This window comes from Pseudorca crassidens, chromosome 7 (genome assembly GCF_039906515.1).
Source record: "Pseudorca crassidens isolate mPseCra1 chromosome 7, mPseCra1.hap1, whole genome shotgun sequence".
Taxonomy (NCBI): domain Eukaryota; kingdom Metazoa; phylum Chordata; class Mammalia; order Artiodactyla; family Delphinidae; genus Pseudorca; species Pseudorca crassidens.
This window is the reverse complement of record NC_090302.1, coordinates 91,553,866-91,614,813: the sequence shown is the minus strand read 5'-3', so window position 1 is coordinate 91,614,813 and position 60,948 is coordinate 91,553,866. Positions and strand designations below refer to the sequence as shown.

At 42.0% G+C, this 60,948-nt stretch overlaps 1 protein-coding gene and 1 long non-coding RNA gene across 3 annotated transcripts; both read left to right on the top strand.

The window, feature by feature from the left end:
• The first annotated feature begins 12,118 nt into the window (after positions 1-12,118).
• LOC137228064 (RNA/RNP complex-1-interacting phosphatase-like) lies at positions 12,119-25,815 on the top strand. 2 transcript variants are annotated; one of them, XM_067744984.1, is made up of 4 exons: positions 12,119-12,245; positions 15,235-15,358; positions 23,809-23,899; positions 24,878-25,815. In XM_067744984.1, the coding sequence occupies exons 1-3, from the start codon at positions 12,204-12,206 to the stop codon at positions 23,865-23,867; spliced, it is 225 nt and encodes a 74-aa protein (XP_067601085.1). In that variant the 5' UTR covers positions 12,119-12,203; the 3' UTR covers positions 23,868-23,899; positions 24,878-25,815. The 2 variants fall into 2 exon arrangements, 1 of the variants encoding a protein (XP_067601085.1); XR_010945127.1 differs by lacking the exons at positions 12,119-12,245; positions 15,235-15,358 and adding an exon at positions 20,088-21,115.
• A 16-nt stretch (positions 25,816-25,831) lies between these two features.
• On the top strand, positions 25,832-29,777 carry LOC137228065 (uncharacterized). The gene is made up of 3 exons (XR_010945128.1): positions 25,832-27,971; positions 28,443-28,575; positions 29,004-29,777. It is a non-coding gene; the product is annotated as an uncharacterized lncRNA (long non-coding RNA).
• The last annotated feature ends 31,171 nt before the right edge of the window (positions 29,778-60,948 follow it).

The following is a 60,948-nucleotide window of genomic DNA, read 5'->3' as shown; positions in this document are numbered from 1 at the left end:
CTCTCTCACACACACACACACACACACACACAGACACACACACACACACACACACACACACTTGGTGATTAAAAGCACAGATATGGCATTATGAAATCTAAGATTCAATTTCCAGTTCTGTAGTTTCTGGGCCACTTCACTTCAGTCAAGTAACCTAATGTCTCTGAACCTTGTTGTTTTCATCTGTAAAATAGAAATTACAATTATATCGGACAATCCTCAAAACATCCATAATGATTTTAGAGTTTCAGAGTCAGGTAAAAGCAGGCACTCAGTAAATGGCTAGTGCTTTTATTACTTTATTATTATTTCGGTCTTGGTTTTCCTTGAGTCTGTGAGTCCCCATGATGAAATGTAATTTCCAGTAGATTGAGTAACACCTGTTTTCACCAAAAATTTTAACTGAGTTCATTACTTTCTGTGCAACCCAGATTAGTTTTCTGCCTCTTTTTCTGTGCCGTATGTAGGTGTTCAGTAGATTTATTTAATAAATGTATGAATGCTTGAACGCGTAGATGAATTTTTAAATGCTTCTTTTTGAGAAGGTAGAACAAATGTGACACAGTAGAACACATAAGAAAATAATCCATGGAAAAAATGGCAAAGTCATGTATGTGCCCAGGGCCAGACTAAGAAGAATTGCTTGTTTTTTTTTTTTTTTAGGAAAAATGTGTTGAATAGCTTATTTTAATTATTTTTAGAAGTTAAGTACAGGGACTTCCCTGGCGGTCTAGTGGTTAAGACTTCGCCTTCCAATGCAGGGGGTGTGGGTTCAATCCCTAGTCGGGGAGCTATGGTCCCACATGCCTCGCAGCCAAAAAACCAGAACATAAAACAGAAGCAGTATTGTAACAAATTCAATAAAGACTTTAAAAAGTGGTCCACATCAAAAAAAAAAAAAGTTCAGTACAAAAATTTGCTGATGATTTACATATTTAGGACCAATAAAATAATGTGAGATTAGCTGTACTAAAACAGAATGTTGAGCTACATTCACATTAAGTGACATTATATAGTCTAAATTTATGGAAAACTTCTGAGATGGTGAGTGACCTTTGAGCAGAAAAAGACAGAAGGGGAAATGGCCTTTTCTACATTCTATTGTGCCTCTAAGTAAAATGCTTGGTAATCTAGCTACAAAACTCTCTGTCATTTGGCTTTAGGCACCTACTGTGATTTACCTTGTGAAGATCAGATTTTGCCATGGAGAGGATTTGTAAAAGTATCACACGTTCCAGTACCGTTGGCAACCACAGCTACCAAAAACTCCCATTTAAATTGATGAACCTAATATCAGATGATAGTATCATTTCCTTGTGGGTGTTCTGGGGAAAGGTGGGTAAGAAATGTATACAAGTGAATACTTTATTGACTGAAATAACAATTCATCATTTTGAAAACATAAAATACATTAAAGTTGTTATAGCATCATCCATTAATATTTCACTGTAGTTTAGACATGGCCTACAATCAATGTTTTCTGCCCTTTGAAACAGAACCATGTTTGTGGTATGCATTAATTATATAAAAGATGAAACACTGAAAAGAAATTCAGCCTTTAAAGACAATTTGCTTTGATTTATTCAGTGGGTTCTCCTAAAAAGTTAATACCAAGAATTATTGCTTGTTAAATTGGAGTTAGAAATTCTTTCAGAGTTACTTAGTATTTTCTTTAATATCAGTATCAAGGAAGGCAAAGCAAATTTGCATATTTATTAGGAAATACAGGCACATAATCATAAAACAAGAAAACACAACGTTTTTATAGACTTTATTTTTTAGAAGTGTTTTAATTTTACAGAAAAATTGAGAAGATAGTATAAAGTGTTTCCATATACACTATACCCATTTCCCTCTATGATGATCAACTTATATTAGTATGTTCCATTGTTACAATCAGTGAACAAATATTGATACATTATTGTTTACTATAGTCCATACATTAGTCCAGTTCCTTAGTTTTTACCTAATGTCCTTTTTCTATTCCAGGATTTCATCCAAAACATCACATTACATTTAGTTGCCATGTTTCCTTAGGCTCCTCTTGGGTTTGATAGCTTCTCAGATTTTCCTTGCATGACCTTGGCAATTTTGAGTAGTTAGGTTTGCGTAGGATGCCCACTACTAGAATTTGTTTGATGCATTTTTCATGATAATATTGGGATTATGTGTTTTGGGGAGGAAGACCACAAGAGTAGAAGGGTTATTTTGTCAGATCACATCAAGTGTACAAAGTATCAATATGCATTATGAATGCTGAGGTCGACCTTGATCACCAGGCTGAGGTAGTGTTTTTCAGGTTTCTCCATTGTAAAATTACTGTTTTCCCTTCTCCATATTGTACTTTTTGGAAGGAAGTCAATATGCTCAGCCCACAACTAAGGAATGGAGAGTTATGCTTAAGATGGAGTACTACATAAACTATTTGGAATTCTTTTGCACTGGAGATTTATCTGTTCTCCCGCATTTATTTACGTATCCAATCATTTATTTATATCAGAAGAACTCATGGATTTTTATTTTATACTTTGGGTTATACTCTAATTCTACGTTAGTTACTTTGTTCCTCAAATTGCTCTAGTCCTGACCCTTGTGAACTCTTTTCAGTTCAGTGGCTCGTGTGCCACTCTGAGGTATCCCCATCCTATATATTTTTTTGGAACTTCCTTACTTTCTGACACTATAAGATGGTCTTGTATATAAATCTTGTATATTTACTGCCCCAGTCCTAGAATCAGCTACTTCTTCAAGGATAACCAGGTCTATTTAGTGGAGAACAGTATTAGACAGCAGGATCTGGGTGTGGGGTGTGCTGATTGCTGCCCGGATGTCATTGTTTCTAGATCTTCTCAGCTGACAGAGCAAAGAGGTAACATGTGTGTACATTATCCATGTATATGCACATGTCTATAAGTATCTCTCTACATAACCATGTGTATTAAGGTAATATGAAGCAATATTAAGCTAAACATGAATGTATATTGATGTTTCCAACTTTAATCTGTTACCACATAGACCATCTTAGCCTCATCTCTTGCTTATCTTTAAATTTCAACTCCAGCAAAACACTTGACTTTTAGAAGTATGGAAATCAAATTGTAGCTACTTTGGGAAGCCACATCATCTAGCAGAATAATTCTGAAAGGGCAAGGTGTATATCATCAAATTTTAATTTACAGTCAGCAGCACTTTGTAACATCCATAGGCCTCCAGACCTCTGCTTCCAAGAAGATGAAGTAGCCCATTTCTCCCAGGTTCTTCCACTTAAAACTAAAACCCTGAACATAACAACAGACAAACATAGGAAGACACTGAAAGGTGGAAATGAGAAGGCAGACTTAACTAGGGACTTTGGGACTTGAGGAATAACATGGTGATGAGTCCCCTGTGTTTCCTGTTGCTTCCCATACATCCTGGAGAGGGTATACAGGAACCCCGAATCAATAACCACCAACAGAACAACAGACGAAAAAGCTTCAAAAAAGAAAACACAAAACCCCCGTTCCCCCTAGCCAAGGTGTGAGGAAAGGGGTTGCCAAAGAGAGAAAAGCATTTGGGCAATAATATACACACTACTCGAGCCAAGTGCCAGTGGAATATTGCACCCGTCCCCTATGTCCTGTGGTTTCAGTTGGGCCAAGCTAGGATTTGATCTTCCACACCACCCCACTCCTGCCCTCCAGAAGAGGCAGCGCTCTGATTCGCCACCAGGGCTGTTTCAGTATGGTGCAGTGGTGAGCTGAGCCTCCACCCCTTTGCATTAGCAAAGAGACTTTCAAAGGTGGTGCCTGACAGGCTAGTTAACACTGGGCTGCCCTCACACAGTCGTGGGGTCCAATGGTGGGACCTAGCCTCCGTCTCTCCCTGACATCAATAAGAATAGGATGTTACAGGTTGGAGGGAGTAGGCACCCCACTAACCCCCAACACATGGTGCCAGTGAGACCCAATGGGGTGCTGAATCCCCATAACCGTCCTGAGGCAGTAAGACAGAATGAGATGGCACAAGCAGGGCTAGTTGGCAGTTCTCTTCCTCTTACCCTGGTGTCAGTGGGGCCAGCAGGTAGCTGACCCTCTACCCACACCCGGCATCAACAAGAAGGAATGAAGTGGGAGGAAGGACAGCAAACACTTCACTTCTCCCCTCCCCTGGTGTCAAGAAATCTACTGGGGAGATGAACTTCCACTCCTACTAAAAGGCAACACAATGATATTAATGTTCCCACTTTTGGGGGGAAGGTGTCAGAAGGGCCAATAGGATAGCTGAACTTCTACTTGATCTGTCTGCAGTGAGAGAATGTAAGTGCCCACTTTTGCTGGGGTATTGACAGTAGGGCCCAATGGAAATCTGTACGTAACCCCCCAGTCCTCATACTACACCTCCAATAGGATGACTTCCTTCTAAAAAGTAATAATAAAATTAAGTGGGATACAGAGTCATGTAATAACTCACAATGTTTAGAATCCAATTGAAAAATACTCATGGCACCAAGAGCCAGGAAATCACAGAATAAATGAGAAAAGACAATAAACCTACACCAGCACTGAGATAAAACATCTATTGAAATTATCAGACAGGGATTTTAAATAAGCTGTCACATAAATGCTTCAGTTAGCAATTATGTGTTCCTTGACGGAAATGGGAAAAATAGAAAATGTAAACAAAGAACTAGAAGTTATAAGAATAAAAACAAATGAGAACAGTAGAACTGAAAAATACAACAATCAAAAAACTTTGCTCAAGAGTAGACTGGAGATTACAAAGCATAGAATCATGAACTTCGAAGAGATCAATACAGTGTACCAAATGTACAGAGAAAAATAGGCTGAGGGGTAGAGATGGGAGAAAGAACAGGATCTCAAGAACCTGTAAACAGTAACAAAAGCACTAACATTCATATCATCAAAGTTCCAGAATGAAAAAAGAGAGCACGTAGGACTGACAGAGTATTCAAAGAAATAATGACTAAAACGTTCCCAATTTTTTAGAAGACATAAGCACACATTCAAGAATCTGAGCAAATCCAGAGAGGAAAAACACAAAGGTATCCTTGTCAAGACGCGTCATAATTAAACTTCTGAAAAGTAGAGACAAAACAAATCTCGAAAGTGGACAGGCAGAAACGATGCATCACTTATTGAGAAACCAATTCCAATGACAGCATATTTCGTGTCTAAAATTATGGAGTCAGAAGCATTGACATAACATTTTTCAAGTAGTAAAAGAACTCTCAGCCACAAATTCACACTTTTTATATCCACTTTCTTGTTTGACTTATATTAATGGACTACTAACTCATCTTTCTATATCCGGGTCTGCCATCACACTTCTCCAAAAATCTAGTCACAGTATTTCCAGAGTGATCTTTCTGAAAAAGAAGCAAATTTTTCTTATAAAAATACCTGACTGTGTTATGAAACTTTTCTCTCTTCTAAGTTACCAGGTAAAACCCTTCAACGGATTCCCATCTTTCTTGGAGTAAAAGCTCCCATCCAAACTCTCTTTGTCCTTTTGGGCTGCTGTAAGATTATCCTGCAGGTTGGGTGGCTCCTAAACAACAGGAATTTTTTTTTCTCACAGTTCCGGAGGCTGCAAGTTCAAGAATAGGGTGCCAGTATGGTCAGATGAGGGCCCTCTTCTGAATCACAGACTTCTCATTGTATCCTCACATGGCAGAAGAGCTTAGGGAGCTCTGTGGGGTCTCTTTTATAAGAGCACTAATACCATAATCATTTCCCAAAGGCCCCACCTACTAATACTATCAGCTACGGAAATTAAGATTTCAATGTATGAATTTGGAGGGGAACACAAAGACTAGACCATAGCACTTACTATACATACATGGACCATGCATGATCTGGCTTCTACCACACTCTCCATTGTCTTCTTTTCCTACACTCCAGTGAGCATTTCTCTTTTTTTTTTTTGCGGTACGCGGGCCTCTCACTGTTGTGGCCTCTCCCGTTGCAGAGCACGGGCTCCGGACGCGCAGGCTCAGTGTCCATGGGTCACGGGGCCTAGCCGCTGCGCAGTATGTGGGATCTTCCCGGACCGGGACACGAACCCGTGTCCCCTGCATCGGCAGGCGGACTCTCAACCACTGCGCCACCAGGGAAGCCCCAGTGAGCATTTCTTATACTGATTATGAATGGAACTCCTTTCTGGACTGATCCTTAACCATTCATTTTTCTGGCAACCATGAATTTATCTTCTCTTTTCCTCAAAACTTCACCCTTCCTTCATGTTACATATCCATTTCAATTGCCTTCTACAGGAAGCCCTACTGATATCAACCATATACTACTGTCCACAGCATGGATTAACGTCTTACCGTGTCTTCCTATAGCACTCTGTAATATCTTTTACGGTAACTATGGATTTTCTTATTTGAGTGTCACAGTACATTGAATTCTAGGTGGCACTCTAATGATTTTAGTAGCAGTAACACTGCTGCCTAGTTTAACCCGTGACATACTTTAGGTGTTCAATAAATGTGTGTTGAATGAGTGAATGAATGAATGGTCAATTTGAAATCTTAATCATGTTACCTTTCCAAAATCTGTTAAAAGATACCACCGTTTTCCAGAAGATTAGGGATTGAGGACCTTAAACTTGATTTAACAGAGGAAATTTTTACTAATACATCATGCTTAAATACCTCAAAGTAAAACCATAAACCCAGGAATGTAAGGTTATCCATTTGGACTTTCAAGCCAATAATTGATATCTCCTGCCCCGACTGTATTAGATGGTTTCGATGCTCCACTCATATCTCCCCAGCACTCATCCTTCCAGTATATGCTGATAGAATCATGCTGCCACCTGCAATTATCCACCTTAGGGCAGGCCAGAAGTGTACAGGAGTTAATGTATCTGGGTGTAGCTTTCAACCAAGGACAGAGGGGACTGGAAGATTAGTGCTGCAAGTTTCTCACCGATTCTTGGGATAACTCTGAGACATGTTCTGTAGAGTTTCACAGAACTCCCCTGAAGTACTGGCAGCAGTTCCCTGCAGGAGTAATTTTTATTCGGTAATGCACCTCTGTTGGCTGCCTTCCATGCCTCCATTCTCAATTCCCACTCCACTTCTGAGTTTTCTGGAAGCACCTCCCAGATGAGCAGTTTGCACTCAAATTATTGCCTCAAGTTCTGCTTCTAGGGGAATTCAATTGATAGCCTCCTAACAACCCAGTGCTGCTTACAGAGCCGTCACTGGTACAAGTACCAAGGCACGGCACATTACGTATCACTCCTCCTAAATCCTATTATTTTTAAACAGATAGGAAAGAGCATGACCTTGAAGAGAAAAAGAGTTTATATGAGGACGGCCAATGGATAAAGGGAAGGAGAGACAGTGCCATTTGTTTTCCATTAATGATGGTGTGAAATGTATGGGCAGATGGTCTAACAGGTGTGACTATAATTTGAGGAGCCTGCTCCCTTGGTTACAGAAGACTGCTGTTGTTATTATTATGGAACCACAACCTCATGACTTTATTGTTTCACTTGATGTAACCTTCTCCTTTACCCTTAAATCTTTCTACATCACTGAATTGCAGCCAATAGATTTATTTTCTCCCTATGGCTCCATCACAAAAAAAGACACACATGTGCGCGCACGCGCACACACACACACACAGAGTTTTGTGTATGCCAGTGCTAGAAAAGACAAGCTCATGGTGCATGTATGCAATGGATATTGTACATTACACGTCTGTGTGAAATAGTCTTCTGCAGGTTCCTATGTTTATTTTATGAATAATTAACTTTAGTAAAGTTAATTTCCTGAAGATCTTGTTGAAGACTGAAGAAAGGAAGTAAATTGTAAAGAAAAAGACTTTGAAACTTGCCCTTTTTGCCCTCTCTTTGTGTCTTAATGAACAAAGGATAACTGGGCCTTTTTTGAAGCCTTTGCTTGAGTTGAAGACACAAAATGCAACCTGTACTCTTATCATAATATGTTCAGTTCATGAGTACACAAACTTATAAACCGTGAATTTCCCTAAAGTTATTATACCATTTAGAAGATGTTTGCTTGGACGTTTACTTAAAACCAAACCATTGAGGTCTATATGTCCAAATAATTTCCTTCTCTCTTGCTGTCTCCATTTCAGTTTCCTGAGTTTCTGGGAAGGCCTGGTTTCCCCAAAGGAACGATTTCTGGTAGAAGTCTGAAGGTCTGACCCAAGAAAAACAAATCCGGTACAGCCAATGAATTGAGGACAAGAAGGTTTCCAATCAGGTAGGAACATTTAATCTCATACATTACGATCACCTTAAGTAAGGTGTGCTGATAGCTGGATATGATTTAACTGCTTGGAAAAAGATGCATATATATTATATAACCTACCCCACAAGGAAGCTGTTCTCAATTCCCTTAGAGGTTGTGGTGCTTATCAGAGAGTGCCTTGGGGGAAAATGAATACAATAACAGTATGATGCTTTTTTTTTTTTAATTTTTAGCTCATTGTTGCCAAGTACACTTGGTGATCTTGGTGCCTGTGGTTGAATCCCAGGAGGTTAGACATGTGGAACAGCACATTAACCCACTTTAGTATTTTCTCCCAAGACAAATCATTTTTATAGGTTGTCTCCATGGTCTTCTAGTTGCTTATCAAAATTAAGCATCAAGTCTTCTAAGTGAGCAATAGCCCCAGTCAGTGTGAGGAAATCAGCTTGGTTCTTATTGGGGCACAGCTTCTTGGTCTTGGCACAAAGTGAGTTCACATAGGGAGTTAGAAGGAGGAGAATGGGGCATGCGAAAGGGGAGTTCTGTGTTCTCATTGACCTATGCATGTTGAAACTCCACTAACAGCTTTATTTTCATTAGCAATTTGTGATAAAAACTTGGGGTAAAGGGAATAATGAAGCTGTCCCATTATATGGCAGGACAAAAGATAGTAGTGACATCAAAATCAGGGCCTATCCATCTCGTTTGCAGTTATATACTGAGTGTTTAGCATAGCATTTGACCCCTCATCAGTATTCAATAAGAAGATGCGTGTTGAATGACTTAGGGATGAATTAATGAACGAAAAAATTTAATATGGTAGAAAATGTGTTTTATCCTTGTATTTTCGTGTGTTGACTTCAATGCACAACCTAGAAATTGAGAATTATGTTTTATGTGGAGGACATACTGAGGACTGAAATCAGGAGACAGCCTCTCAGATAGCTGTGAAGAGGTAAGGGAGGGCGCAGGGTATTTAGAGGTTCTTCCAAAAAAACAAACCAGGTAGTTGGAACATCAAAAGATTACTGTTAATTAAAGAAACTAGACATCTTAAGTTAATAAATGTAGCACTTTTCTATATATGGTGAGATGCAAGAATCTGGTCTCCTGGAAATCAGTCCCTTGATGTTCACTTTAATTATCTAGGGCCAGTATCCTGTTTTCTCCATCCTGAATCCCCTCAGGGTGCGGCTTTGGGTGTGGCTTCAGTGGCTGATGGCTTGATGTCTATAACATCCTGTGTTACCGATAAGGCTGGCTACCTTCTTTCTCCACATAAATGACTTGAATATGGATAGCAAATCGGTGGATTTGTGTAATTCTTGGAGCACTTTTATAAGGACAAAGTTAAGGCAATTTCAGAATCACTAGCGGCTACAATTGCTATTTACACTTTTCCACTGGTAGGTAGTCATCTGCTGTCGCTGTCTTCAGTAATCTGCTGTTGCTGTATTCCCAAGGGATAACAAAAGCCATTTAATTCAAGAAAGAAATGTAAAATTTAGCACAATGCAGCTTCCACAAAACCAAACACACAAACACACACCCAACTCTCGCAGATATGAAGTAGTAATCTAAAATAGAATCCTGGAACTAATTGCAAAACAAGAGCAAATGTACTCATATTGGATCATTTTATTCTTTTATTAATGTTTGATACATATATGTATTTATTATTAAAATTCAAAGTTGCTATATGGGCCGCGCGCGAAGACATGGGGGAGAAGCTGGAGCTGAGGCTGGAGTCGCTCTTGGGGACCGAGCCCGCCGTCTGCCCGTGGCCGCTGCCGGTCTACGTAAGTGCCGCCCGTCCCCTCCTCCCGGAACCCAGCTCCTCTTCCCCAACGGCGCGCGCTGAGCCCACTGAGAAACGGAGCGACTCGAGTCGCCAGACCCTCTTTGGAGCCCCCCTTCCCGCCCCGCCGTGGTTCTCCGCGGCAGTTTCCAGCCCCCGCGCGCAGAGTGGGCAGAGGGGAGCCGGCGCCGGCCGGGGGGCACAGACTCGGCCGTGGGGACCCCGCGCTTCTGCGGGGCCCCCGAGCCGGTCTGCGGTTGGCTCTGCAGGGCTGGGGACCCCGGTCCCCCCGGGCCTGGAATGTCGGCGGGCTTGCCCTTCTGTACTTTAGGATCTGACATGTAGGGTTTCTTTTTCCTGGTAGTTTATTCTTAGCGCTGTCAACGTGCTTAGTTTTTTTTTGTTTTTTTTTTTTTCAGGTCACCCTTTCCTCCCTCTCTCCAGTTTTATTGTGTTTCTGTTTTGTTTTGTTTTAGTTAGGCATTTTGTCCCTCTGATCTTGAGTGGGTGGGCTGGCAGGACACTTGGAGAGGAGGCGTTCTGTCCCCTGATCTTGAGTGGCCTTTGGAAAATGACAGGCCAGACGGAAATGTACACAGGCGTCCGGTGATTCCAGAAATGCAGCGTGTCCGGCTAGGTGGGCGCCCGGCCTCTCGTCCCCCGTGGCGGTGTGGTGCGCGTGTTCCTTGTGTCAGGGTTTACGCTTGGGCCCCGCAGCCCACCTTCCGAAGGGAAAGCGCAGCGGGCGCCTTGGGCCGGCGCCTTTGGGGCGCCCTTTCGTGCGCTCGGCTTGCGGGGGACCGGCCTCCAGGCGACCCGGCGGGGAGGCCCGCGCGACCCGGCCCTCGCGCGGGCTCCGTGTGTGTCAGTTTGTGGAAAGTGTGTCGCGGCCGGGGTCGGGGTCGGGACGCTGGGACCACCTGGGAGCCGATGTAGAGGGATATGATTTCCATTTTCAAGGCGCATTCATCCTATGCAGGGAAACAGCCTAACATAAAATTTGCCTAACAAAAAATATATTAACAGGTGGAAAGACTATCTCCCAGTTGAACAGCGGATGCCTGGGACTCGTTTCACTGCTTTCAAAGTTCCTTTAAAAAAGGTGAGCAAAAGTTAATACCGTATTCTTCCAGAAATCTGAATTCACCATATAGAGCCCTGGCTCTCAACCCTGTCGTACTCCATTTTCCCTTTTTATAGCAAATACTTTTTAATACCTCTTTGACTATCCAGAAATGGGATTCATAGACAAATACAACCAACTTTTGTACTTAATTAAAAAACAAAAAAAACAATGCAATGCCCTAACTATAAATAAAGAATAAAGTAATTTATAAGAAAGTAATATGTATCTCAGTATGTAAATGTTTGGGGATGACTATACTAGAAATAAAGAAATAGTCAGTTACTTGTACCATGAATGCAATAAACTATGGACTTTGATTGGTAATGATGTGTCAGTGTTGGTTCATGAATTCTAACAAATGAAGCACACTGGTATGGCATGTTGATAATGGGGAAGGCTGTGTGGGGTGAAGGAGAGAGGGTGTAAGTGGGAACTGTGTACATTTTGCTCAGTTTTGCTGTGAATCTCAAACTGCTCTAAAACGAGTCTACTAATTTTAAAAAAAGTGTGTGTTGCTGACACTTGAATAACCAAAGAGATCAATGGAACAGGATACATGTATAAGCCAAATACATGAAAGAATATTTAGCAGTGAAAGCCATCCTTCCTATATGTAGATATTCAAGAAGTATTTATTTCTGTGTCTATTTTCAGGCACTCTGCTTGGAGCTGGCAATACAGTGGTAGGCAAAATGGATGTGGTCCCTGCCTTCTGGGAGTTTAGAGTCAGGTTAGGAGACCAACATGAAATAAACAAACACAGAAATAACTATATAGAAGTGAGCTTATTTTCTTCCGTCTAATCTCTCTGGAAGAAAGGATTGTAATATCGCTTGTAAACTCCAGAGGAGGAAACTTTACTTTGAATCTCATATGTTAGCATCACAGGGTTTGAATAAATGGATAATGTAGTAAAGGATTTTAAACATATGTTCTTCCTTATTTTATTCTTTCTGACAGAGTTTTGAAAAGAATCTTGCTCCAGAAGAACGTTTCTCCCCCTTGGATCTCTTAACAAAATCCAAGGACAGAATGAAGAACTTGGGCTGATGATTGACTTAACAAATACTCGCCGCTATTACAAGCCAGAGGTAAATGGAAGCCGTAATTGAAAATGACCTTCTTTCTGATACTGTAATAATTCATGGTAGTTCAGTAATTATCATCTTATGCTAAGGTGAATCCTGGCCTTCTCTCGTGGGTTCAAAAAGGGAAGCTAGTGGTTTCCTTAAATACACATTTGTAATTGCTGTTTCAAAATGAGATTAAAGATATGAATTGAACTATAGTATTTGGCAGTAGGCTCTAGATATGCTTAAGAAATTCTATAAGCTTCCATGTTCTATATTTTGAAAATGAAGTAAACTTTTAGTAGTTACAGTAGTATCCTAAAAGGAAAGGTATGTCCATTATGTCTTTAGCACTTATTTTAAGCAGTTGCTTGAGCGTGTTTAAGCATCACTGTAAAAGACAGTTGTTCTCTAAGTTTTATGCTTCCTTTTCCTAATGCCTTCTGATATAGTACAGAAACCCATAGATTCTCTTGGCCCATGTAGGACATTCCAGTGCAAAAGAATTATCCTTCTTCTGACCTGTTCCATGGCCTTGGGAGACAGTAACACCTAATGTCTTTTAATATTTGTAGAGCAGTTTGCCATTTAGAAAGTTCTTTCATATCCATTGACTTAGTTAATCTTCACAGCAATCCTTTGCTCTTGAAGTGGAAGTAGTACTGCTATCTCCTACTGAGTGCTTACCCTGCACTAAGCTCAGAGGATAGACAACTACAATTACTAATTTTACAGACGATGAAACTGACTCTCGGAAAAGGAAGAATTGAAATTTCAGCTCTGTTATTCCTTTTTTTTATTGTGGTAAAATATAGAGAAATCATATTTATTTTAACCATTTATAAATATGCAGTTCAGTGGCATTAAGTACAGTTACAGTGTTGTGTAACCATCACCGCTGTCTATAACCAAAACTTTTTCATCATCCTCGACAAAAACTCTGTAACCATCAAACAGTAACAACCCCATTTTCCCTCCCACCAACCCTTGGTAACCTCTATTCTATTTTCTGTCTCTGTGAATTGGCCTATTCTAGGTATCTCGTGTAAGTGGAATCTGCAGTATTTGTCCTTCTGTGTCTGGCTTATTGCACTAAACATCATGTTTTCAAGGTTTATCCATGTTATAGCACGTAATGAAATGCCGTTTCTTTTTTGGCTTAGAAAATCGCATTGTGTGTATATAGACCATAGTTTGTTATTCAACGGTTGATTGACACTTGGTTGTTTTCCACCTTGTAGGTATTGTGAATCATGCTGCTATGATCATTGGTGTACAGATATTTGTTCAAATCCCTGCTTTCAGTTCTGTTAGATGTGCAGCGTAGGTAGTAGCAGAGTTGTTGGATCATACGGTAGCTCTACACTTAACCTTTGAGAAAGTGCCAAACTGTTTTCTACAGTGTCGTCTTGTTTTTAAACAATTATCACAAATTTTAAGCATATACAAAAGTATAAAAATACTGTGAGTGTTCCTTGTATACCCATGAACTCATCCAGCTTTCTTATTTACCAACTGATGGCTGTCATGTTTTATCTGTACCCCCACCTGTTTCACCCCATTCCATATTATCTTGAAGCAGCTCCGAGACAGCATGTAATTACACCTGTACGTTTTTGGTACGTGCATTTAAAATATAGGACTTTTATTCCTTAATATCATTTTTTAATATTAAATACCCAGGGAGTGCTCAAATTTGCAGTTGTCTCCTAAACGTCATAAAAAATTGTTTATAAGAATTTTGAATTAGATCCCAATAAGGTCCACACTTTGCCGTGGATTGTTAGGTCTCTGAAGTCTTGTTTAATCTATAGGTTCTCCCTCCATGTCTCTCTCACTTTTTTTTCCTCCTTGAATTTTGTTTTTAAAGAAACCAGGTAATCTTTCCCATCTAGATGTCGATGATTACATTCCATGTGTTGGTAACATATTCTTCAGTCCTTTTATTTCCTGTAAATTGGTAGTTGATCCGAATGAAGCTTGCATGTTTTGTTTTGGCGAGACAGTTTCATAGGTGATGATGTGTTCTTCCATGGAGACATATATAATTGTGTCTTTCTGTGGTATTAGCAGTCACTGATGATTCATAGCTACATCCATTAATTCAGTTGAGGCTTCAAAGAATGGTGAATTCTGTTGTTCTTTTTTTCACTTATTAGCTGGGTATATTTGTACGAGGAGAAGATTCCCCTCATCAACTGTTTGGTTGCCCAGTTGTAGAGGCATGATTCTCTTCTTTTATTTAACAGTTTTCAGAATAATGAGTTGATTCACAAATATCCTCCAGTGGTGAGCAGTTTTGTAAAATTTTATTTATTCCTATCACCGTGGACTCCGTTACAGTTATTATTCTAACTGAGGCCCTGTCTTTGGCCAGTTGGAGCTTCTCGGTGACTCCTGAGTCCTTTTGACATGACATCAGTTGTTTCTAGACTTTTTCAGTGGTCAGAGCTAGGAAATATGTATGTTTGTTTTTAATATTTTTAAAATATGTCATAGGTTCCTGCTGCTACTTTCCATTTAAATTCAGAACGAGAGAATTTTCACTTATCCTTTTCTGTCTTCTATTGATAGTCTACTTTCTCCCACCTCAAGAATACCAGTTCTCAACAATGCCTGAAATTGCCTCTATTTCCTAATTCGAATCCAAGTTCTTCTGACTCTGTTCTACTACTCTCCTTAAATCACAGCCGCTTTATGGCCCTTGAAATGTAAGATAGAACATAAGTGTAGGTAGAACTCTTTATATCATTTTGAGTTACATGTGCATTCATTCACATAGATTTGCTTTTCCTTTTTGCATGCCTGGTAACTGTCCGTTCTGCAGTTTTAATGAAAATCAAGTGATAATTACTGGTTAAAGCAGCTTTGGAAAAAATGGCTCTCATCAGAATGACTGACATACAAAGTTTAATGTACTCTCCTGGTTTATAGTCTGCCTTCTCTAATTAATTTTTTATTCTTTCCCTACAAAGGAAATAATACATATTTTCATGGTTTTGCCTTATAGGACTTACCAGAAACTATTCCTTATTTAAAAATTTGTACAATTGGGCATCAGGTGTCAGATGACGACGCTAGTTTTAAATTCCAGTGTGCTGTTAATGGGTTTCTGAAAGAACATAAAGATAACGGTGAGTTGCTTTTGTTTTTGTTTTTCCTTTACCTGAACTTTGGTATGCATTTTGAGTGGGCTTGGGGGTTTTTAACATTTTTAATAGTTCTGACATTAGTGTCAAGTTGTGTTTGGTAACATTAAGGTGGAAATGTCAGATGGTGCTAATAGAGTACGGTGTTTTTCCTGTTTATGGTCACAAACAATTTAGTTTAGTTTGGAAGGTGATTTTTGTGAGAAATATGAACTGAGCTAGCTTACTTATCTCTTTTTTAAAAATTTGAATGGAAAATACATAAAAACATAAAAATGTTCTTTTGTCCTATTTATTGGTTGAGAGGTGGAAGAAAAGGTTAAGACTCTCGGGTTCTTAGCGTACATAAAAGAGAAAACAAAAAGCAAAGGTTCCGAGTGAGACAGATCCCTAGAAGCAAAACAAAACAGAGTGGACCAGAAGAGCGGCTTCCTCATCATATATGTGTTGAAGATATTTTTGCCGCTTTTACACTTTGGTGCAAGTGAGGAAGAACACTACCACCTCTTATTCTTATCTTCAGACAGGAAGAACTTAAAAGGCTGGTGTTTTCTTGTTTCCGCTTTAAGATCTACTCTGTTGATAGTAGGTCTTAATAGCGTGTGAATTTTAAGGATCCACTTGCCTTTTTCTAGCATCTAACTATCAGAAGGAACGTGGTGTTTGCCATGTTTTAAGGCTGAGGAATCTTTTGTCTTTGGAACACCACTGACGCCCATGCGAAAGTGTTCATTTTGTCCTCTTTCTAAATTTAGCCTGAGGAGTGTGCACTTTATTAAATAAACGTAACAGACAGTAAATATTCCGTGTATATATAAAATGATGCACGTATATACATAAAACAGGGAGTAGGGGAGAAGGAATAGAGATGGAGGTGGGAAGATAGGGGATAGGAGGCGAGAGAGAGAGGGAGAGACGGGCATTTCAAGATAAATTTTCATTCTATAACCTGGTTGCTTAATGCAGGTACTAGCTCTTAAATATCTTAAGCCCTCTTCACAGATCTTCCGTGTACTTTAGCTTTAAAACTTGAGAGGCTTGGCCTGTCCTGTAATAACCAGGGTGTCTAGAAAGGAGGCAAATTATCTGATTTGTTTAAACTGTAGTCACAGAAATGTTCCCTCTTAAGATGTTAGGGCGCAGCTGCCGGCCTACTCACTTCCTCCAGGCTCCTTTGTGTGTGTTCTGTCTGTTCCGCGTGGGCTAGAAGATCCTTACAAGTGCATGAGAACACGTTTGTAAACCTTGATTGTTCACATGTTATACCAAGTGTAGTCCATTGCATATGCTGACTCCTCTGTGGGTCTTCTGCATGCAGTGGGCTAACTTCACCATGCTGTCTGCCATTGCAGTCTCAGGACCTTAGTTATGATCCATTGGTGACTCTCCTCTGCTGTAAGGCCCTCCCACAGGTGCCAGGCTCACTGATAATGAGGAGGAGACTATACTATGCACTCCCTAGGATTGGTAGAGACTCAGAAAATAAATTGTTTCAGTAAACACCGAGAGCCTTATAGGTTTGTTGTTAGGGCACGGGGATACAGAGGTGAGTAGAAGTCTTTGTTCAGTAGCAACTTACAGTTATCTAGGAAGAGAAACATGTAGTGAGTATAAGTGGGTTAATTATGATAAAAGAATCAAGTGCAGCAGGAACATAGAGGAGAAAGTGAGGAAGGCCTGACTGAGGAGACAGCGTTGGAGCTGGGCTTGGGGGAAGAGGATTTTGCCGGAATGAGGAAAGGACAGCCCAGGTATTGGGGACAGGTACAGAAGGCACAGGGCTTGAACTTGTGCTCTGGAGGGGCAGCCTCTGGTGTGACTAGAGGGTAGTGTGAAAGGGCAAAGAAGTCATACATTGATTTTCAGCAAATAGTTGTATAACACCTTCTAAATTGAAGGCACTGTTCTAGGAAGTAGGAAGAGAACAAAGTTCTTGCCCTTATGTACTTTCCATTCTAGTGGGGGAGAGAGATGAATAAATAAGTCAATATATGGAGTGTCAAGCGGTGGTAAGTGCTTTGGAGAATAACAAAAGAAGATGAAGAGGTGAGGGAATGTGGTAGGTGATCAGGGAAGTCCCCTCTATTAAGATGTCGATTGAGCAGAGCCTTGAAGTGAGAAACAAGCCATTGGCTATCTGGGAGAGTGGAGATGGGGTGGGAGGGTGTGTTCTGGGAGAGTGGAGATGGGGTGGGAGGGTGTGTTCTGGGAGAGTGGAGATGGGGTGGGAGGGTGTGTTCTGAAGCAGAAGGAATAGTAGGTGCAAAGTCCCTGAGGCACGACTGTGCTTGGCATGTTTGAGGAATAGTAAGGAAACCAGTGTGGCTGGACAGGGGAAAGTGAGTGAGGGCAGGGCAGTAGAGAATGAGATCAGGGGAGGCTGGCAGGGCAAAGGAGGGAGGTGGATGATGTAGGTCCTTGGAAGTCATAGTTTGAACTTCTAATTCAGTTGGAGAGACAGACTGATACTTGTTTATAAAGAGTTCTCAATGCTATGCTAACAACCTGGGCTGTATTCTGTGCTAAGTGAAGATGTTCAAGCAACAGAGCAATCCAGCCAAGTTTATATTTTAGAAAGATAACAGCGTCACTATCCAAGACACATTGTAGACTATGTATATAGTATGTGTATAGTGTGCTGCTCTTCTGTAAACTACAGGATACCTGTTACGTACAAATACTTACATACAAGATACAAGTGTGAATGTAAGCACTTGGGAAATATCTGGAAGAACCACACAAGGAACTGGGAGAGTCGGACAACTTTCCATGTCCCGTATGATTGGAATTCTGAAGGGTACACACACGAACTAATGGACGTGTGCTCCCAGCCTCCGGCTAAGGAGGGAAATTGCAGGCATCAGAATCCTCTTTACCAATCAAGCGCGTTAATCCGCCTGCGTGCTGAGAGTCATCTCGAGACGCCCCGCGGTGGCGCATGCGCGGTAGGAGGAGGTCCGCGAGCTGCGTGGGCTTGTGCCTAGGCGCCTGTGGTTCGTGGCCTTGTGCTGGCACCAGGGACGCCGGGTTGGCGACTTTGGCAGTCCTGGCGTTGGGTGGGCGGTATCTTGGGGGTGACATGAGCCAGTTCGTCGGCCACGAGGAAGGGCGGAAGCACATCCCGGAAAGGTAATACGCCTTGGCCCCTGGGCGTTGCCGGTGGAGCTCAGAGCCCCTGGGCCTGGGCTTCGTCTCTTGTGCTGTCGCCTGTCACAGTGGCCCCCGCGCGCTGGCCCGTCCGCGCTGTGCTAGGGGGTACTGGTCGTCTCGCGGCTCAGTTCACAGTAGCTGAAAGGGACAGTGTGTGATGTTCTGGTTTCTCCCCATCGTTTTAAAAGGGAGGCTCTGGCCATTGCTCCTCGGGTAAAATGCAGGGGGACTGCTTTTTAAGATGGGACTGTCAGTGTTGGGGACCCTCCTTAATTACCAGGATGGAATCCCCTTCAGTTCCTCAAGCTGTGTTGTTTAGGCACAGAAAATGTGAGTAATAGTCACTGGAACTAAGTTTGAGTGAAAAAAGGCACCGGTACCGCCGAATTTTCCATCGCAACAGTTGATCTGTGTTGTCTCTTGGAATTATAAAGGGCGTACAGTTGCTTCCTAACCGGTGTCCTTTGAGAGCTCTACCTCTGTACGTTCAAAGGATTAATTTTGAGGCTTTGCTCATACGTGTAGTAAACCCTTTAATTCCCTAAGACCTTCCTTTCCTCCATCTCATACCCCATTAAGCCCGCTTCAGTTTATCTCCTGAATTTCTTCTGAATCTGTCAACTCTTCCTCAACATCCTAATACCGAACTTGCCTGTCTGTTGCAATGAGGTCCTAACCAGTGTCCATATATCTTGTTTCCTTCCAATCCATTCTTCACACAAGAAACCTTAAAAGCAAGTTGGGACATTGCTCATAAACATGGCTCAAAAACATTGTTTTGAGAATAGAAAACAAACTGTTGGCCTTTAACACTCTGCGTGGTCTAGAATCCTGTCTGCTTCTCTGCTACGTGGACTCCAGCTTGGTGCCTCTCCAACTTGCCTCTCTAGTTTCTAGGAACAGTCACTTTCTAATTTCTCCCTTCTCAAGTTCAGAGTCTTGTCAGTTTAGTCCCTTCCCTAACCACAACATCTATTAAGGTGACACAGCAAAGTGATGAAAGTCTGGACGGTCTGGTTTTCATCCTGGGTTTCTGCCCGCTACTTACTGTGTGGCATTAGACAAGCTATTCAACCCCTCTGGGCCTCAGTTTCCCCCAAAACAGGTGAATATTATGAACATTACCTACCTATAGGGTTGCCATTATGAGGATTAAGTGAGTTAATATTTGCTAAGCACTTAGAAGATTACTTGTTATAGTCTAAGCACTACAGTTGTGCTTGTTAATAATAATAAATGCAATTCCAAGCGTATAACTTACTCAACTTTCTGTCATAACTTTGAAGTGTTGGTCTATCTGTTGGCCAGCGTTGCAGGTAAATGAGTCGAGGCATGGGCTGAGGCATTGCTACCAGTGAGTGGTGTGTTCCCAGAACTAGGAACAGCCGTGTGAAATAGGTAGCGGTTCTACGTGGAGACAGGGCAGACTGGAAAATGACAGCGCTGGGAAGGAGGTGTGGTGTCCATAGGTTTGGTGTCAGAGCTGCTGCCTGCTGAAGCACCGATGCCGGCCTAAGCCGTAAATGGGGGGGGGGGGGGGCGGGCTGGGGAAAACAGGGGCAGAATGGAAAGGGGAAACAGGGGAAGAACGGAGAAAGATAGCCTAGGGAGGAGGTGTGGTGTCCATAGCTTCGGGGTCAGAGGTGCTGCCTGCTGCAGCACCGATGACACCCGAAGCCGTAAATGGGGTGCTGGGGAAAAGGGGGGCAGAATGGAAAGGGACAACAGGGGCAGAACAGAAAACGATAGCCTGGGAAGGAGGTGTGGTGTCCATAGCTTCGGAGTCAGAGGTGCTGCCTGCTGCAGCACCGATGACACCCGAAGCCGTAAATGGGGTGCTGGGGAAAAGAGGGGCAGAATGGAAAGGGACAACAAGGGCAGAACGGAAAACGATAGCCTGGGAAGGAGGTGTGGTGTCCATAGCTTTGGGGTGAGATGGGCTGCCTGCCTGATCTGAGAAAAGCGAGTGAAAGTGGGAGAGCTTCTCCCTAGCTGCTAAGTCTTCTCAAGGTCTAGCACGCACTGAACACTGGCCGGCTCAGCCTGGGTGTTGACATTGCACTGTACGTGTCACAGAGCAAGGGCGGGTCAGGGGGTGGTATGGGGGCCCCACACAAGCCCAGCCCCTGGAGAAACCCGGCCCGAGGGCAAAGAGCCCGACCCCTTGTGGGCTTTCTAGCGGCTGGGACTTGTCGCTGTGGGTGGCAGGTGTTTGGCACCGGATGGGCCACCATGCGGAGACTGTTGGGGACTGTGGAAGTCTTCTCCTCCAGAGCTCACCCTGCCTGGGCACCGGCTCTGCAGACCCCTCAGCCCTGGCTATGTATCGGCCAGCCCTTCCCCGCAACGGGGCCCAGAGGCCAGAGCCTGCCCAGAGCTGAGTGGAGGAGGCACCCAGAGTTTGCCAGGCTGTGGCCCGCCACCTCCGTGGACCTCCCCAGCTTGTCCGCGAGCCCTGGAGACAGGAGCGCCTTCTCCAGGGCTGCTGAGCTGCCAGCATCACCATGAGCCAGGTGGTGAAGGTTTCTGAGCCGGGGATGCAGAGCCCTGACGCGACTGGATGCTGCACCCCACGATGTCCCTTCCTGGCAGGTAGGTTCTTTCTTCACTTGTTTTTCGAAATTTGGTAAAAGAACATTTAAACCTTCGACTGTTCTTCAGGGTATACAGATGGTAGTGGCTTAGCCGGGATTCGAAGCAAGCCTGTGTGATTCCAGAGCTCGTGCTCTGGACTCTGGTGCCTCCTTATCATATATGCTTCATGTGTTACTTTTAGCCCTAAGTGCCATACCTGTAATGAACACATACACTGCCCTGTAGGAGGTGTTCTTTTGTTCAACGCGTGAATTGGTCATCCACCACACTGGGTTCTAATCTCAGAAGATAGGTCAGGGACCACCAGTTGTCAGCATAGCACCATCCCACATTTCTAATTGAGGCTTGCAGCCTAGATTTGTCCCTTTGGTCTAGTTTGAAGGATCCAGGTATGTAAGGCTTATATTCTAGATAAATCAGGGGCTCTCCTGAAAGGAATTCATCAATGAATTATTCTGTATGGATTAGAAGCCAGTTTCTCTGGCCTTCCTGGAGTATATCCAGTAAGGCATCTCATTCATGTCTAGAAAGCAAATATATCATTTATTGCAACTTCAGCATGGAGCGATGTATTGGTTTAAAATAAAGTACGATCAACACAATTTGGTCATTGTGAGCATGCCGGCTGGGTCCACTCTTTACTACACATGTGTAACTCTAGAGCTTCTTACGCCCCATAGAGGAGACATACTCTTGTGTGTCTAGGACAAGGGAATCATGTGTTGTTATTCAGGAGCTGGAAGCTACAGCATGACAGGAAAGAAAAATCCTGGTCTTGGTCTACACATCACTTTACCTTGTTCGAATCTTGTTTCTTTGGCTTGCTTCATTGGAGTGTCTTCTCTCTCCTGGGACTGACATTGTGTGTTATATATCAGGCATGTAACATGTAGAAGTTTCAGAACCCAGAATCATATAGATCAGTGAAAATTTATATATTTTTGTTTAAAATCTATTTAAAATCACACTGGGCATAATTCATATATTCCAAAAGTAGTTTGACCCTCTGCTCATGAGATTCTTTTTATGGTATGTCAAAGCAAATTTGGACTTCCATCCCCAATAAACTTTGAGGTTGGAGGACACAAAAGCTTTTGCTCAGACCTAAATTCTGTCTGAAGAAAAAGGGTAACTATGATAAGCCCTTTCTAACCTCTCCAGGAGCAGAAATGATTTACAGCTATGGCATTGAACCATAATTTCTTGATCTCATTTGAGAAGAGCTCAGTAAGAAACCGTGTCTTGATTTTTGTTTGTTGGTTCCCTGTTTTCTTGTCTTGCTTACCAACAATCCACTGTAATCCATGAGTGAGTATGGCAGCAGGCTGAGTGTTCCCTGGAGCTCATTAAGTGAACGTTTTTTCCTAAAATGACTTTTGTCTCCTTGTTTTCAGCCCCTCTTCTTTCCTCTGTCCTTTACTATAACCAGGGCTCAGCAAAAGCTGCCTGGCTTTGTGCAGACCCTACTTAGGGTAGTCTTTTCTTCATTATTTTATTCATGGCCCCTCCATTTCATTGTTTGCCTTCTCGAAATGTGTTGAAATCTTTCTGTGGTTGATGACTTCCACAATGTCTTGGCTTTTATTGGTTGATTAATTTTGGTATTTCTGCAGTTTTATTTAAACATGGTTTCAGGAGGACCAGAAAGTAAATATATTTCCTAGTCTGCCATCTTGAGCTGAAAATCCCTGTGGATGTTAGCATCCAATGTTCCCATGGGTAAAAAACCCAACCTTGGCATTAATAGATGTACACTCAAGATTTCAGCTTTTCTTGAGCAATCACTAAGGATTTAATATGCGGTCACTTCTAATGGGAAAATAATAACTATCTCATGGCGTTGATCTGAGGATTAACTTAGATAATGGACAAGAAAATGCTTTGTAAGGTTTTAAAATCTATAAAAAATGTTTTTGTTATTATTTGATTTGTTGCTATTTCACCTTTAGCCGACAGTTGTTTGTGACCTTGCTTATGTGAGAAAATGCCTTCTGGTTTATTGTTTTGAAAGCCAGATGATATTTTTCAATAGCTCAATGGAAATGGCATCATTTGTGAAGTTGAAGGGTGAAGGCATAAATGTTTCTTGACATTTGAATCAACTATTGGTCTTCTGGGGCTTGTCCTTATTCTCCTGCAGTCTCTAATCAACATGGCATCCAGAGAGATCCTGTTAAAACATAAGTCAGATCATGTCACTCAAGTCTCTTCAATGGCTTCTTCACAGGAAAAGCAAAGTCCTCAAAGTGCCTCCACAGCCCTAGAAATCTGGGCCTCTGTTTCCTCTCTGACTGTTTCCTTCTCCTCTCCACTTTGCTCCCTCTGTTTTCCACACACTGACATCCTTTCTGCTCCTTGGATACTCCAAGCCCACTCTTGCCTCATTGCCTTTCCATCTGACTGTTCCCTCTGCTTGTACTATTCACTTCCCAGATATGCACCTTGCTCCCTCTCACAACCTTAGGTTCCCTCGTAAATTTTATCTTCCCCAGAAAGCCCTCGGTGATCACTTAGTTTCCGATCGCAGCCTCCTCCTACCAGCTAACAATCTCCATCCGCTTTCCCTGCTTGCTGTTTTTCTCCAGCACTTACCTGATATACTAGTTATTCTACCCATTTATTCAATTTTTATTTACGTATTTACACTTATGATTTTATATTTGCTTCTTTACTTTTGTCTCTCCCCTCAGCTCGAGAGAGGCTATATTCATCTGTGTTAATCACTGCTGTGTTTCCTGAACATGCCTAGAAAACATCCTGAAGAAGGGTGCCTGAAATTTGGTAAGGGATCCATCAATTTTCTTGGCTGAATGAAGAAATATGTTCATAAATTACTGAACAAATCTCTGGGGTTTCTGAATTAAGGACTAATGGGAAGAGGAAGGCAAATGGTTGGGACAGGGTACTGCAAGAAGTAGTATTTGGAGTACTCTGATAGCTATCCTAATAGATAACATTTTGTTCATTTAAATAGTTTGAACGAGAGAGCCGGGAACTAGGGACACACAGCATCGAGGTTTTATAATGCATTCCGTAGAGTTCTTTTCAAGTGTGTTCAAATATCATTGAAAATATATGCATGCATATAAACCTCTGCTACTTGATTTAGTGCTTTACAAGAGCCCCTCAAGGAAGGGGTAGTAGCAACTCTCAGTATCCTTCCTTTATGATGAGCTTACTTTATTCAAAATTACATCATAATTTATTTGTAACTGTGAAACTAGACTTAGTTATTTAGTAGACCCCCCCTAGAAACCTATGACGTTAATAAAACCAACAAAAATGTGTTCAGTTTCCAGTGATACACACACTACAGACTCAATTATGTGTCATCCATCTTAATGAAGGGAAGAAGTGATTTAACAAACACAGAGCAAACAGAATATGAAGTTTTGTCCTCCATTAATATTAGTAATGGATAAAGTGGGCTCCAACGCCTTCAAGGTAGCTTGAGACCCATCATCTGTGTGTCATGGGCAGGGGGATGCTCGGCCAGGATGTCTTTCTCTGTCACTGAGAAAAATTTCCATAATATATAATGATACTTACTGAAACAGATATGGGGCATTTGGGTAATTAGGAATCCGTTAGCATATTTTTCCGGAAGCCTTGACTACAAAACGAAGATAGTAGATTTGGACACTTCCAGCTATGCAGAAGTTGTTTGGGTATTCATCTTTATGCCGAATGCAGTAAGCTTATTTCATCTCTGCAGCTTCCCATATACCATTTTCCCACCTCTGTTTTGTGTTTGGAAAGACTTTCAGAAATTAAAACTCAAGTTAAAAAGTGAGTGACGGGCTTCCCTGGTGGCTCAGTGGTTGAGAGTCCGCCTGCCGATGCAGGGGATACGGGTTCGTGCCCCGGTCCGGGAAGATCCCACATGCCGCGGAGCGGCTAGGCCCGTGAGCCATGGCCGCTGAGCCTGCGCGTCCGGAGCCTGTGCTCCGCAACGGGAGAGGCCACAGCAGTGAGAGGCCCGTGTACCGCAAAAAAAAGAAAAGAAAAGAAAAGAAAGTGAGTGACAACTTAAATGATATATGGACTATTTTGCTGACTTACAAGAGCATGCAGAATTAAATATGACCCAGTTGAAATGTTAATTTTATTTTAATGTGTATATTGGGGTGGAGTCTTAAAGGTGCCAGAAAACAAGCATTCACCCGTCCTGTTTGGAACTGCAGCACACAGGCACCTTCAGTTACCAGTTCTGTTCATTCCACAGAATCATCCTGGGAAAACATAACTGTTTTTTATGTACCTGGTATATATCTTAATTAGTTTGAAGAATTTCCCAAATACCTGTTAATATGTAGTTCTCCAATTCCAATCTTGCCACGTCCTGTACCAGTGACACAGCACATAGGAGTTTTATTTCTCTTTCTTTCTCTGGGTTGCTGAGAACCCAACGAGAGAACAATGGAATGGCATCAAAGAGATCAGGGTTCCTGACTCAGATTTGCCATAAAATAATAGTGTCCTCTTGGGAAAATTATAGTTATTCTAGGCCCCTTTGCTTTTCTTTACTTTGACAGAGCTGCACTAGATGACCCCAAGTAACACTGCACTCTTTGCAGTAGTAGCTTAGACGTTATTGGTTTTCTGAAACAAATGAAGACAGTGACACAGGAAACTGTGCAACATCTCTGTAACTATGTTTTCTTAGAGTTGCCTCCATTTTACAGATGATAAGATGGCTGAGCACAGAAGATGGCTGAGCACAGAAGTAGGTGTTTTGACCAGAGGTTCCAGAGTAGATGGAACTGAACCACAAGTTTCCTTCATTCCTGAAGCTCACTTAGCCAAAACATAGGCTTCTGAATATTAAGCTGTAAAGCATATTATCAGTATGCTTTAAAAGAAGCGGTTCTTCTAGGATTTCTAATTACTAGCAGGCGGTTTTGAAATTCTTAGAAGATCATCGAATTTTGTGAGATTTACAGCTCTATTTTCCTGTCAAGCAAGTTGTATTAGTGTCAGACAATCACCTGAGCTTCTGGATGCTTCTCTGAACCTCTTGAATTTTTCTTCTTGCTATCTGAAATTCATGCCAGATAAGCCTTTTTGTAGAGAGCATGTACAGACTTGTCTATTTTCATATAAGAAAGCGATGCAGTGAGCCAGGTCGGGGATTAAGCCCTCATTCTCAGAGTGGTGTTGAGCTCCTGGTGAAATATTATCATCATTTCCTCAGAATAGAAAAGCAGTTATCTCAAGTTTTTAATGCCATTAACTATTTATACATTTATGTATAATACATATATTTATTGTACCTACGAGGTGTGCTCTCTTTGGGAAGTACAAAGCTATTTGAGACGTAAGTTGTTCGTTTGTTTTTTTTCCCACAAATACTGTGACCCTTTGAGCAGGAAGGTCTATGTTTTACTAACATCTAGAACAAGCAGCTAACACGGTGTCTAAGATGTAGTCAATAAATATGAAATAGGTAAATGAACACATTTCTAAGGAAGGGCCAGGACATGAACAAATAGAAAATTTTCATTTTCAGTCACAAAGCCACAACAGACATAAAAATGATACAGACAACAAGTGCTACGGTCATTCAAAGAAGGCATAGAGTTGATACAACAAGGATCTCCTCTATGGCACAGGGAACTGTACTCAATATTTTGTAATAACTTATAAGGGAAAAGAATCTGAAAACGGAATCACTGTGCTGTACACCTGAAACGGACACGACATCGTAAATCAACTATATTTCAATTAAAAACCAAACAGACAGACAACAGCAACAACAAAAAACCAGAGAGGTCATAGAAGTTCTTATGAGATTCCAGAAGAGAAGAGAAGCCAGATGAGGACGGGAGAGGAGGCTTTTGAATCAGTTCAGAGGAGAAGTCACAGAGGAACTAGTCTTTGATCTGAACTTGAGATTAAGATTAAGATGAATTAATCTGAATTAATTAAGATTGCAACACAGGGATATTACAGATGAAGGTAATCACATAAACTTACTCTACTGAAACTTGCAGAGGTTATGAGTGTTGTTCAAGATCCCAAAGCAAGTGCATTGTGGAATCAGAATTTTAAGTGAGGCCTAATGAACTAAAAACAAAGAAACACAGAAACAAGCCCTTCCTGTGACACCACGTTGCCTTTGAAGTCGTTTTTTTTTGGCGGGTTGGCAGAAACTGGTTCCAGTGTTTCTTGCAGGAATGACTGGCCACAGGACTGGGCGTCGTAGCTTCCTGCCAGGCGGCCGAAGGTCGCAGGCAGGTGGGTCACTGGGACACACGCGGAGGGGCTCCTGCCCGGCTCCCTGGCCGCTCAGTGCCCCTGCCCCAGAGCGGGGGTGGGGGCCCCAAAGCAGCCTTGTCTGAGTCCCCTGCCACTAGAGAGAGTATTGGCCCAACACTTGTAGAAAACGGGGACCTTGCTGGCAGTTCAGTGGAGGGACACAAATAAATCTTTGCCGACTTTCTGCTGAAGCTCACGAGGGTTCACTCCTAAGCCTCTTACAAGGTCAGCTGCCGAGGCTGCGAGAGATGAGTCGGGGCTCGCCCTCCACCACGGGGAGATCGCTGGTTAAAGCGCTCACGAGGGAGTGAACCGCGTGTCCGCACCGACACGCACGGGCAGACCTCGTCGATGCCTTCTGTTCGGGGTATGAAGCCCTCTCCTGCCTCTTCCAGCCTCTCTAGAAAGCATGTGCAGAGCCTCCCACCCCACCCTCGGACTCCGCGGGCCACAGCTGGAGGGACCAGCCAAGGAACCGTGGCAGGAAGAGGCCAGAGGTCAGCGGGCCTCGGCCAGAGCCTGTCAGTCGGTCCCCATTCACACACCACCAGACGATCCTCTTGACCTGGGCAGTAGCCGCCAACCGACCGCTGAGGTGAGCCCGGTGCGCGCTTGGCTACCTGGCATGGCTGGGAACCCCAGGATCTCCTGGCAGAGGCGGGCATTCTCCTGGGCCGGGTCCGCGGGCGTCTGCGTGTGCAGGGCCTGAACCACCTTGGCCAGGACGATCTGGCACAGGTTGAAGAGGCCTGGGGGGCGGGAGGAAGGAGACGGGGGGCTGGCACCGTGTCCAGGCCGCGCTTTCCAGCCGGGCAGACCGGAAGCCCCCTTCCCTTCCCTCGGTCCGGCCGCATCTGGGTTGGCCTCCCGGGACTTGATGAGCTTGTCCAGCAGCTCCTGAGGGACGGTGCTGCCCGTGCCCCACCAAGACTGGCAGCAGCGCCAGGGCCTCCCAGGGCACGGCGCCCCCGGCCCCAGAGCCTTCCCTCTGGTTCTCGTCACCGGCTGTCACCAGACTTGCATGCAACGTTCTTTTCTTTTCTCTTGTCGTCTTTACGTCCCTCAGCCACGCAACGCGGTGAAGCCCTGACGCTCGCTGCCGCGTCGATACACCCTGAGAACACGATGCTCAGCGAGAGAAGTCATACACAGAAGGACACACAGGGCGTGACCCCACTGAGGAGAAACGTCCAGAGCAGGTAGATGCACAGAGTCAGCGAGTGGGTTCCTGGTTGTCAGGGGCTGGCGAGGGGACGGAGTGATAGCTAAGGGCGTGAGGGACATTTTCGGGGTGACGGAAGTGGTCCAAAGCAGTAGTGACGTCTGTACAGCTCAGTAAACTGTCCCCACACGCCCCGGTGCAGCCTGTGAGAGCATCGCGCTCAGGATGAAGGGCTGACCACAGGAAGACTGAACAAGCAGTGGGTCCTGGGCCCAGACGCTCAGCTGGCGCCCCCCACGTGGGGAAGTCACGGGGACTTGCTGAGCCTCCACGGAGACTGGCAGCAGCCCCTGAGCTCACAGGGCACTGCGCCCCCGGCCCCAGAGCCTTCCCTCTGGTTCTCATCACCGGCTGTCAGCAGACTTGCAGGCAACGTTCCTTTCTTTTCTTTTGTCTTTTTCCAAGGCAACTCTTGAGTGCATGTATTTAACATGCAGGGAACCAGCCCTGACTCCTTGATCTGGGTCTTCCAGCCTCTAGAGCCTCGAGGACATCCATTTCTGTTATTTACGCGCCCAGTGCCTGGGGTCTGATGATGGAAGCTGACACCGAGGGCGTCACCACGTGCGGGGTGATGTCAGTGGAAGAATCCCATGGCGAGGGCCTGCCTGAGGACCACGCACGCCCGGGCCCTCCCCGCCCCCTGCCTGCAGCCCTGCGCCTGGGAGCGGAGCTGGTGCATCGCGTGCCCGACGTCGTGGAAGTTGGTCTCCCGCTCATCATGCTGCAGCAGGGAGGGCAGGTTGGGCGTAGGCTTGGTGAAGTTGGCCACCATGGCCGCGATGGCGATCTGGCAGCTCCCATCGTGCTGTAGGCAGCCCGGCTGCAGGCCGAAGCAGGCCGCGTGCCCGGACTTCCCCACCCTGCGGAGGGACGTGGATGGGGCCCCGCTTCCACAGAGGAGCCCCGGCCCACGGCCGACAGGTTCCCCCACGCACGCACCGAGGATAGAGATCAGGTAGAACTTGCCGATGGATGACCTTGCCCGAGGCCGCGTCCCAGACCGTTTAGAGCCTCACGTCTTCGTGACACATGCTGGTGCCCTCCTCCAGGTCGAAGGTCAGCCCCAGCAGCTCCTGGGAGATGCCCAGCAGCCCGCGTGTGAGCGCCTGCATGGGGAAAGCCTCATTGAGCAGGTACTGGTTCACGTGGTAGCGCGTCTCCTCCCCCTGGTTCATGTAGTAGCGCAGGTCCCAGGCATTGATGGGGCCGTCAAAGTGCAGGCCCCACCTCTGGCACTCGGCCTTCTTTAGCTCCAGGATCACGGCCGCTCCTGCTCCCCGAGGGGCTTCAGCTTCTGGGCCAGCTCACCTGCGGGCGGAGGGGAGGGGCTCGGCTACGTCCCTGGGGCGGCCCCCCAGCCACCCCCGACCCCGCGCCCCTCGAGGCAGAATGAAGGGTCTGGGAAGGTGACCCCCAAGGGCTGACACAGTGGGGTCTCCGGTCAAGGTCCGCCTGACCCCGTCCCCACTGGGACTCAGGGGGAGGCGGTGTTACCTAGGACAGTGGCCACCACCTGGCTGGTCTTGTCCATGTTCATCTCCAGCACGGAGTCGGCATGCGTGCGGAACCCCAGCAGGCGGGACTTCAGGGCCTGCAGCCTCACCAGCTCCCTGAGGATCACGCAGTTCTCCTGGAACCCAGAGACGGAAGGCGCTGGGGACCGAGGGCCACGGCCTCCCCGCGGGCCCCGGGCCAGGTCTCTGCAGGCGGGCAGGGCTCCCAGGCCACTGGCGGGCACAGCCAATCCCCCTCCCTCCTCCTCCTGGCCCGGATTTCTAGACACTTTGGTGCTGTCCTAACACGTGGTCTTTATTAACACAGGTCCTTTTGGAACCAGAAACGGCATGAACGTGATGGGCTCTAAGGCCAAGGGCAGGAAGAAATGCGGCCAGTCTTTCCAGGAGCCACCAAGGGGCCTCCCTGGGCTCAACAAGACAAACACGGCTGCCGTGCAGACAGTGGCTCAACCCCACGGCGCCCGAACACCCAGCCCCTGGACGGTGAGACAGCTGTTGCTGCAGGTGGCCCGTGGCTCACTGATGAGGCCCGGCCCCAGGCGTACGCCACCTTCTCTGGGGCCACCTCTCCGGTCTGCAGTGGGGTTCTCCTGGGAGCCCCCAGTCACCACGGGACCAGCGTGGCCTGTCTGTAGCCCAAGAAGGTGGGGACACAAGACTGTCCCCCGTGCCCCCCGCATCACCCGCGAGGCCGAGCGAGCACCAGTGGTGTCTGCGGGGAAGATGAAGGGCTCACGCACAGCCCCCATCTACAGAAGCACAGACTGCAGCCACCTGCGCTGTGGAACAAACACAAGTGTCCGTGCAGGACCCGATGTCTGACTGTCAAGGCCATGCCCGGGCCACGGTGAGAAGGTGCATCCCCCATGCAAGCCACAGAGAGGGGATGGGGGGGCCATCTACGATTCTGAGCTCATCGGGCATCACCCCAGAGGGAGAGGGAGAGGGAGAGAGGTAGACAGAAGTACAGAGGGAGAGAAAGAGAGAGGGAGGGAGAGACGTCTCTCCCTTCCCTGGGGGTTCTCTAGTGCAGCCAAGGCTGAAAACCACTGCATTTTGGGAGATGGGTCCTCGTGGAAGAGTTAAATAGTAGCTCATGGCATTATCGACACATACTAAAAAGGCCCCAAATCTTGGGGAGTCAGGGAGGGGAGTGTCGGCTGCCTCGTAAACGGGGAGAGATTGGGCATCAGGGGAGGTGCCTGTGCAGCCTGCGCCCAGGGCCCCGCAGACTTCATCTCCCAGCGGTGGTCCTGGGCTGGAAGTCAGCGGGGAGGTCAGGCTGTCCAAGCATCAACGTTGACTTCAGGGCTGATCTAAAAGGCGCCTGGTGTTTGTTGAAGCAGAGAAAAGAGAAAGCAGTAGGGAAAGGATGGGAGTGGGAGGGGGAGGGAGCCCCCCTCCTCAGCACTTCTACCGCTCTCCCTCTCTCTCTCCCTTTCTCCCTCTCTCCCTCTACCTCGCTGCCTCTCCCTCTCCCTCCATCTCTCCCCCTGCCTCTCTCCCTCCCTCTCTCCCTGTCCCTCTCTCTCTCTCCCTCTTTCCCTCCCCCTCTCCCTCTCCCCCTTTCCCTCTCCCTCTCCCCTTCTCCCTCTCTCCCTTCCTCTCTTCCTGTCGCTGCTTCCCTGTTCCGCACGCTCTGTCTCTACCTCTTTCCCTCTCCCTCTCCCTCCACCTCCTTCCCTCTCTGGAGAGGGAAGGAGGTGGAGGGAGAGGGAGAGAGAGATGGAGAGGGAGGGGGGAGAGGGAGAGAGAGATGGAGAGGGAGGGGGGAGAGGGAGAGAGAGATGGAGAGGGAGGGGGGAGAGGGAGAGAGAGATGGAGAGGGAGGGGGGAGAGGGAGAGGGGGGAGTGGGAGAGAGTGATGGAGGGAGCGAAAGATGTCTCTCCCTCCCTCTCTCCCTCTCCCTCCCTCCTTCTTCTCCCTCTCCCTCTCGCTCCAACTCTCCTTCTCCCTCCGTCTCTCCATCTCCCTCACTCCCTCCCACAGAGGCAGAGATAAGGCAGAGGGAGAGAGGGAGAGGGAGAGATGGAGGGAGGGAGAGAGGGAGGGAGAGAGGGAGGGAGAAAGAGGTCTCTTCCTCCCTCCCTCTCCCTCTCTCCTCCTTCTCTCCCTCTCCCTCTCTCTCTTCCTGTCCCTGTTTCCCTGTTCTGCTCTCCCTCTCCCTCTCTCCCTCTCCCTTGTCTCTGCCTCTCCCTCCATCTCTCCCTCTCTGAGAGGGAGTGAGGGTGAGGGAGAGGGAGTGACAGAGGGAGGAAGAGGGAGAGAGGAAGGGAAAGGGCGAGGGAAGGAGATGGGGAGACGGAGGGAGGGTGAGAGAGGGAGAGTCGGAGGAGAGAGGGAGAGGGAGGGAAGAAGAGACCATTTTCCCTCTCCCGCTCTCCCTCTCTCTCTCTCTCCCCCCCTCTCTCTCTCTCCCTCTGTCCCTCTCTCTCTTCCTCTCTCCCTCTTCCTCCATCTCTCCCTCTCCCTCTCTCCCTCTCCCTTATCTCTGCCTCTCCCTCCATCTCTCCCTATGTGGGAAGGAGTGAAGGAGATGGAGACATGGAGGGAGAGGGAGAGTTGGTGGAAGAGGGAGAGGGAGGAGAAGGAGAGAGGGAGGGAGAGAGGGAGAGACGTCTTCGCTCCCTCTCTCTATCCCTCTCTCCCTTTCCCCCCTCTCCCTCCCTCTCCCCCCTCCCTCTTGTGCTCTCCCTGTCCCTCTTTCCCTGTCCCTCTCCCTCCACCTCCTTCCGTCTCTGGAGAGGGAAGGAGGTGGAGGGAGAGGGAGAGGGAAAGAGGGAGAGGGAGGGCGGAACAGGGAAACAGGGACAGGGAGAGAGGGAGGGAGAGGGAGAGAAGGAGGACAGAGGGAGAGGGAGGGAGGAAGAGACCTCTTTCCCTCTCCCTCTCCCCCCCTCTCTCTCGCTCTCCTCTCCATATCTCTCTCCCTCTCTTCCTCTCCCTCCCTCTCCCTCCATCTCTCCCTCTCTCTCTCTCCCTCTCCCTTGTCTCTGCCTCTCCATCTCTCCCTCTCTGGGAGGGAGTGAGGGAGATGGAGAGATGGAGGGAGCGTGAGAGTTGGAGAGGGAGAGGGAGAGGGAGGAGAAGGAGGGAGGGAGAGGGAGAGAGGGAGAGGGAGGGAGAGAGGGATAGAGGGAGGGAGAGAGGGATAGAGGGAGGGAGGGAGGGAGGGATAGAGGGAGGGAGGGATAGAGGGAGGAAGGGAGGGATAGAGGGAGGGAGGGAGAGACGTCTTTCGCTCCCTCCCTCTATCCCTCTCTCCCTCTCCCCCCTCTCTCTCCCTCTCCCCCCATCCTGCTCTCTCTCCCTGTCCCTCCACCTCCTTCCCTCTCTGGAGAGGGAAGGAGGTGGAGGGACAGGGAGAGGGAAAGAGGTAGAGGGAGGGCGTGCGGAACAGGGAAACAGGGACAGGGAGAGAGGAAGGGAGAGAGGGACAGGGAAGAGGGACGGGGGAGGCGGGAAGAGGGAGGGGGGAGGCGGGAGAGAGACGGGGGAGACGGAGGAGGTAGAGGGAGGGGGAGGGGAGAGGGAGAGGGATGTGGGAGAGCGAGGGGGAGATGGAGGTGGAGAGGGAGTTGGGAGAGGGACGGGGAGAGGGATGGGGAGGGGGGAAGCGGGGGAGGGAGAGAGGGAAAGAGAGAGACGCAGAGGAAAGAGGGAGAGGGAAGGGGGGGGACAGAGGGAGAGGGAGAGAGGGAGGGGCAGAGGGACGAGAGGAAGCAGGGAGAAAAGAGAGAAAGAACACACCATGTACATTTCTGTCAAATGACACCGGGGATCCTTACACAACCAGGAGAAAATAACACAGCGAGGCTCTTTCTCAGCTGGAACTGGAACTGCAGATGGGGCCAAACACCACCAGGGTGGCCACACATGTCCAGCTGCCGCCCCAGCCCCCTGAGTCTGGTCACCAGGGCTCTGAGTGTTTGCTCCAGGGACCTGGGGTTCACCCTGTCACCCTGGAGGTCGGGCCTAGACAGCAGGGCCCCGGGCTGGACACATGGGGGGAAAAGCATCCCCACAGGACAGCTTGTGCGAGCCGATTCAGCTGCGAGATTCTAGAGGCCCGGGATCACCCTGTGGCCCATGAAACCCAGGAGCCAGGAGGGTCTTGCATCGGGATTCCTGTCCGTTGGACTGTAACGTTTGTGTAAGGAATCTTGGAAACAATGGTAACAAGAGTGAATTCGAACGAGCTTTAGGATATTATGGACCACTCCGAAGTGTGTGGGTTGCTAAAAACCCTCCCGGCTTCGCTCTTGTTGAAAATGAAGATCCCCGAGATGCAGCGGATGCTGTCTGAGAACTAGACGGGAGAACACTCTGTGGCTGCCGAGTAAGAGTGGACCTGTCCAATGGGGAAAGGAGAAGTCGAAATCGTGGCCGCCTCCTTCTTGGGGTCCTCGCCCTCGAGATGATTATCGGAGGAGGAGTCCTCCCCCTCACCACAGATGTCCAAGACGGAGAAGCTTCTCCCGCAGCCGGAGCAGGTCCCTTTAGTAGATATAGGAGAAGAGAGAGATCACTGTCCCAGGAGAGAAATCGCAAGCCGTCCCGATCTTTCTCTAGGTCTCCTAGCCGATCCAGGTCAAATGAAAGGAAATAGCAGACCACTTTGCAAGAGGAGTGGTGCACAGGAAATAACTTCATTTGACAGGAGTATGTACAGAAAATTCAAGTTTCGTTTGAGACTTCCGAAGCTTGATGCACTTTTTAAATGTTTTAGCTGTTCACATTTGTTTGTCTCTTGGGACAGTGACACATAAAGGTGTCATTCTCTATGGTTTGAAATGGGTCATATGAGGCATGTAATATGAAGAATTGTTTCTTTACAATGTTCTCTTAAGCAAAATTGAATTTGCTTTGAATTTTTGGTCTTGCCTAGACTGAGAATAAAACTCTAACTCCTGCCCACCTAAAGTGTGATGTTTATTATTATGGAAGCAACACTGGCAAACATTGAAAAGACTTTCTGTAGCTGGGATATGGTATGCAGCTGTAGTTAAGCAAGCAGTCTTTAAAAGGTGCTGTGAACACAAGCCAGCAGGTACAAGTGAAAGCCGCACCCTTACCCTAGATTAGAGGTTTAAGAATTCCACTAGTCTTCACACTGGACAAGAGGTTGTCCAGTGAGTTTAGAATCTAAGAAGTTTCAAGGAAGTTAGTTTCCCTTTGAGTTAGGTCATAAGTCCCCTCTGTGATTGCCGTACATGAATACATAGCTCTTTGTAATGTTTTTTGGAAGTTGAGATGATCAAGATACCAATGTCTTGCCAGATGAAGAGTATATTGTAGAGCTGAACTTTGAGTTACTGTGCAGTTTTTTTTTTTCATGCTGTCATTTGTAATATGTTTTGTGAGACTCCTTGGGATTAAAGTTTTGGTTCCAAAAGGAACAAAGAAAACAAAGGATCCACCTGCCAATGCAGGGGACACGGGTCCGAGCCCCGGTCCGGGAAGATCCCATGTGCCGCAGATCAACTAAGCCCGTGGGCCACAACTATTGAGCCTGCGCTCTAGATCCTGGGAGCCACAACTACTGAGCCCCCATGCCACAACTACAGAAGCCCGCACAGCTAGAGCCCGTGCTCCGAAACAAAAGAAGCCACTGTAATGAGAAGCACGTGCCCGCAACAAAGAGGAGCCCCTGCTCGCCGCAACTAGAGAAAGCCCGTGTGCAGCAATGAAGACCCAACGCAGCAAAAAAAAAAAAAAAAAAAAGACGATACCGGCCAGGTGATCAAGGGTAAAATTGTTTGTCACAAGTCCCGTTGATGGGGTGTATCCTTGATGTGTGTATCCTTGATGGTGTGTATCCTTGATGATGTGACCTGAGGAGAATGACATTTTTATCTCTGTCTGGATCTTCCGCCCCAAACCCCGTAACTCCAGCCCAACCATAAGAAAAACATCAGAAAACCAACAGACAAATTGAGGGACAAAATACCTGACCAGTCCTCCTCAAAACTTTCAAGGTATCAAAACCCAGGGACGTCTGAGAAATGTCACAGCCCAGAGGAGACTGGGACAGAAAAAGGATGTTAGGGGAAAGCTAGGGAAATTCTAGTAAAGTGTGGACTTTAGTTAATAATAACGTATCCATCTCGGTTCCTTAGTTGGATAAGCATGTCGTACTAACGTACCAAAGTACTAACGTGTTGGAAATAGGGGTACTGGGTCGGGGGTCCACAGCACTCTGCACACTCTGTACAGATCTTTGCAACTTTTTTGTAACTCTAAGCTATTCTAAAATTAAGCAACTACTAAACAGAGATAAGAAGGTTATTTCCCTGATTTGAACATGCCTGAGTTTGTTTTCATGGTCACATTTGTGCTATCTGGATGTGTCTTGGAATCAGTAGCAAAGGAGAGTTGCCAGCCCCTGGGAAGATGCGGCTGGTTTGCAGGTGGCTTGCTCTGGAGCTGAAGACCACGGTGGGAAGTCTGCAGCCTCGGGCTGCACTTAGAACCATGGGAGGGGATGGGCCAGCTCAGTTAGGGATGGAACCTATAAATAAAACTCTTTTTCTTTTCCATTATGGCTTATCACAGGATATTGAATATAGTTCCCTGTGCTAGACAGTAGGACCTTGTAGCGTATCCATCCTATATTTAATAGTTTGCCTCTGCTAACCCCAAACTCCCAATCCAACCCTCCCTCCCTCTTTCTCCCCCTTGGCAACCACAAGTCTGTTCTCTATGTCTGTGAGTCTGTTTTTGTTTCGTAGACAAGTTCATTTGTGTCGTATTTTGGATTTCACATATAAGAGAGATCATATATGTGTCTTTCTCTTCTGACTTACTTCACTTAGTATGATAATCTCTAGGTCCATCCACGACGTTGCTGCAAATAGCCTTATTTCATTCTTTTTATGGCTGAATATATTCCATTGTATATATGTACCACATCTTCTTTATCCATTCATCCATCAGTGGACATTTAGGTAGCTTCCACATCTTGCCTATTATAAATAGTGATGCAATGAACATTGGGGTGCATGTATCTTTTCTTTCTTTCTTTCTTTCTTTCTTTCTTTCTTTCTTTCTTTCTTTTTCTTTCTTTTCTTTCTTTCTTTTTCTTTCTTTCTCTCTTTATTTTTTTGTCACACAGCATGTGGGATCTTAGTTCCCTGGCCAGAGATGGAACCCATGCTCCCTGCACCGGAAGCACAGAGTCTTAACCACTAGACCACCAGGGAAATCCCAGGGGTGTATGTATATTTTTGAATTAAGAGTTTTCTCCAGATCTATGCCCAGGAGTGGAATTGCGGGACCCTATGGCAGCTGTATCTGTTCTCTGCACGTCTCACATCAACCACCTGCACTCCACTGCTTGCTCTCAACGTCATCTTCGGGGAACACAACCTGCGACAGGGACCTTGACAAGAAGAAATGGCTCAGGGAAAAGCTACCTGCACAGGGAGGAGATAGAGGCCATCGACCCTGGGGTGCGGCGGGGAGAGTGGGCACGGAGATTTGTCATTTCATCCCTGATACTCAGCCCTCCTGGCTGCCCCACTCTAGGTCACCTCGGGATACAGAGGTGACCCGGTTAGAGTCCCAGCCTGTGCAGGAATCTAGGGGCACCAGCGGGTCTGAATAATATTAGTGCAGGGTCTCCCCCATGGCACTGGGGTTATTTGGGGCGGGTCATTCTCTGCTGGGGGCCCCTCCTGGGCACTGTGTGGGGTTCAGCAGCATCCCTGTCCCCACCCATTTGATTCCAGGGGCCCCTACCCCCCAGTTGTGACAACCACAGATTTTCCCCAGACATCACCGAAGAACTGGGTGAGACGGAAGCAGGATGGCCCTGGGTGAGGAGCTGTGTTGAAGCAGCTGTGTTGAAGCAACCAGCCTGGCTTAGGGCAAGTTCTGCCCCAGTCCCGTCAGAGCCTGCATTTACAACTGCCCCTTCCCTCTCCCACCTCCCATGCCCTGCAGTGGTCCCCGAGACATCATCCCCGTGTAACAAATCACACCTTCTCAGTTTACTGTCCCCAGCACCTAGAAGAGTGTCTGCTATGTAGTAGATGCTTCCTAAATACTTGCTGAATAAAGGAGTTGAATAAAGGGATGAGTGGATGAATGAATGAAGGTTACCATGGAAGGAGGGGGGAGATTCCCTTTCTGGCTCCCGGGGGTTGGGATATCAAATGAAAGATCCATCCTAAATAGGCTGACCAGCCTTCTGGGGTTCCCCGGAAATGAGGGTTTCCCCACAGTTCCAGCGCTCAAACCTGAGCGGTCCTGGGCAAACTGGGGGCGGGTGTTGGTCACCCTGTGTAAACACAGTAACAATTCCAACTGCAATAGCATTGGTCGAGGACCTCTACGGTCTTATTGACCAGGCCCAGTTCTTTACCTGGCGGGGAAGGGTGGGCCGGGATTGGAATTCCGGTGATCCAGGGTGGGCGGGTGAGGGCACACCCCGGGCTTGTGTAGGGGAGTCCAGGAAGGTTCTGGAGGAAGTGACAGTGACACAGGAGGGAGGGAGGAGTCTAAGGAAGAACATCCCACACGACAACGTGTGCCAATGGCCCTGGGCCCAAGGTCACACCTGACCAGGGTTTGCTTTTTTTCTTTTTTTCTAATTTACTTTTTCCCACATGGATATGCAATTGTCCTAATGCCATTTATTGAAAACTCCTTAATTTCCCCACTTTCTGTCATATCAAGTTCTCATCTATCTGTTTCTGGACCTTTATTCTCTACCATAGAGCTATACGTCCCATCCTTGCACCACTAGGGCTGTTTCATCACTATAACTTTATTTTTTATTCATTTATTTCTTTGGCCGTGCCGGGCGGCATGTGGGATCTTATTTCCCTGACCAGGGATCGAACCCGCACCCCTTGCAGTGGAAGCTCAGAGTCTTAATCGCTGGACCTCCAGGGAAGTCCCCAGGGCTTGCTTTGACATCCATCGAATGGTGGCGGGTGGGCACGGGGAGCAGCTGTCTGTGAGCCATCCTGTGTAGAAATGCAGGGTGGAGGGCAGGACAGCTGGAGCGGGAGGGGAAGAGGCGGAGGAGGGAGGGAGGGATGGCGGGCGGGCGAGAGACAGACAGTTTCCGGAGACACTAGCTCTGGCCGTGTCCTAGGGCATGAAAGCTGAAAATAGCTCCTAGTGCCGGGAGCCTTGGAGCCGGAGCCTGGGAGCCAGGGTGACTGGCTCTCCTCCCTGATGTGTGTGTGGGGGGGGAGGGGGTGGGCTCCGGACTTCTCAGGCTGGGAATGGGGTGCACGGAGCAGGGACGGAGCAGGGACCCTTCTCTCTGGGACCTCGCGGGCCATCCTTAGCTCACAAAGCTGAGCCACTCCTGGCCCTACGAGTGGGGGGCTTATCCTCCCTGTCCCCTGGATCACACCCCCTCACACACAACTTCCCCTTGTGTGCTCCCAGCAACCAAGAGAATGTGTTTTTAGAAGATTTGGGGGATGGGGGGTAAACATACAAACAAGAGCAGAATGGATACTTTTTCAGAATGGGAATGGTTCTGTGTAACCCCATGCCCAGGGTAACCAGAGTCCTGACCTCTAACACCCTTGACGAGTCAGCCTTGGTCTGGGCTTGCAGACCCACGGAAGCTTCCTCATCCCCTCCTTCAGACCCCGTCTCTCCCTCGGCGTCTTTGTGAGAGGCACCCGGGGAAGTGGGACTGCTAGGCTGTACTGCTGCTAGAACTCCACCTGGGCTCCACCAGGCTCCAGCCCCCCGCCCTGTGCACCTCTCTGACCCTGAGGCACCTCAACTGGTAGGAGCGGCATCACCTTCCCTCCCGGGACTTGTGACACTTAAGGGAGACACAGAAAGGACAAGCGTTTGGCTCCCTGGCTGGCAAAGAGCAGGTGCTCAATTGTCATAAGTGTCCGTATCAGTGAGCGTTCTCCAGACAAACAGAATCCATAGGGTGTGTGTGTATATACACACACACGTACATATGTACACGCATACAAAAATATACAGCTCTATATATATGCAGTACGCATACAGACATATACACATATCGTATATGCAATACGCAAATACATATATACACACATATATATAAAATGCAGTTTGTATATATACAGTATGTCTACACACATATACACATAATATATACAATAGACACATACATATACACTATACATACACACATATGAAATGCATAGTTTGTATATATATACAGTATGTACACATACGTATAAGATATGCAATATACACACCTAGGTTCGTCTATATCATACATATATACACACATACGAAGATATTTAGGTGTGTATATATACTGTATACATACATACACATATAATATATGCAATACATACACGTACATACATATAGACACACATATACACCTACATATAAAAGCATGTAGAATAAAAATATATATGTACTGCATCTATAAATTCATCGTATATATACACACACATATCACATATAGGATACATACACATACACACCTATATGTAAAGATGTGCATGTACATACACATATAAATACATAGGCAAGTGTGTATCATTTCTTCTAAGATCAGGAACAAGACAGGGATGTCCACTCTTGCCACTTTTATGCAACATAGTTTTGGAAGTCCTAGCCACAGTAATCAGAAAAGAAAAAGCAAATAAATGGACCCAAATTATAAAAGAAGAAGTAAAACTATCACTGTTTGCAGATGACATGATACTATACATAGAAAATTGTAAAGATGCTACCAGAAAACTACTAGAGCTTATCAATGACTCAGTAAAGTTGTTGGATACCCAGAAGTCTGTTGCATTTCTACATACTAACAATGAAAGATTGAAAAGAGAAATTAAAGAAACAATCCCATTTACCATCACCTCAAAAAAATAAAATACCTAGGAATAAACCTACCTAAGAAGACAAAAGACCTGTAGTCCAAAAACTATAAGACACGGATGAAAGAAATCAAAGGTGACACAAACGAATGGAAAGATATTCCATGTTCTTGGATTGGAAGAATATTATCAAAATGACTATATTACCCAAGGCAATCTGCAGATTCAATGTAATCCCTATCAAATTACCAATGGCACTTTTCACAGAGCTAGAACAAAAAAGTCTTAAAATCTGTATGGAGACACAAAAGGTCCTGAATAACCCAAGCAATCTTGAGAAAGAGAAACAGAGATGGAGCAATCAGGCTCCCTGATTTCTAACTATACTACAAAGCCACAGTCATGAAAACAGTATGGTAGTGGCACAAAAACAGAAATATAGATCAATGGAACAGGATAGAAAGTCCAGAGATAAACCCACAGACCTATGGTCACCTAATCTATGACAAAGAAGGCAAGACTATACAAAGGAGAAAAGACAGTCTCTTCAATAAATGGTACTGGGAAAACTGGACAGCTTCATGTAAATAAAAAAAAAACTCAACATGGATAAAAGACCTAAATGTAGGACCAGATACTATATAACTCTTAGGTGAAAACATAGGCAGAATGCTTTGCAACATAAATTTCAGTAATATTTTTCCTTATCTCCTAGAGTAATGGAAATAAAAACAAAAATAAAAAAATGGGGCCTAATTAGACTCAAAAACTTTTGCACATCAATGGAAACCATAAATAAAATGAACAGACAACCCATAGAATGGGAGAAAATATTTGCAAACCATGTGACCAACAAGGGATTAATCTCCAGAATTTACAAGCAGCTCGTGTGGCTCAATATCAAAAAGTAAACAACCCAATCAAAAAATGGGCAGAAGAACTTAATTGACATTTCTGCAAAGAAGACATGCAGATGGGCAAGAGTCACATGAAATTTGCTCAACATTGCTAAGTATTAGAAAAAGGCAAAACAAACTACAGTGAGATATCGCCTCACACCAGTCAGAAAGGCCATCATCAAAAATCTGCAAACAATAAATGCTGGAGAGGGTGTGAAGAAAAGGGAACCTTCTACACTGTTGGTGGGAATGTAAATTGGTACAGCCACTATGGAGAACAGTATGGAGGTTCCTTAAGAAACTAAAAATGGAGTTACCATATGATCCAGCAATCCCACTCCTGGGCATATGTCTGGAGAAAAACATGGTTCGAAATTATACATGCACCCAATGTTCATGGCAGCACTGTCCACAATATCCAAGACATGGAAGCAACCTAAATGTTCACCAAAAGAGGAATGGATAAAGATGAAGTGGTACATATATACAATGGTATATTACCCAGCCATAAAAAAAGAATGAAATAATGCCATTTGCAGCAATATAGATGGACCTGTAGATTATCATACTAAATGAAGTAAGTCAGACAAAGTCAAATATAATATGATATCGCTTATATGTGGAATCTTAAAATAATGATACAAATGAACTTATTTACAAAACAAACAGACTGACAGACTTAGAGCATGAACTTTTGGTTACTGGGGAGGGAGGGGTGGGGGGAGGGATAGATAGGGATTTTGAGATTGACACGTACACACTGCTGTATTTAAAATACATAACTAACAAGGACCTACTGTATAGCACAGGGAACTCTCCTCAATATTCCGTAATAACCTAAATAGGAAAGGAATTTGAATAAGTACTTATACATGTATATGTATAACTGAGTCACTTTGCTGTACACCTGAAACTAACACCACATTGTTAATCAATGATACTCCAATATAAATAAAAATTTAAAAAATAAAGATAATGAGATTCCTTTAAAAAAAATAAAACATACACATCTTGACATTAAAATACCGAAAAAAACCCCATGTTCCAGAAGGATATCAACAATATATTATTCATATAAAGTTTATAAATTAATAGAAGCCTACTATGTATTTTAATTAACATTATTTATATATGAGTTCATTAAGTTACTCTTTATTAATATTTATATACATCTATATATATTTATAGTAATAACAATATATAAATCGTCTGGGTGAATTCCCAAGAAGATGAAAAACATGGAAATTTATAGAAATGAGGGGAATTGTAGAGGAGTAGTTATCTAAAATCTGAGAGTGAAAGGAACTGTAATTGCTAACTCTAATTTTTCTTCCTTTTCTTTTTACAGACATATAAATGCCAATCATTTTTAAAATCTCATAGTTGGTATGTGCCTGAAAGTTACCAGCCATACCTTTTATTTATTTGAATATTATTTTATAAGATTGGAATTAACATTAAAATGGAAACAAAAAAATGTGTAGACATAGATTTTTATAGAGCGAGTTCCATGGAGGCCAATGCAAGGAGGGGAGACATTTTGAGAAAGAATTACTTTGAACTTGACTTGCAAGTTGATAACTGTTGGGGAAGGGGGTTTAATGCAACATAAACTAAGAAATATTATTTTATTTCCTTCTAGCCTTTGAAATGTTTCAACTGAATTTAGTAGTCTAAAACTTGGCACTGAAGAGCTAGTAAATAAAGATATTCATTAAATTGAGCAAATAAGTGGAACCCCTTTTCCACTTGATGACAAGGTAGATAATCTTCATGCTTCCTGAATTCTCCCTTAGGATTGATATTACTGGAGGTGTGTGTATGTTGGTGTTATGGCCCCACTGGGTCATTACTTTTCTAGTTTCATTACTTCATTTGTTAGATCTGCTCTCAAAGGGTCAGTGTACTGGTTGAGTTTTGTCTCAATGCAATGCCAGCTTTAGTATGTCAGAGCTGTTACAATCCCTGAGATTGGTTTTAACCCCAGCTCTGACTTTGTCTGTCTCTGTGCCATTTTTTTCTATCTGCAAAATGGGGACAACTACTGTAGAAGGTTAATGCATGCAAAGGTGTTAATACAAGTAATATCCTTATAAGAGTGAGTGGCATGCTCAATAAAAGTAAAAAGAAAACAATAATATTCGTGGGGGTTCTCTCAGTCATTCTGTATGTCTGTCTGCAACTTCTTTTTCTAATGACTGGAGCAAAGCCAGGTTTTCAATACAATATCCTCTTTAACTTTATCATATTACTATTATAAATAGAGAGTTTATCCTTTTTGGTTCAAATCCTTCAGTGTTTCTTAGAAATATTTATGACAATGATAAAACTCACAACATTTCACTGGGCAAGCTGCCTCTGATATATTGTGTTTTCTAGACTTAAACCTACTGCAAGTTTGAATCCTCTTTGGTATGAGCTGTGCTTTTCTTTCTCAAAGGGCAAGAATACATCACTGTATTATTTCTAAGAATGTCTTTTATATTAAATCTGACACCAGCCTTTCCTTTACTCATACTGAATGATGTCACTTCAGAAAGCATTTGAAGACTTGCATAAGAAACATTTCAGGGAGGAAGATACATAGGAAAATTGTGGAGGTAAGAATGGATTTAGGTATTTTCTGCTTTTTACAATACTGGAATAGCTTGTAACAGATTAATTCAACTGCTGGAAAAAAAATAGGTAAGTTCGTTAAATTAAAAGAATATTATTTGTGGGCATCAGAGAGACACAAAGCTAGAGTAGATTTGATAGACTAAGTCCTAAAAGAAGGAAATGCATCATTGTGAGTCTGATACTCTGCACCACTTTTTCACTTAGGTAACTGCCAATTCATAAGCCAAATTATCAAAACACAGTAATATAGATCTATCTCACCACCACAGCCAATTAAATGTTGGCCAAAGAAGCTAGAGAAAAAAGAACACATAAGGCATGAGTACACTTATATAAATTTAAAGGATTTTTTGTTGGTAAGAGTAATTATTTTAAAGAGAATGAGGTTTAGTTCACAGGAGGGTTCATATGAGAAGAATCTGGTATGCTAGTTATGACCAATTTCTCCATCTACTGATAGCTAGATGGGTGTCCTTCCTTGTGAAAATATACAATTTGTGAACTCTGTATGTCTGACTTTAGTAAATATGCCACTAATAGTTAAAATTTTCCATTTGTCAATGTTAGGAAACAAAATCTTGTGTCCTAACTAGTGCTTGGTTCAATGCAATGACAATATGCACATTCAGTCACAGTAATTAATAGAAAAAGAGACTTACTTTTACTTAAAAGGAAATAAACTTTATCTTTTGATGGGAAAATTAGGAAATTAGCTTCATTAATTCTTCCTCTCCTTCACCTGTCTGCCTGCCTGCCTTCCTTCTTTTTTCTTTTACTCTTTCAACAAATATTTCTCATCTATACTCTGCCAGATGCTGTACATAATATCTGGGCATTCTGTCAACATTGAACTATTTTTGGTGAGATGAGAATCTCAATTTACAAAATAAGATCATGGAGAAGAAATCTATCAGAAAGTTCAGACAAAACATTTGTAGGAGAAGTGAGAGACTCTAGTGCTATATAAGTCAAGGGAAGAAAGGATTGAAAGAGGGAGCAATTATTTGAAGGAAGGGATGTAGATGTTTTAATTGGAGAGACGGGGAAAAATGGAGAGGAGGGTGGAACTACTAAATGGGAGGTTAGGCAGTCGGCAGTCAGAACCCTAAATGGAAACAATGCTTTCAGCAAGTTAGATTTGAGCTAAAGAGGTATATGTGGTTCTGCGGTTTAGAGTTTGTGATTGCTTGTCTTTAGATCAAAGAGAATGGAACGTGTACAGGCATACCTCGGAGGTATTGTGGTTTGGTTTCAGACCACTGCAATAAAGAAAATACCACAATAAAGTGAGTCCCAAATTTTAAAAAATTTCCCAGTTCATATAAAAGTTATTTTTACACTATAATCTGTTAAATTGCAGTAGCATTATGTCTAAAAAGACAATGTACATACCTTAATTGAAAAATACTTTATTGCTAAGAAATGCTAAACATAATCTGAGCCTTCAACAAGTTGTCATCTTTTTGCTAGTGGAGGGTCTTGCCTTGATGTTGATGGCTACCAACTGACCAGGGTGGTGGTTGTTGAAGGTTGGGATGGCTGTGGCATTCCTTAAAATAAGACACCAATGAAGTTTCCCATATCAACTGACTCTTCCTTTCATGAACAATTTCTCGATAACATGCAATGCTGTTTGACAGCATTTTACCGACAGTAGACTTCTTTCAAAATTGGAGTCAATCCTCTCAAACCCTGCCACTGCTTTATCAACTAAATTTATCTAATATTCTAAATCCTTTGTTGTCATTTGAACAATCTTCAGAGCATCTTTACCAGGAGGAGATTCCACCTCAAGAAAACACTATCATTGCTCATCCATAAGAAGCAACTCCTTATCTGTTAAAGATTTATCCTGAGATTACAACAATTCAGTCACATCTTCAGGCTCCACTTCTAATTCCAGTTCTCCTGCTACTTTCAAAGTCACCCATTAGGGTTGGGATCAACTTCTTTCAAACCCATGTTGATATTTTGACCTTTTCTCATAAATCACAAATGTTCTTAATGGCATCTAGAATGTGGTGAATTTTTTCCAGAAGGTTTTCAATTTATTTTGTCCAGGTCCATAAAAGGAATCACTATCTATGTCAGCTATAGCTTTATGAAGTGTATTTCTTAAATAAGACTTGAAAATCAAAACTTCTCTTTAATCCATTGGCTACAGAATAGATGTTGTGTTAGCAGGCATGAAAACAACACGAATCTCATTGTATATCTCCATCAGAGCTCTTCGGTGACCAGATGCATTGTCAATGAACAGTAGTATTTTGAAAAGAATCTTTTTCTGAGCAATAGGCTTCAAAGGTGGGCTTAAAATATTCAGCAAACCATGCTATAAACAGATGTGCTGTCATCCAAGCTTTGGTATTCTATTTATAGAGCACAGGCAGAGTAGATTGAGCATAATTCTTAAGGACCCTAGGATTTTCAGAATGGTAAATTATTGGCTTCAACTTCAAGTCACCAGCTGCCTTAGACCCTAGCTAGATAGTCAGCCTGTTCTTTGAAACCAGGCATTGACTTCTCCTCTTTAGCTATGAAAGTCCTAGATGGTATCTTCTTCCAGTATAAGGTTGTTTTGTCTACATTGAAAATCTGTTGTTTAGGGTAGCCACCTTCCTTAAGGACCTCAGCTAGATCTTCTTGATAACTTGCTGCAGCTTCTAAATCAGCACTTGCTGCTTCATCTTGCATGCACTTAACATTAATGGAGACAACTTATTTCCTTAAGCCTCATGAACCAGTCTCTGCTAGCTTCAAACTTTCCTTCTGCAGCTTCCTCACCTCTCTCAACCTTCATGGAATTGAAGAGATTTAGGGCCTTCCTCTGAAGAGATTTAGGGTCTTCCTCTGGATTAGTCTTTAGCTTAAGGGAATGTTGTGACTGGTTTGATTTTTTGATGCAGACCACTAAAACTTTTTCCATATCAACAATAAGGCTGCTTTGCTTTCTTGTGTTCACTGGAGTAGCATTTGTAGTTTCTTCCAAGAACTTTCCCTTTGCATTCACAAGTTGATTAACTGGCAGCACAAGAGGCCTAGTTTTCAGTCTATCTGCTTTTAACGTGCCTTTCTCACCCAGCTGCATCATTTCTAGAGTTTGATTTAAAGTAAGAGACATGTAACTCTTCCTTTCATTTGAAAACCTAGAGGTCATTGAAGGGTTATTTACTGACCTAATTTCAGTATTGTTGTGTCTCAAGAATAGGGAGGCCCAAGGAGAGGGAGAGATGGAGAATGGCCCATCGGTGGAGCAGTCAGAACACACACATTTATTGATTAAATTTGCTGTCATATAGGTGTGGTTTGTGGCACCTCAAAACAATTACAATAGTAACATCAAAGATCACTATTCGCAGATCACCATAACAAATAATAAAACATTTTGAAATATGCAAGAATTACCAAAATGTGATGCAGAGGCTCAAAGTGAGCAAATACTGTTGAAAAATGGTGCCAATAGACTTGCTTGATGGAGGCTTGCCACAAACCTTCAATTTGTAAAACATGCAATATCTGCAAAGGGCAATAAAGCGAAGCACAAGAAAACAAGGTATGCCTGTATACATGCTAATGGAAATGGTAGAGAAGGAAAAGGTAGCAATACCAAAGAAAAGAAAGAAAAAATAATGGCATAACTTTGTTGAGATGTCAGGTACGATGGGATCCAGAGCCAGGGAGTGGAAGTGGAGGGGAAGACAGGAAAGTGTTTGGTAAGAAGACAGACGTCCCCTCCTGTTCAATAAGTAATAAAGAAAAAATAAGAGCATGTGCTGTGGGGATTGAGGGTAGGAAATTGAGGTAGTTTTGTCTTTTGGGCCTTTTAAGTTTTTGTGATATATCTGAAACATTAGTAAGAGAAAAGTATCTACATGTTCATAGAAATGTACATCTTTAAAGGATGAAATTTACTTTAGGTATATTAAATCACAATAATCCTGCCTTTAAAACGAGAAAAAGTGAGTTACATTGACCTACCTCCCCTTTTTGTTTTTGCTTCATCATGTAACGATACAATGATAATATAAGTTATTTAGTCTCAGGAAAAGAAGAATGCAAAAATTATAAAATTATTTGTACAAATTAAGAAAAAATTATAATTTAGATGGTGAACAACTTGTTACTGTTTTTGATGATAATCAATGTATTTATATCACACTTCATGATTTCTAGTTCCTTAGAAATTGGGTAGACTGGCACATTTTTCTCTATTAAAATGATAAATGATCTTAAGTGATAGTAATGGATATGTTTATCAAATAATAAAAGCAATAAATAAGCTAAGAGTAGTAGCTTCAGTACATACTTATTCAATGTAGGATATATTGTATTTTTATTACTAGTGATGTGGCTGTTTAAGAGAAGTAATTGTCATGTATGATTCTTTTTACAGTTAGTTATAAATTATTTCCTTATCATGTTTTAAAGATGTCTAAAATATTATGGTTTCAGAATTAGGAAAGATCAAATGATTTTTTTTTTACAATTCATATATTTCTAAATTATCTTTATGAATCATAGCTAACCAAAAACTTCAAAATTCTGGGCCCAATAAATATTATTGACAGAATAATCATCTTAATTTAGTAATAAAGGTACTATTTTTTTAAATTTATTTATTTTTTTGTGGTACGCGGGCCTCTCACTGCTGTGGCCTCTCCCGTTGTGGAGCACAGGCTCCGGACGCGCTGGCTCAGCGTCCATGGCTCACGGGCCCTGCTGTTCCGCGGCATGTGGGATCTTCCTGGACCTGGGCACGAACCCGTGTCCCCTGCATCGGCAGGTGGACTCTCAACCACTGCGCCACCAGGGAAGCCCTAAAGGTACATTTTTAGTACTATATAGCACACTAACTAATACATACCTTTTTAAGAATAGCAATCACAAATTTGCAGTGTTTTTCCTGTTTGTGAAGAAGCTGCTTGTAACACTTTTTTTCCAGAGAAAGCCTTAGGCTGTGCTAAAGGATGAGGGCATGTTTCATATAGTGATAAATAACAACAAAAAATGAAACATCAAAAGTAGTGTGAACTACAACATGCATGGAAATTTATTGAGATACTATTTCTAAGATTTTAAAAATCTTTAGAATTTATTCATTTTAAAAATTATTTTTAAGCAGTATCCCATATATAACAAACTCTTTTGTTAAGCCCTTTGTAATGTAGGAGTTTGAGAGGCTAATGTTCCTTTTCTAGAAGGATTATATCTATAGTGTCAGGAAGCAGCATAATCTACTTTTTTTTTTTTTTTTCATAATCTACTTTTGATACCATTCAAGTACCACAGGGGTATAAGCTTACATTGTAAAATTTTTACTGGAACATTTGACCACTTGATTGTTGTAAAAAGTTCAAACAAAAATGAATGTTTTTTGACATTCTATTACATTAAATATTACTTTCCTCTATGTCTGATATATTTTGCTGTATTTCCTACCAAGCATATATGAAGAACTCTGAATTTATTTTCTACCATAATTATTTATCCTATATTGTGTGTTTATTTGTTTCCGTGGTATGTTAGAGAAATAAGTCTTGACTACCTCTGGCTTTCTAATTCTTTTTCTGGATTGTGCATTCTGTTATTCACACTACATGTAGATTTTTTGTTTTCATTTTTGTCTTTATTAGGACTTCCCTGGCAGTCCAGTGATTAAGACTTTGCCTTCCAATGCAGGGGTTGTGGGTTCAATCCCCTGTCAGGGAGCTAAGATACCACATGCCTCGTGGCCAAAAACAAAAAGCAAACAAACCAAAAAACCATGAAACAGAAGCAATGCTGTAACAAATTCAATAAAAGACTTTAAAAATGGTCCACATCAAAAAACATTTGGCTTTATCATCTGAAACCTCTACTTGCCTCTTTCCAAAATAAATACTTATTCATCTATTTTTGCTTTTCTGTTTATAATACAATATAGATAATAATACTGTATGTACTTTTCAAAAATTCTTTTCTCTAAAAGATATTTTGAGTATTGCTCATGTCTTTAAGTATGATACTTTGTTTCTTTGATAGTTATGCTACCTCAGATATATGTTTTTCTTATTGTAATCCAGACCTTTGCTTGATCAGCACAGATATCTAGAGGGATATCACTCTAGTTAGTTTCCTTAGTTAAAGGAGGGATGTTTTCCTGAGTATGGAGACAATTCTGATAAGAAATAAAATGTCTTTGCTCCATGATTCTACATGAGAGTTGAGAGGACTCACATTTGAACAGGTTCTTCCATTGAATTCTCTCTCCCTTTTATTTAAAGAGGGGGAGCTACTTTTTAATCCTACTCTCACATTCATTATATCAGAGTGGTTTCATTGTTCTTTAGTCAATTGTTTGGGAATGAAAATCCAAGGCTCATTCCATCGCCCAGCTCTCAACTCTCCCACATATATTTTGCTAATAATGAGGAATTATACTAAGAGTATTTTTTTGATGGACTTATTCTTATTGGTGTTGAGTGGTAGATTTTATAGGTCTTTGGATTTGAACACCTTCTGATCCAATTTGCTGTAGAACTTAACAGAAATGAAATACTGCTAAAAGCAAGAACAAATGGATTCTGATTTTTAATTCTAGAACTATTGCAGATTTAATATTTTTATATTTGTTCTGCCATTTGAAATGGATTCTGATAGGGAGAGAGAAATTCCTGTATATAATAAAATTCCTTGGGTAAAGCTCACTGGTTTCTTTAATAAAGCCTTTTTCTTTGCTCCTTCCAACATCTGTCAATAAAAATGTAATTACTATTTTTGTCAAGAGAAAAGGAAAATACTTGTTTTGTTTTTCAAGTGTCAGAAACAAAACCCTTACCTCACTAAAGAATAAGACAAAGATGTTCACTATGACTAGTACAGTTTTACTCAGCATTCGAGGTATTAACTAATGCAATTAGGTAAGAAAATTCAGTTCTAATCTAAATAATTAGAAAGGAAATAAAACTACATTCATCATCACAGTATATGACTGAATATTAGGATAAAACCAATATCAACACAATAACTACCAGAAATGTGACAATAAAAGTAAAACAGTAAATACGGGATATAATGAGAGAGAAGATTCAATTTGAGTTAACAACAAAAAACAGTTACAGAAAAGTGCCTCAGTACAAACCTAAACAGTAATGTGCAAAACTGGAACGCACAGAGTATATATTATTAAACAGAAAGAAATGTCTATGCTCTTGAATAGGAAGTTGTAACTTTATAAACTGTCAATTTTCCATAACCTAATTTATAGATTTAATTAAATTCATATAAAATAAAATTTCCAACAATTGCTTTTCATGGAGCCAACTAACTTGATTATGATATTCATTTGGAAAGCATGAGTAAGCAAAATAAATAGACAAAGAAAAAGTAGAAAAGCAATATTAGGTTCTTCCAGCTATTTAAATGTATAGCTCTATACTTCCAGCTATTTAAATGTATAGCTTCTATAATTAATTGTGTGTGGTATTAATGCACAAATATAAGAGCAACATATCAAAATTTAAAATACCAGGAATATACACAGAAGATAGTAAAATTTGCTAGCTGATAAACTTGGCATCACATTACAATGAAAGAAGGTTAACTTTTTAAATAAATTATTTAATAGATATTCAGATGAGTATAGAATTGAACCTGTATGGTATTGTATAAAGGATAAATTCCAGATGGATGAGTGATCTAAATAGTAAACAGTGAAATAATACAGATGTTAAAAATGGTTAAATTCCTTTGTAATCTTGGAATGCGTAATACCATTGTAAAATTCCAAAGCAATAGTAATAGTGATTGATAAATACAACTCATTTAAAAAGCAAACAAACAAACCAAATCAGACTTTACATGCATTAAAAATAAAAATCAAAAAGGAAATCACAAATAGGAAACAAAGGAAAAGTATTTGTAATTTATGTCACACACTTAGAATCTGTAATATCAATAAAGAAAATGAGATTATGTAAATTAAGTATATATTTAGAACTGAATATAGAATTTAAAAATATTAAACTCATATAAATATTAAATTTACTTACCTATCTGACTGGAAAAATTCAAGTTTGAGAATATACTGTAATGACAAGACTATGGGAAAATAGGCATTTTTCCACAATAAAATGAAAAATGTTATATTCCTTTGATGATATCAACAATATATACATTTACCCTTTCACCTAGCAATTTCAATTCTAAGAATCTACTCATTCTGCTTTTTATAATGAGATATATATTTGTGCAACAGTTTCTTCATCTTTTCTTGAAAACTTCCTTTTATAAAATTAAGAATTCACTAAATACAATCTTGTAAGTGATTTAGTGCATAGGGAATTTCTGTACTCAACAACATGACCTCATTCTTCTTATGTTAGGGCATTTAATGCTTACTTTTGGAGTGTCTTTGGCAATTGAACACTGTATAACGTCTATCTTTGGACTAGTTATTCTATGGTACTTATACTCAGTATATGACTATTATATGGGTACTTCTACTCAATATATGAATACTACAGTGTAACAATGGAGACACAAGTCTAATGCAAGAAAAGCATTATCACAGTGTCCACCTAAATATTGGACCTCCAACTTAACCTAGGCTGCAAGAGATAAAATCAGCCTGTTAACCATTTTTGTCTGTACACACTGACCTCAAATATATAAATTTTATTTTCTCTTCTCAAACCTAAAATAAATTAAAAATTTTAAGCTGTAAAAGATAACACTGATCTCTTCTCCAAGAATGACTTATACACAAATATGTTCATTTTGGCATTATTTATGACATTAAAATTTTAAAACAACCCCAAATTAATGGAAGGGCTTGAATGAATAAGTTTTGTTATACCTGCCCAATTGAAAACAAAGAATCCATAAAAATGAATGGGGAAAATTTTTATACATTGGTATGGAGTCATACCTTCATGCAAATATTCTTAAGAAGACAAGGAAAAGGTGCAAGAGAGTTTGTATGTGTATGTATACATATTAGCTGCATTTTATGAAAGAAATGAAGGAAAATATATATTTGAAAAAGGAAACCCTGAAATAACCACAATTATAATACAAATTGTTCCTTTTAAAGAGTAAAAGGCATAGATTGGAGAGAATAGGAAGAGAAATATGGTGTTTGGTTTTCTAAATATTTATCATTTTATAGTTTTGCCTTTGGAATGGTATAATTTTACATATTTAAAAACCAAATTATGGTATCACACTTTCTGATTTCAAACTATACTATAAAGCTATAGTGATTATAACAGTATGATGCTGACATAAAAATAGACATAGACAAATAAACAGAACAGAGAGCCCAGAATTAAACCCCCATATATATAGTCAACTCATATATGACAAGAGAACCAAGAACACCCATTGTGGAATGGATAGTCTCTTCCTCAAATGGTGCTGGGAAAACTGGATAAACACATGCAGAAAAATAAAATTGGACCCCTGTATTACACCACTCACAAAAATTAACTTGAAATTTCAAAAACTTAAACATAACACCTGATACCACAAAACTCCTAGAAGAAAATAATTGATCTTGGCAATGAGTTTTTGGATATGACACCAAAAACACAAACAAAAGCAAAATTCAACAAATGGGACTATATAAAACCAAAAACTTCTGCACAGCAAAAGAAACAATTAATAAAATAAAAAGGCAACATACAGAATGGAAGAAAATGTTTGTAAACTGTATATCCAATAAGGAATTAATATCCAAAATATAAAAAGAACTCATACACCTCTATAACAACAAAAAAATTTTTAATGCCCTGAAGAACTAAATAGACATTTTCCAAAGAAGACATCCAAATGACCAACAGGTACATGAAAGTATTCTCAGCATCACTGATCATCAGGGAAATGCAAATCAAAACCCAATAAGATATCACCTCACACCTGTTAGAATGGTTATCATCAAAATGACAAGAGATAACAAATGTTGGCAAGGATATATTCCCACTGTTGGTGGGAATATAAAGTGGTTCAACCACTATGGAAAACAATATGGAGGTTTATCCAAAAATTAAATAGATCTACCATATGATCCAGCAATTCCACTCCTGGGTAAATACCCAAATAAAAACATGACATTGAAGAGATATATGCATTCCCATGTTATTGCAGCAGTATTCACAATAGCCAAGATACAGAAACTACCTATGTGTCCATCGATGGAAGAATGAATAAAGAAGATGTGGGGTGTGTGTGTGTGTGTGTGTGTGTGTGTGTGTGTGTATAATATTATTCAGCCATGAGAAATAAGGATATTCTGCCATGTGTGACATGGATAGACTTTGAGAATGTTATGCTAAGTGAAACAAGTCAGACAAAGATAAATACCATATGATATCACTTATATGTGGAATCTAAAAAAGCCAAACTTGTAAAAACAGAGAGTGAAATGGTGGTTACCAGGGGATGGGGCTAAGAATGGAGGTGGAAGGGATAGGATAGATGTTGTTGAAAGGTACAAACTTGCAACCAGTAGTAGATAAGCCCTAGAGATCTAGTGCACAGTATAGTCAATATAGACAACAATACTGTATTATAATCATCAAACTTATCTTAATTATTCCAACTAAAGAAATACTTATGTGATGTGAAAGAGCTACTAATTATCACTACAATGTCAGTCATATTACAATACATATTTAACATGTAGTACATCTTAAACAATGTATGTCAAATGTATTTCAATTAAAAAAATAAAAACCAAATTAATTACAAAAGCAATTTCCTCTAATTGAAAACTAACTAAAATAAATTAATCCAACCACATATCATATTGGGGACCTAACATACATGCACAAATGATAATTATTTCAAATGACTTTAGAATACAACATTTTAACTCTGTGTCTTTAGTGTAATATACACTAAAACCAAATAGAGCTTCTAAGAAATCCCAAATATTATTCAGGTAGCTAATACTGAATAGTAAACCAATAAGTATTATTGTACAGCTGTGTTTAAGTGCATGGAGCCCTGCTGCCTTTCTATAACATAGATTTGGGAAATGGGAATAGATATTCTGTTACTAAGACAAGTTGAAGCACTGATTTTGAATAGGATATTAAAGACAATGTTCTGTAAAGCATTTGATAACTTTTAATTCTCTTCCAAGTTACATAGGTAATATGAGCAGACGGGGTCACTATTTCACTGTTTGCTTAACCTCTGCCTTCTTCCCACAATTTATCAGGATATATTCATGTCCCTCACCATGTGGTAAGATTTTATTTTGCATCAGTCTTTTACTGAACTTCTTAGGCATATGAGTATCTCTTCCACAATATGGGAAAAATTAAACCTGTCTGATTTGAACTAGCCCGGTTTGGCTCTAGATAGTGGAGCTGGAAGCAGGAATTTAGGATTCCAGATGATAAAAATTCATGGTTTTTATGTCACATGATTTTTGATTAAATGCCTTTTCCAACTCTTAAATCATTTTTCATTTGATATTATTTTCAGATCCTGAGGCATCCAGGTTACCCTTATTTGGGCAAATTGACCTGTCAAATTTTAACACAAATAACAAATAGGTGGATTACTCGAAATATCTTACAGACACAAATTAGAAGATAAAATGTATTTAATGTTTTTCCCTGTATCATTTATGGAAATAATTAGAAATGGAATAATCAATCAATAGAAATTAATGCCACTCAAAGCAGGGTACAAGAGACAGAAATGTATTTCCTTGGACACAGGAAAGCCAAAGTGAGATATAATTGGAAGGCATGCTTGGGCATTAATTCTGCCTCCTTTCTTAAGGAGGTAGCCTTGACATTGTAGAGCTTGGTGAGGTCACAGGAAAATCTATTATTTGCGAATATTCAGTTAAATAAAAGAGTTCAGATTGTTATTTTAACACCATACTGAATGGTGGCCTGACTGTATTATAAAAAATAGTGTTTCAGGAAGCTTAGTCTTTTTGGATCAGATAGGACTTTACCTTCTTTCAACAGTCATTCATAACTTCTTTCCTTTGCAAATAAAGCTCAGAGAAATCAGACCAAGATGCTCTACAACTATTATTTTTCTTGTGAAATCACTTGTTTTTCCAGAAATTTCTGAAATCATTCCTAAATTGAGATTATGTATTAATTGTGTGTTTGGTCTCCTTCTGCCTATATTAGAGCCAATTATAAAGGTGTTTTTATGTTAAACATTCTTTATTTCAAGATTTAGGAGCCAGAAAATGAAATTTCTTTAACCAGGGATAGTTTCACATTGGTCAAATAGTCATAAAACGTTCAGTTCCTGTTCTCCACACATCTTTCTATACTTAAAAAGTTCATTATTGATCACATATATTGTTAAATTCACTTAGTATAACTAATAAATATTTAAAAGATAAAGATTAAATTCATGGATAACAGTAAAGCATATTTTCTTCTATAAGATTCCCTTTCTTAACCCTATAGAATATAAGTTTTCCATTTCTTTAAAGTGCTTAACAAACCAGAACCAACTCACAGCAACATATACTGATGAACAAAGGTAAAAGATCTCTGACATGTCCAAGAATATCCATGGAGAACTTTAAAATATAAAAGCTTAGATTAGTTCAAACGGAAGCAAAGTGGACATATTCCAGGCTCACATTTTTTCTAGGAAAATAATTGTATCCATTTGAGTCTGGCAGAGATAGGTTTTTGGATGAAGTTTGATGGCAGACATGGTATGAAGCGCAATTAAAAAAAATCATAGTGGAAACATCAAGTTAAAAACATACAGTTAAATTACTATGGAAGTGAAAAATACTGTAGTTTAATAGCACTGACAGGCGATGAAAAGCATACCTATTTTCACATTCAATGGCCAGATTACACCTTTAGATACGTTAATGACATCCAATAATGGATATGGGCTCACATTTTGTGCAAAAAGTTAAAACTGACCTAATAATATCACTGAAATTAACTTGAAGGCTAGATAGTAATAAATGTCCACTCAATGAAGTGGAAATTGTGTTATATTGTAATGAATCAATAAATACTACTACATGGGATATAGTATTTTAAAAGCCTGGGAATTGTGTATTTTTCCACGGCGTGCAAAGGGACTTTCATTTTCTAACATAAAGAGAAAAGTAGGGGCTTCCCTGGTGGCGCAGTGGTTGAGGGTCCGCCTGCCGATACAGGGGACACGGGTTTGTGCCCCGGTCCGGGAGGATCCCACATGCCGCGGAGCGGCTGGGCCCGTGAGCCATGGCCACTGAGCCTGCACGTCCGGAGCCTGTGCTCCGCAACGGGAGAGGCCACAACAGTGAGAGGCCCGCATACCGCAAAAAAAAAAAAAAAAAAGAGAGAGAGAAAAGTATATCCAAATCTTCCAAGTCTCAGATTTAGGAGCTGGTCAAATTTAATCTCAGAAATATATATGTGTGTGTGTGTATACACACACACACACACACAGTATTTAGCAGCCTCAAAAATGTATATTGTAGAAAATATTAGAATAAATATATTAAGACAAATGGGTTATCATTTTCTAAGTTTATTAAAGGTTGTCAAAGTTGGGATTCTTGATCTATGGAGTCCATTTATGTTTTTTGGGAAGTCTAATTGTTTTTGTTAGGAATGGGTATGTAGCTTTTTTATTTTTTCAATAAGAATTAGAGTCACTAAAACGAGTAATGGTAATATGAAAATCCAAAACAAGAACGAGTGGAATGGGACTTCCCTGGTGGCACAGTGGTTAAGAATCCGCCTGCCAATGCAGGGGACATGGGTTTGAGCCCTGGTCTGGGAAGATCTCCCATGCTACGGAGCAACTAAGCCCATATGCCACAACTACTGAGCCCCCATGCCACAATTACTGAAGCCCGCATGCCTAGAGCCCATGGTCTGCAACAAGAGAAGCCACCGCAATGAGAAGCCTGCGGACCACAACAAAGAGTAGCCTCCGCTCGCTGCAACTAGAGAAAGCCCACGCGCAACAACAAAGACCCAACGCAGCCAAAAATAAAGATTAAAAAAAAAAAAAAGAACCAGTGGTGCATCATTTGGAAGATAGGAAAAACAAGAATGTTCAAGAAAATATACAAAAATAATTAGAAACATAGTCCTAAATTTGAGAAGTGCAGATTACTTCAAAAATATTTTGTACCTATTCTTGTGAGAGTAATTGTACCATTTACGTTTAATTAGTACCATTTTAATTAGTATCATTTAAAACTTAAATTCAGATAGAGTTTTCAAGAGGGTAGTTATATGTTCATGCCCCTAAAATCATATGACAAAGGGGGCTTCATGTGACCACTGAGGTACAGCCAGTCTGCTTAGAGACAGCTTGGGAGCCTCATATAAAGATGATAGGTTTCTGCAGGTTTTTACTCTTTTTCTAAATACTTCTAAATGAATAGCACAATGCCAATTATTATCACATTAACTCATCAAATGCTAGTGGGTTTATCTTTCCTTTTTTAATGTGTCAATGTTGTTGATACCACTTTCCAGAGGAGATTGAGGAAAGATCAGTGATCGCAGCATAACTTTATGTAGGATGACTATGAGGGTCATGATTTAATACCATTTATCCTAAAGTAGAAAGTTTAAATATTTCCATTATGCCCTTTTTAGGAGTTTTCATAATCTTATGATGAACCATCATTTTAGTTTACAGATTTGTCAGAATTGGTTAAAGCTCTCTATTAACAGTGACCTTTCCCTCCTCCAACCCCTAAATAAACAAAAAACATATTTAAAAGCATTTCAAGGTAAGGCTTATTTTTCTTACAGATTAAATCACTTGACTAGGGTTTTACTGCTGAATATGTTCTATATTCTTCCTAATACCAAAACAAAAGTAAAACTGCAAATGATGAACATAGGTTTTTTAACCAATCAGAGCCTATGTCAAAACTCACTAAAATAATGAATCTTACTGCTGGAAGGAAGCTAAAACGACCTGCTTCACTAAATGTAAAGTGGCAGAAGCATTTACATGTTGAAAGCAGTCTTCTTTCTATGGAACCTCAAAACTCACAAAAGAAAATCAAGCCCTAGGGTAATAGAATCAGAACAGGACACTTTAAACACACACAAACACATGCATGCATACACACACATACACACACACACACACACACACACACACACACACACACACACACACACACACCATAAGAATAAAAAAGAATTCTCAGGCACAATGTGAGGCAGAAAAAAAATTAAGCTAAAACAACACAACTGTTCTCATTAGTGAATTTATATAGAACCTCACTAAAAAATATTATATTTGAATCTTGTTAGAATGACACTTGGAAATGAAAAACTGGAACCATATTGCCATATCGGATACTGTGTTTAATTCTGGTGAATATAATAAAAGGTTTTTTTGTTTGTCTCTTTAAAAGTTTATATATTTGCTAAGTAAAATGCACAATGGTTAAAAACCTGACCATCAAAAAAGTAGCTTGATCTGGAACCCAAGATTGCTTTGAAAGTAATTCTGACATATGTGTTCTGACATAATTTTATCTGATTAAACCTAATACTACTAATTTTAATATAAAAATAAAGGTAATAATTATTATATGCCCACCATGTACTTCTTATGATCTCTGACTTTAAGTCAAGCTTCAAGGTAAATATTAATAATGGGGGCTTACACATAAGCAAACAGGTTTGAATAGTTTAAGTAATTTGCCCAAAATAATAAAACTATGACACAGCAAAGCTAGGTTGTAAACTAAGGAATGTTTTCGTTCCAAATTTTGCAATCTCTTCTATTAAATCATAATAACAGGTTAAATTATTAATATTTGGTTTTCTGAGGTATAAGTATAAATTAGATAATCATTAGGTATAAAAGACTATTAATAAATGGCACTGTTTCAAAACTTTTTTACTTATCAGTGTCGGGAAAAGAAAATCACACGCTCTATTCAGTCAATATGGTTTGTACTTTAGGGGATTGGGGCCATTTCTGTCTGGTTCAAAATTGTATCTGCAATGTAAAACACAGTGCTTAGTACCTAAGAGGTGCTGAGTATGTTTTTGAATAAATGAATGAATATTGGTGGGTTTTATTTAACACTAAAGTTAATTTTGCTATATTAGAAATTAATTCCTCTATGACCTGCCTTATATTATTGTGATATTTTAAGAACTTAGTAAACAAAGCAGAAAACAAATTGTTCAATAAGGAAACAAACTCTTTTATGTGGAGGGCGGCAGGGTTTTCGTTTGCTTTGAAAGTATTAAAACTCTATCTATATATATCTATATATAGAGAGAGAATTTTTAAAATATATATATATTTTTTTACTGATTAATATAATCAAATTGTAAAATGTAAATTCAGGACATACAAAAGGAATAAACTAGTGATATCATTAGTCATGTTGGACATCTACATTTTCATAATATTTAACTGGAGGAAACTCAAGAGCATGATCAAATGTGCACCATGCCAGTAATATTGAACTACTATGATTCTTGGGCAAAACAGCCCATCTTACTATTTCCTAAGAAGAAAAACGTGCTATGTGATTGAAAAACTACTTTTCACATG

Coding starts and splice junctions, on each gene's coding strand:
- LOC137228064 (XM_067744984.1), top strand. CDS start 12,204: ATGATTGACTTAACAAATACTCGCCGCTATTACAAGCCAGAG. Junction 12,246..15,234: donor GCCGCTATTACAAGCCAGAG/GTAAATGGAAGC, acceptor TTTGCCTTATAG/GACTTACCAGAAACTATTCC. Junction 15,359..23,808: donor GAAAGAACATAAAGATAACG/GTGAGTTGCTTT, acceptor CTCTCCCCTCAG/CTCGAGAGAGGCTATATTCA.